Below are 72,089 nucleotides of genomic sequence, written 5' to 3'. Positions count from 1 at the left end.
AACTAAATAACTGAAAAATGTACATGAATTTTGTCTTAGTATTCTGGTAGCATATGTCCAACTTTTACTTTTTAATGGACAACAGCACTTAAGATGATATGAACAAAACCTGATGCTCATGCTCTCCAGCATGATTTAAGAATGTTTCAAAAATCATTGTTGTGCTTCAGTGGAACCAAGGACATTTTTACAAAGATGTCCAATTGCTCATTGGCAGACATATTCCTTATTTCCATTTTTAGTGTCCTATAAGCATTAGAATTCAAATATTTAATTTCAATGTTACATCATAACCTTTCTTTGCTCTACATTTTTTCAGAATCCCTAAATGATAATTTACTAACCTTAACCAAATGTGGTCTCATAGATGGCTTTTCTTATGTTTTCTTTTAAACTTATGTTCAGTTTTCAGCTGACACGACCTCATGTAGTGAATAACATAACTTAATGTATTTATGTTGATTTTTCAATTTCACTTCAAATATGTAAAGGGAAATTTTTGTTTACGTATGCACCAGTAAGCAATGTATGGTTGCAGACCATTTTATGGAGGCTTTTATGGTTGTGACAGCTACTGAAAGCGCAAGCACACATTAGAAGCGTGGTTATGGATGCAAAATATTTCTACAAAATGCAAACAACATAATCGCTGTGCTGCAGTTTGAAGCACCTGACAAAATGTAGGCAGTCAGAAAATTTCTGGCCAAGTCCCACATTGAGACAGTATACAGACCACTGTGGGCTGAGAGTGAAGGAGCTGGGCTTACAAGGTCAATGACACCCCCCACACACGCACATGCACACACACACACACACACACACACACACACACACACACACACACACACACACACACACACACAACAGAGAGAGAGAGAGTCTTTCACAAATGGTTGCTACCGCCTATGTGAACGCATTTGAGTGTAGTATAACCAGATTTTTACATGTGCTTCGTGCAAATTGCACAATGCATTGTTACAGTATGTGGTTGCTCACTGGCCCAAATCAAACATCTTTTAAATCATCAAACATCTTTGAAATCATGAAACGTCTTTTTAAAAACCTGCTTTTAACCTCATGTAAAGCAATGTTTCACACTTGTCATTTTGGAAGAGGATAAGTTGGATCTTTTGCAGCTTAAACTTTAATCAAACAAAGATATACAAAAGCCAAAACAAACATATACAAAAGCAAAAACAAACATAACGGCTTTTTAAATTAAACAGACAATACCAGATGATAAACAGAAACAATCTCAGGGCGTAAATAATCACAGGATAACCTGGAGGTGCAGGTGAACATAATCTGTAACCATAGAAACAAACAAGTGGCAGAAAAATGGGGGAAAAGGAGACAGGCAACTAACATATAGGCTGAACCAGGAAGTCCAAACTAAGGCCTGATTTCACAGATAGGGCTTAGAATGTGTCACAATTAGGCCATAGTTCAATTAGGACATTTAAGTAGCTTTATAAATGTGTCTTAGAAAAAAACATTGACTCATGACTGTCCCCCGGTTTCACAGACAAGGCTTAAGCCGGGTGCACACTGTGCGATTTATAATAGTCCTTTACGATTGTTGCTTGTCAGACTGTACAAACATGATCATCGCTGTAAGCCATGTCACACTGTCAGATCTCAGTTGTCATTTAATGTCAGACTGTACGGCAGTCAAGACGCTTTAAAAAAGGATGTACGCAAGAAAACTAGTCCTGAGTTTTACATCTTCAATCAATGACATGTTCTGTGACATTGAGCTGCATAACACACGGGATTGAAATGGTGGCTACAAAGAAATCTCTAATGTTTATTTTGGTAATGGCTTGTCTTGAAAAACAAAGACAATTTGACGGTCGTCGTAGGAGAAGTCACACTGCAGGACTGAGTCAAATCTTCTGACACTGCCAGAATTTCATCTGAGGTAAAATTTTATCTCAATGGTCATTAATTGGCTGTTGGTGAACATGTCAAACTAACGATCAAAGACTTCTGTTATGAGCCGGAGTCATTTGCTCAATGAATCCATTCTGTCCTGTGTATTATTGTTTCTGTGTATGTGCATGTACTTGTTTGTGTTATGCTGGGTACACACCAAAAGATCTTTTATATCTTATAAGATTTTCAAAATGTGATAGACCACAAACATGAGGACAAAAAAATCCTAGATTTAACCGTTTTGCTCCTATAGTGTGTGGTGTGCCATGATGTGACAAAGACAGCACACCACACACAAACAGATTTTCAAACAGAGTCTTGACTGTGAACAAATCTCGCAAAATCTCACGAGACTTCTGAATAAGCATTGCAGACGATATGCAGGAAGAAACTGCGATGATAGTGTTTGGAATGATTTTCACAGAACACGTTGTATAAACGATAGTGTTTGGAATGATTTTCACAGAACACGTTGTATAAACATCCGTGCTGTTGCCACAAATCAACAAGCTGATCCTCCATCTCTGCTGTCCACATCAATTTCACTTTGTGCTGCGCCATGACTGCGTTTGTTATGCTTCCGACTTCCATCATCTCGCTTTCTGATTGGATATTGTTTCGTTTCACGTGATAATCTCCAGAGCGTGCGCGCGTTTGTCATCAGGATTTCTGATCGTAAATATTAAACATGTTGAATATTTACGATTCGCGATCGGGGCAGCTCCGACGTTCTTCCGGTCAGGTTCGGACACTCTTAACACACCTCACACCAAGGGAAAATCTGATAAGATAAGCTGTAGAACCATCAAGATAATCGGGACATAGCTAGGATTGTCGGAAGGGGGGAAATCGGCCCAAAATCAGCCTGATTATCTTTTGGTGTGTACCCAGCATTACAGGTGGGCGGTATCTGGTGATAATTTGTTGGAGGCTGCGATTGGTTCACACCTGATCCAGATATAAGGACCACCCCAAACACTCAAGAGAGGCCACTATTGTGCCAACGTTGGTTTTTGTGATTGTGATTTTGGGACCTGTGTTATTCTAATTTTATAATTAATATTCTAATGCCCATGCCTGTTTGACTACGATTTTGGAATCTATTTTGCATTGTTTGCTACAGACTTGTACATTCATCTCCTGTAAATATATTATTGTACATATTTTTTGCCAAATTAAAGGAGGTAGGGAGTTTGACACCATTTTATTTTGTATATGTCTTTTCACATTGTTTTTGGTTTAGGGAGGTAGGTAAGTTTAAATTGTATTTTGTTTTCTTTGTTTTAGGAATTGTAGATGTTAAACAAAAAGATTGTTTTTGTTCAGAAGTGGTAATTCAGATCTGACAGGGAGTAGAGTACAGAATAGTGTGTGTGTGTGTGTGTGTGTGTGTGTGTGTGTGTGTGTGTGTGTGTGTGTCTGTGGGATACTGTGTCTTGCTTGACTGTGCCTGGTTAAAAATAGTGACCCCCAACCCTGGTTATCAAAGGGATAAAGAATGTGTGAATAAGCCTTAGGGACATGTATAAATGGTGTGTATTAAAAAAGTAATTGTTTCAAGATATTAAAGGAGTGGTTGATTATGATTTCACTTTTCTGTAATGTAATGTTGCTGTTTGAGCATAAACAACATCTGCAAAGTTACAACACTCAAAGTTCAAAGCAAAGGAAGATATTTGCTTTTAAAGAAATCATTTTTTAAGGACTACAACAAACGGCTGGTAGGGACTACACAAGCTTCCTCCCGGGTTTAGTGACATCACTAACCCTATAATTTACATAAACCCCGCCCCCGGGAACAAGATTTATAAATTATCATGACAGAATATGCTAATTAATGACTAGAAGATAACTACACATAAGCTACATAAATTCATCAACTAACCATTCAGAAATGTCCTGTTGCATTCTACATGTTGTCACTTCTTCTTGAGTCTCTCCATCATTGTCTGACTCCAGTTTTAACATAAACACTGACATTTTCAGTGCATGTCTGTGTGAGGTAAAAGGACATGAGCTCTTGAAGCTCCGCCCCCTGTGCTGAGAGCAGCAGCTCATTTGCATTTAAAGGGACACACACAAAAACGGTGCGTTTTTGCTCACCCTCAAAAAGTGACAATTTTAACATGCTATATAAGAATATCTGTAGGGAATTTTGAGCTAAAACTTAACATACACACTCTGGGGACATCAGAGACTTATTTTACATCTTGTGAAAAGGGCATTATACCACCCCTTTAAAGTTTGTCTTGATTGCTTAAACACTATAACCAGGTTTTTGGACTAAAAACTAAAAACCATAATGCCATTTATCAAAAAGCACATGAGTCAGATGTGTTGAACTGTCACTGCAAGGGCACTGCAGGTGAAGGGCAAGGGCAAGGGCAAGGAGACAAGTCTCAGATGAAATTTGTGCCACTCTAGTTGCCCATGTCTTTGTCCATGGTATGACTATGAGGGAGGCTGGGCTACGAGGAAGGCCAAATTTGAGTCGCTTCACCGTCGCCTCGATCATAAGAACCTTCCAGGAGAAAAACAGGTAGATGTACTTCAGACTGCTCTCTACTGTATTTTTTGAGAGCTGTACCATGTGCTGTTACAACACACACATGTACTGGAGCTGTTGCACTATATTACTGTAATAAAAAGAAATGCATCAAAATGCCTCACATACACCCTGGTGAAAAAAAAAAAAAAAAAAAAATGCTAAGTATACTTGCAGCCAGACTAATTATCAGTATACTTCAAGTGTGTTAATCATTAGTTAACTTGCACTGTGCTATTTTGAAACAACAAATTTTGTACTAAGTATATTTTAGTAGTAATTAAATTGTAGTAAAGCATAACTTAAAGTGTATTTAGTGTACTTTTGTGTACTAAATTGGAACAACTTTAAGTATACTTAGTATACTTTAAGTATATGCATGTGTAGGGACTAATTACATGCTTATAGTGATATTAAAGTGTACTTTGTTTGTGTTACAAATACATTACAAATTCATTATGAGTGTCTTCGAAACATACAAGCAATGTACCCAGGTGAAAAAGAAATATATTTAAATTATACTATACTAAGTGCGTATAATGTATTATTTTGAAACAACTTCAAGCATATTAAGTGTATTTAGTGTATTTCAAGATATGCTTAAGATCAATTTTAAGCTATTTGCACTATATTTTAATATATTAAATTGTGCTAAAATTGTCACGGTTCATGGATTCATTGACTCATTGACTTGCCCTCGCTATGTGCGTGTTGTGTGAATGGGCGCGGCTCATCAGCACAGCTCATTATCTCCGCTGATGAGCCGATCAGCGCCAGCTGTTTTGAATGAGGATGTCCTATTGTTTGTCACTTCGTCTTGTCTTTGTCAGATGGTTGTGGAGGTTCTCCCTAGGATTACTCACGTATTCTCCTGCGTTCCAGTTTCTGTTCCCATGCTGTGGACTTCAGTGTTTCCCGAAGGATTATCTGCCTGTTTCCAGCTTCGCTGTCTGCCCATTGCGTCCCTGCGTTGCCGAGCCTGAGAGATTCCCGCCTGCTTCCATTCTGACCAGCTCTACCTTCTACTACTTTGTGTTAATAAACACCATTGCAAATTCGGTATTGAATCCTTGACTGTTTTCTTCCGAGCCATGACAAAAATGGAACCACTTCAAGTACATTTAGTGCATTTAAGTGTATTTCTTTAGTACATTTAAAATATACTTTCATGTCTTAAACTACAGTTACAGTATATTTGAAGCTTAATTTTAATGTACTTCAAGAACATTTAAATAACATTTCAGCTCATTAAAAATGTATTAGCATTACACTAATAGTTTATTATAAAGCTGTTTTATTCAGTATTTAAAATGGTATATTAAAAGTGCAAAAATAATTAAATATAAATGTTAAGACATACACAGACTTTGAAATCGAGAAAACTTTAATATAGTATATTGTTGTGTACATTGCAAAATAAAAAGTACAGCGCAGCATATAATCTCTTGAACAAAATACATTATAACAAAGATCAGTGAAATGCTATGGCAGAGCTATATTTATAAATAAAAAAATTGTAGAACATTTCAGTTATACCTGTATTACTGAAAAGTACACTATGAATATTACATCACTAAATAAATAAGCATCACAATGCAATTTTCTGAAAAAATACAAATAAAAGTTACGGAAAAACAATTTGCAGAAGCGAATAATGCATTATTTACAAACTTATGCCTACAAATGGCTGAACCAAAGAAACAGAAGAGAGATGTTCAAGTGGACGATCACTTCCACTTGAATACGACTCGCATTTTTTGCAACTGAGGGCTTGTGGTTCAGACACTGTAGTATTTGAAGACTGCTTTATCACAGGATCTGTGAAAGGGAAGAACTTATATAAAATTAACCAATGATTAACATTTGTGTATCCATGTTTGAATATGTGTATAATAATTTGCATAGAAATGCATTAGAATTCCGTTGACTTCTCAGTTTACCTTTCAAAGCTTTGATATCCTCATCAAGCTAGACATGAGTGTCCATTTTTATCCTCTTGTCTGTCGTCAGCAATAAAGCAACCTGTGAGTATTAGAGGGTATGTTGTATATTGATAAATTAAGTTTTATGTAACAAAGTTCGGGAGGAGCACGTTCAGGTAATCAACCAATCAGCACAAGAGGAAGCCGGTATAAATGAAGCCTTTCCTCACCTCTGTCTCATGTCAAGTTTCACAGCATTTGGCCCCGCCCTTTTGCTGTCATGTCCGAGATAGAGCTCTTCCATTCTGATGACGATTCTTTCGTCACAGATGAGCCTCCAGGATCATTCCTTCTCCAACCACCAACATCCGATCTCCGATCCCGATCTCTCGTCCTGCAGCGTCTCCACCTTCCTCACACACAGTGCCGGGTCCCGCCCCGGCGTCACGCCGCCACAGACCTTCAGCGAGCCTGGGCCGCACCCCAGAACCAGTCGCAGTAGGGCTTCGATTATCTTTCCATCATAGCGGAGCTCGCGCTGTCGTATGGGGGTAGTCATTTCTACACGTACCACAAACTGTTTTCTGCCAAATACGCCGTACGTATCTCCCAATGGAATCAGTGTCCTTATTGGGGAGCGTTGGATACTGATCTCCATAACATTTCTCGGATGCCAAAATATTTCATGCGCAGAGCCTCACGTTACATCTAACAGACAAGTATGCAATAATTTCAACGAGGGGAAATGCCCAAGACAACGCTGTCGCTTTCTCCACGTTTGCAATTACTATGGCGGTGCTCACACCCGCGCCTCGACTCCTGTGATTGTATCCCGTCTGGCCGAGGAATTATCTCATCACCCCGATGTCAACTTTACAAATTATCTGCTGCCTGGTCTCAAACTCCTCTCGCTGCTTGGCCACCTAAACTATGCTATGCGCATAATTCCGCAAGGCCGCCCTTTCATCGCGCATCTCCTCGCCCTCATCCGTTCACGCGCTGGAAGACCAAATTATCATATCTTGCGAGTGCAAAAACGAGTTAAGTTTATGGATAACTTTCCTTAACCAGTGGAATGGCTTAACTTTTTTCTACGATGACTTTATCTCTCTCCCCCTCGATATCAAACTGTTCACAGACGAAGCTCCCTCGATCGGCTTTGGGGGATTTTACCAAGGACGCTGGTTCGCGTCTTCCTGGCCCCCGCAGCTCATAGACACTCCCCAATCTTCAGCCTCCTCTGCCCTTTTTGAGCTCTATCCGATCGTCATCGCAGCTTCCTTATGGGGGAAAGAGTGGTCAACTAAAAGCATTCTGGTCCATTGCGACAATGAAATAACTGTGCACTGCATTAACAAAGGTCGTTCTCGCTCACCTGCGTTAATGCCACTCCTCAGACGCCTCATCTCCGCTTGTGATCAGTTCATAATAACTGCCAAACACGTTCCAGGTGCACAAAATCAAATCGCTGACTCTCTCTCCCGTTTATCTTTCCAGAAATTCAGGATGCTGGCGCCAGAAGCGGATCCCTTTCCAACCCTAGTCCCTCATTATTCTCAGCTGATCTTCCCATAAATCATCTGCTAAAAACCCTTCTAGACACCTCTATCAATTCTATCCTCCAAGCAGTTTCACCTAGAACCCTCCAAACATATTTCACCGCATGGAAATCTTTCAAAACATTTCACCTCTCTCACAATCTGCCGTAACCCGATTTTTCTCTTTTAACCTTTACATCATTCATATCTCACCTTAACAGAGTTAAAGGTCTCCAATCCGGATCCATAAAAAGCTATCTAAGCGGCATTCAATTTTTCCATAAATTAGCCTACGGTAAGCCTGCCCCTGCCATTAATAACTCTCAAACGTCCCTTCTCATTAAGGAATTCAAAGAACTCATCCCACTCGCCCGGATACCAGACAACCTATTACAAATGACATACTCACCAAATGTTTTGCAACACTCCGTCTCGGTTACCATTCCACCAACACCGCCTGCACACTAGAAGCAATGTTCATCCTAGCTTTCTTCGGTTTTCTCTGCTGCTCCGAACTAACAATCACATCTAACTTCGACATGAATATCCACCCTACAATTTCAGATTTACAGGTCGTAGATAACGAAACCATATCTTTCTTCATTAAATGAGGTTTTATTTAACAAAGTTCGGGAGGAGCAGGTTCAGATAATTAACCAAATTATGCACAGCTGTTGATTAATCAGTAATCAACTCAATGACAGAGTATAAATTCACAGCAGACCTATCTCTGTTCATTGAAAGTTTGTCAGCATCCCTCCTCCACCCCATCTCCTCACTTCCAGTTCCATCTACACTTCCATTTCCATCTACACTTACCAACTGGGGGGAGTACTTTGGGTTCGGGCCTAACTCCGAGCTCGGAGCCCTCCCCCCGGACAGCACGCCAAATACGCATAAACTTATTGTATTAATTATATGTAGATGTGAACTCGTGAAACAAAGTAAAATTGATAGAGCTAAAAAAGGTCACTTCGTTTACATTTTCAATCTGCCAACTCCCATTCAACCGTACCATTCTCTTATAAATTACCTGCAGTATAAACGTTCCATGTTCAAATCCCCACTCGATCCGCAGACGACTCCAATCATCCAGCCACGAGATTCTGGTTCCAAAAACATCTTAAAGCAGTCCTCACCCAATCCGGTATCGCAGCAAATTCATTTTCAAGTCATTCCTTTCGTATCGGAGCAGCAACCACAGCCGCACAAAAAGGTCTTTCCCAACAACAAATTCAAACCCTCGGCCACTGGTCATCAGAAGCTTTCAAAACCTACATCAGATCCAGCCGCTTCCACATCAGAAAGGCTCACCAAGCCCTAACTAACCTAATCACCTGCTGCGCTCCATTCATTGTCACTCTCCAAACCAATTTTCAAAACCATTTTTGCTCGCCGTATTCATGCCCGCTACAATAAGTATATCTAAAATACAGTGTATTTTTACAAACAATTGCAGGCTCCCCGTTCGTGGGCCGGGCTCAGTCCCCCTTCCAAAGCACCGGTCGAGCCCTCTCGTTCGAATTGCAGTGAGAGCCTGCCTGTCTTGGTCATCGCCGGACGGCCGCGCTCGTGTCACCATGTGGGCTCCCCGTTCGTTGGGCCGCGAGGGGTCTATTCCCGTGTCCCAGCCCCCTTCGAAGCGCCGGTCGAGCCCCCCGACCGAGTTCAGCGGGCACCCTCCATTTGACTGCTGGCGGGGCTTACCCGTCCGGTGCCGCGAGCATCCAAGCTCCCTTCGGATGCTGCGAGGGCCCTCCCGGTCGAACGGCTAAACTCGTTCCCAAATCACGCTCGTATAAATCTCGCGTTGTACTCGAGCTGACCGTTCAACTGCTGGCGGGGCTTACCCGTCCGATGCCGCGAGCATCCAAGCTCCCGTCGGATGCTGTGAGAGCCCTCCCGGTCGAACGGTCAAACTCGTTTTTTGCAAATACCTTCTCGTGCCCTTCACTTTTTTGGGGGGTTAATTTCACTTCATTTTATGATCACTGTCCTGCGCTTACATGGCTTTTTTGGGGGAGTACTCTGGGATCGGGCCAAATTCCAAGCTCGGAGCCCTCCCCCGGACAGCATGACAAATACGCTTAAAATACTACATCTGATTTCATGTACGTGTGAACTCGTGAAATGAAGTTTTATGTAACAAAGTTCGGGAGGAGCACGTTCAGGTAATCAACCAATCAGCACAAGAGGAAGCCGGTATAAATAAAGCCTTTCCTCAACTCTGTCTCATGTCAAGTTTCACAGCATCCCTCCACCACCCCATCACCTCACTCTCGGCTGGTTTCTATCCCAGTAAAAAGGGAGGAGTACTCTGGGTTCGGGCCAAATTCCGAGCTCGGAGCCCTCCCCCGGACAGCATGCCAAATACACTTAAAATACTACATCTGATTTCATGTACGTGTGAACTCGTGAACTGTGGTTTATTTAAAGGGTAACTAAACCCCTCGTCAGAGCCTGACTCCACCCACTGGCAATATTTGACTCCCGCATCGCGATCGGCATCCGACAATGCTAGCGAAGCAAGGGAGAATGAGGCCACTGTCTGAGTGGTAAAACATTAGCATTATGGCTAAATTAGGCTAATGCTCATAGCAAATGCTAATGGAACTATCAAAAATTTAAAACCCATGCATTTAGGTTAATTTTGGTATGATTTAGTGTTAATAATTAAGCGAAAAACAGATATTTCAAGTCTCCCTCTACAATTACAAATTATTCTGTCTCAACAGGTGCACCTGTGGACACTGCAGCTCACTGTCCCTGGTAGAGAATGTCTGTTGTAGGGAGATACCCAAGGTATAGCTATGAAATATGACAAGACCAGAGTATTAAGTCCAGTTAATTCATTTAATTACTATACACAAAACCAGGGTTCATACAGATAAATAGGTAAACAAAATTAAACAAATTAAACAAAATAAAATAAAGGTACAAAATAAAGTGCAGCAGATGCAATGACTGTGGAAACTTTAACCATTGAAAGGTTACTATGACAAAGATATCGCATTCAAACCTCATGAATATGATTGACCTGAAGAATGAAAGCTGTATCATATACTTGGATATTTATGAACAATATCACACTCATAGCCATGCAAAATGGTTCTAAAGCTTCAGCCTATCTGATAAAGAATAATTTAAGTTCCATTTCATAAATCATAAATTTCAAGTCAAATTCAAGTACTTCAAGCATTTTAAGCACCTTGTACGAACCCTGAAAAAACACACAACCTCCACATACCAAATATTACAGTTTTTCTCAATTGCTAAAACACAATTTCTGAAACCTTGCTCCATTTTCTGAAAACATTAAACACAAAACCTCATCTTCAAGCACTATTTACAAAACCTCTGACTCCTCTTGCAAAATGAAACTTTCGCCTCAAAACAGTTTTACCTGTGTTCAAAATCAAACACTGCTCTCAAATCATAAACAAAGTGATCAAAATTATATACACTATCAAACATTCAGTAAACAATACACCAAAAAATAGAAAACAAGTTGTTCAAAACATATAGTTCTCAGGGAGAAGTACATTTTTAATCTCAAAACAAATTTAATTTTTTTCCGTCATTGTCTTTTGATGAACGGAAACATGTTCTATCATAGTAGCTCAAAATTGATCAGAAATTACTCTGCAATTACTCTTTGCAATTTTTTTTGTTCTTCCTCCTCCTTTTACCCCTATTTTTACAGTACTGTACCCTGCATCTCACAAACTTGTCCTTTGTCTCTGTGATACTGTAATTCTTGTTCTTTGTTGATATGAACCTGCAACCAGTCAAAATCTATTGAGCAGTCAGTACTGTTAAAGTCAAAGTCAAAGTCAAAATGTATTTATAAAGCACCATTTATACAGACAAGCTGACCAATGTGCTTTACAAAGCAATATAATATCACACAACAGACAGAGCAAGAAAAATTAAAATACAAATTACACGTTATTAAAAGCAATTGAATACAAGTGTGTTTTCAAGCGTGACTTGAAAACTGACACGTCAGATGCAGAACGAACATGATTAGGCAAGCTATTCCATAATGTCGGGCCCGCAATGGCAAAGGCACGATGACCTCTGTGTTTTAACCTGTACCGTGGTATAGATAAAAGTTTCTGTGTACCTGACCTAAGATCTCTGGAAGGATTATATTGCTCTAAGAGCTCAGATAGATAGAGGGGAGCTAGGTTATTTAGGCACTTATAGACAAATAAAAGAATTTTAAAATCAACCCTAAAACGAACCGGCAACCAGTGAAGGTATGCTAAAATCGGGGCAATATGTTCACGTTTGCGAATGCCTTTTAGAAGTCTCGCTGCTGCATTTTGGACTATCTGAAGACATGTTAGAGTAGTTGAATTTATTCCATAGTATAAAGAATTACAATAGTCCAGTCGAGATGACAGGAATGCATGTATCACCCATTCAAAAGCTTGGGGACATAGAAAAGGCTTAACTTTAGTCAGCATACATAGATGGAAAAAACAAGATCTGACAACAGAATTTACTTGCTTATCTAGTTTCAAGAAACTATCTAATGAAACACCAAGATTTTTCACACAGGAATTTACTGGCAAAGAAAATGTATATGCTTCAGGGAGGTGGTTTAAACTACTTTTAGAAGGACCAAAGAGTATAAGTTCCGTTTTATTTTCATTTAATTTTAGGAAGTTTGCAGACATCCACTTCTTTATTTCGTCTAGGCACGCCAACAGGTGCTCGAGTGAATTTTTTCCTGCCCGTTTAATAGGAACATAAATCTGAATGTCATCTGCATAGCAGTGAAACGACACATCATATTTTTTAAATATGGATCCCAAAGGGAGCATATAGAGGGAAAAGGATTGAGCCCTGAGGGACCCCCCATCGAAGGTGAGCAACATAGAGGAGCCAAAACGGACAGAGAATCTTCGATCTGTCAAATATGAACTAAACCAACTGTTCCTTTCAGCCCCACATCATATTCGAGTCTAGACAAAAGAATATCATGGTCCACCATATCAAAAGCAGAGCTAAGATCTAAGAGCATTAAAATTATAGAATCTCCAGCATCTGTTGTCAGATAGATGTCATTAAAAACCTTCAGTAGTGCTGATTCAGTACTGTGGAGTGCTCGAAAACCGGAATGAAACTTATCATATAGAATGTAAATTTAAATAAGAATGTAGTTGATTTGAAACAACTTTTTCTAGAATTTTTTAAATAAAAGGCAAATTAGAGATAGGCCTATAGTTATTGAAAACAGCAGGATCAAGATCTGATTTCTTGATTGATGGAAGTACTAAGGCATTTTTGAGATCAGCTGGAAAGATCCCTAAACTAAGTGATTTATTAACAATGGTGAGTAAACTTGGTCCTAATGTGTCAAAAAGTTGTATTAAACTACGAGGTGGAATAATGTCTAATGAACAAATTGTAGGCCTAAGATGGGTAATAATTTCTTGTAGATGTGAAATAGAAATAGATTCAAATTCATGACAGACTGAGGAGCATGGAGGTAGCATAAACTGAGTGTTTTCAGTGTCATAATTGTTCTGAATTTCATCAGTACCTGGCCTTTGATTTTCGATCTTATTAGAAAAAAATCTAAGAAAATCCTCACCATTTAGGTGGGAGGGTACCGGATATGCTTTAGTAGGTGGATTTAAAGCAGAGTTTATAGTAGAAAAAAGTAACTTTGGCTTTTGTCTATATTTTTCAGTTATTTCTGAAAAATACTGACATTTTGCCTTCTTAACTGCATTTTGAAAATTAGATAAGGCATCTCTCAGTACTTTGTAATACACTTAAAGTCTATGCTTTCGCCATCTTCGTTCAGCCTGTCTAGCCGTCTAAAACTGTGTACAGTCTCGTTCAGCCACGGCTCAGTTTTTTTCTTTAAGCGTTTAGGTTTAAGTGGAGCAACAGAATCTAAGACACTTATACAAGTAGTGTTGAAACGGTTAAAATGTTCATCCAAATCAATATTAGGAAGAGAGCTGTCTAAAAATTCACTATCACAGATGTTTTTATACATCTAAGAAAAGTTAGATATAGCAATTGAATTTAGTGTCCGAGACCAATGTACTGGCTTATGCATTGGAATTGACTCAAGGACCAAAGGTATAGAAAAAATGATTGGCTTATGATCAGAAAAATTAAGTTCACTTATTGTTATGTCAGAAACAGATAGTCCGTGCGTTAAAATCAAATCTAGTGTGTGGCCCTGTACATGAGAAGGGCCATCTACCCATTGAGAAGGTTCAAATGATTCCATCAGATTAACGAATTCCTTTGACAAAGAATCAGTACCACAGCAAATATGAATATTAAAATCACCAAGGATTAACAGTGTATCATATTGTGTTACAAGTTCACTTAAAAGTTCAGCAAATTCACTGATAAAATCTGTTGTGGATTTCGGAGGGCGATATATATGTGCCACCATAACCACATTTTCAACAGTTAATCTAAATAGCTGTAATTCAAAGCTTTTTAATGCATTAGTGGACAGTGACTGGCAAGAAAGTTTGTTTTTAAAAACAGAAACTAATCCTCAACCCCGTCCCGTAGTCCGAGGGGAGTTTAAAAATAGATAGTCCTGTGGTAGCAGTTCAGTCAATGGCGCCAGATCTCCAGGTTTCAGTCATGTCTCAGTAACTAATAACATGTCCAAATCATTTGAGACAACAAAGTCATTTAGAATAAAAGTCTTATTTACCAGTGATCGGGCATTTATCAGTGCCATCTTGGATAAAACCTGCTCTGAGCTCCGTTGTGGCTGATGATGAAGTTGTCGAAGATTGTTAGAGTTCACTCTTCTGCGTCGCATCCGAGGCGAAACATCAGAGGAAAGTCGACAGCCGCCAACCAACCACGCAGGATGAATCCTCCAGTGCACTCGCTCAGGTGAACACAACGAAACAGAAACTGACCACGTAGGATGAATCATCCGGTACATTCGCTCTGGTGAACGCCACGAGACATGCCAGCCACGTTCCACCGGAAGCAACAGACATCCATCGGCTGCCCGCTGGAGCATTAGCTGAAATTTCAGCCTTACTGCAACTCCTCCTCGCTTCCCACGCCTCTGGCGATTTCGGCGTTTCCTCTGTAGAGCACAAGGAAAACGGCACAGGAAGGCAGGTATATTCGCCAAGCATTTGGTTGAATGATAATCAGATCCTCCCAATCCACTTTTTAATAACTGTTCAGTTGAATATCGAATGTCCAAAAGTTGAAAGCGGTCATAAACCAGTAGGGAGGAGCAGTGGCGAATAAAAGTAGGAAAAATATATATAAAGACAAACAAAACGCTAAGCAGACGGCATGCCTCACACACTGGCGCCATCTTGAAATCCTTTTTGTTTTAACAAATGGAAAGCACAATGTTCAGGGCCATACAATTTGTTCATTGTACAGTATACAGCCTACAATGCACTGTACTACAGTGCACGATACTAAAAGGGACACAAATCAAAGGAGTAAACATGTGATCAGTGTGCTGCTTCTTGTCTTTGGGCATCTTTTGAAACAGGTTAAATCAGTTTTGAGTGGTTGTGTTCAATCAATGACATATGAAGAGTTTGGTTCCAAAACGCGATAAATCCATTTTGATTAATTTGAGTAAAAATGTGTTTTCTTTACCAAGAATTTGGCAAGATGAAAAACGCTATTTTCTGTTTCAAACTTTCACATAGCATATTTAGGTTATAATAACAAAACAAATTTAAATCCAGATTTTGATTTTCAAAGATTTATTATAAAAACTGATCATTTTTTCCCCAAAATGCAATAAATTCATAACACTTTTTTCCCCCAAATGCAATTAATCCATTGAATCAATATAAAAGTTATTTTTCATATTGAAACTGTTGAAAATACACAACAAAATAAGTTGATCCATCCACATATGACAGCCTGAACTCGATCAATATCTTATTAATGTTACAGGCACTGGACTAAAAATACATTCAATCAGCTATCGCTAGGAAATACCTCCTGAACTTTTTTGACGGCGATCATCTGTATAACGGCTTAGTCCTGCTCGGTTTTCGTTGACTTTGAGTAAAACAACTGAAAGTTTTTCAAAAGATCCCCTGGGTTCAACGTGTCAGCATGACAGAAGTTTGATGCTGTCGTGTGAGAACAAGCAACAGCCGGCATTTTTCCTCCTCCCGCGCCTCGTCTTCTTAATCTCCTCACGTAAATGATTAGATTTCGATGGCTTACGTTTCTTCCCTACCGCAGAAACCACCACAGGTTCATCAATGCCGTCAAAATTATAAAAGATTTTGTTTGATTGTTGATCAAAAAGTACAAAGTAGATAGGAAAAACTAGGATGCCGGGTGTATTCAAAGCGCTGCAGTTACTGTTTACAGTGCGTGGTATAGTGCGCTGTGATTGGTTGAGAGCGGATTTATCTCATTCTGCAGAGAAAGGAGACTGGCGTTTGTCGCGGTTTGGAAAGAAAGGGAGAAAACATGACAGAATAACACGGCGGATATCGCATTTTACATAAAATTTAAAATTGACTTTTCAATACTGACCCTATACAATACTGATTTTTGCAGGAACTCAATTTTTTTTAAAATGGCGTTTATCGCGTTTTGGAACCAAACTCTTCATATGTTCTCTATTTGTATTTGATTGTTGCCACTTGTGTTTACCAGTATGGATGACATGTGCATTAGAGTGCAGAATGTGTTTTGAGAATGAGAATGTGTTTAAAGTTTTGCTGAAAAGTCTAAGTGAGATCTGCAAAGTGTGTTTTACCATGTGAAATGGTTTAAGGTATTGACAACAGACTGCACAATTAGCTAAATGAGTTCAGGCAACTGCACTCAAAAAAAAAATTGTGTCTAAACATAAGATTTATGTATTTAAATTGCGTACAAAATTTCCATCCATTTGGATTACATAGTTTTAACATAAACCAATCAATAATCTGAATGTGATTCATATTTTTAAGTCATACATAAATTAAACAGATAAGACTTATATAATTGTATTAATAAACTGAATGTGATTCATATTTGTTAGTCATATGTAAATGAAACGGGTAAGATTTATGTAATAGTACACAGAAAAACGCCCATGTTAAATTAACACTGCTCAGTGTTCATATGTGTGCACACTACAGAGTTAAAGCAGTGTTGAAGTTAATGAGATAATTAAGTGGTGATTGAGCATTAATTATGAACACCTGCTGTTAACAAGCAGAATCACTGAAGGAAAGAGAAACACAAGAACTACAACTGACTTCAGACACAGCCTCAGATGAAATCAACTGAAGAGAAAATACATTAAATCTGTGAAGATCTCAGCAGAGGAGGATTAAACAACTCCACAAACAGCATTACCAGCTTCACTTATTACTAACCAGACTGACTTTATTTAATTTCTGTTTTAATTAAATCAATAGTTGTATTTTAAAGTCACCATGATGGTGGTTAGCGTTTGCTTTAGTTGGGCTATTGACCCTTGACTCTTTAATATAAAATTTTCTCTGGCTGCTATAATTGTGTGTTTATAAAACACATTTGTTGCAGCAAAAAAGCCATGAGAAAATGAGATCAGGTGATGTTGGCTGTTTATTGATGATGACAACAATATCATCATGTAATTGCCTGAATCTCTGATCTTATTCATTGTCTAATGATTGGATTATATAGGACATGTGTTTTTTTATATATTGTTTTATTCATAACAGAAGCCATTTGATTTTACAGCATGAAATCTAGCAGTGTTGGTTATCAAACAATATACTTTTTTAAAAAAAATAAAGAAAATGAATCTCAACAATGGTGACAAAAGCTACAAAAAACCCAGATGCATAATTTATTAATGCCGCAATGCATGCTGGGAGATATGGGTGAGTTTTGATTGGTGGTACCCAGCATGCACTGCAGCATGAAGCATTACATTGATTGTCACCATTGTTGAGAGTCATACACTGATTCTTGATGACTAAGTAATAATGTAGAAGAGAAAGTTTAATGCACTAAATGTTTTTAAAATTCTTTATATTATTTGTTTACCTGTTGGATCTAATGCTATCAGGTCACACAGCTACTATAATAAATAAAACAAAATAAAAACACATAACCCCAATAATCAAAGCATTAGACACTGAAAAAGATAAGTGATTCAGGCCACAATATGATGATTACACCATCATCAATAAACAGCCAACATCATCTGATCTCATTTTCTCTTGGCTTTTTCGCTGCAACAAATGTGTTTTATAAACACATAATTATAGCAACCAGATACAGTTTTATATTAAAGAGTCAAGAGTCCAACTAAAGCAAACGCTAAACACCATCATGGTGACTTAAAATACAACTATTGATATCATTCAAACGGAAATTAAATAAAGTCAGTCTGGTTAGTAATAAGTGAAGCTGGTAATGCTGTTTGTGGAGTTGTTTAATCCTCCTCTGCTGAGATCTTCACAGATTTAATGTATTTTCTCTTCAGTTGATTTCATCTGAGGCTGTGTCTGAAGTCAGTTGTAGTTCTTGTGTTTCTCTTTCCTTCAGTGATTCTGCTTGTTAACAGCAGGTGTTCATAATTAATGCTCAATCACCACTTAATTATCTCATTAACTTCAACACTGCTTTAACTCTGTAGTGTGCACACATATGAACACTGAGCAGTGTTAATTTAACATGGGCGTTTTTCTGTGTACTATTACATAAATCTTACCCGTTTCATTTACATATGACTAACAAATATGAATCACATTCAGTTTATTAATACAATTATATAAGTCTTATCTGTTTAATTTATGTATGACTTGAATTATGTTCTGTTTATAATCTGTTTATAATATGAATCACATTCAGATTATTGATTGGTTTATGTTAAAACTATGTAATCCAAATGGATGGAAATTTTGTATGCAATTTAAATACATAAATCTTATGTTTAGACACAATTTTTTTTTTGAGTGTGAGAACTTTGTTCAGCCAATGGGTTTTAGTGTTTTAGCAATTGAGAAAAACTGTAAATAAATCATCCTTACAAAGTAGTAATAAACATTCTCATGTTGTAGGTAGTACACAGGTGTGACCAGATTGGTGGAGTGGGCTGTGTAACAGCACATCCAGTCTTTGAGCCAGTAGCACTAAACCCCTATGTGTTACAAGCTGTATATGGCACTTACGTCCAGTTATATGGTGAGATGGAAGAGACAGTTACAAACAGGTTAGTTCCAGGAAGAAAGGTTAAATTTTATATAAATAAATATAAAAAAATAAATGTATATAAAAATAAATAATGAAATAATTTATTAAAAAATGTTTATCCTCCACTTCAACATACATGTGCACCACCTGTCTTTCAGCGCTTATAGACACCTTGCATATAACAATGCCGTTAGGTGGTGTTGGGGGTACCTTGGCCAACACGTTCGGGTGGTCATACCTTCATGCGTCGTGACACGGATCAGGGAAGAGTTTCCTGAAGAAGGACCATACAGAGGTTTCCTTCCCCCACTGCATTTGTTTATATTTTTTTAATATATTTATTTATTTATTTTATAATATAAAAATAAAATAAAAATTAATTATAAAGAAGCATTTTTAACTGGAGTTACACACTACACAATTAAAAAAAAAAAAAAAATCAGCTACAAAACTCAAAATGAATAATAGGAACCTATTTCTGCCCTCTTTAGTCTAAATTTGAATCAGTAACGCTTACACACTGGACTCCCACCAAAAAAAAAAAAAAAAAAAAAATTATTGAATGTTGTAGATGACAGACAGGTGTGTCCTAGCTGGCAGAGTGGGTATAACATCCATACCAAGCTTTAAGTAGCTCTTTACCTTGTGTTTAATGGAAGCTGTCTATTGAACTTATTGGTAACTACAGTGTTGAAAAGCAAGAACCAGTGTTAAAAAGGTTGATTCCATAAAGAAGAGAATTTGCTTGGTGGGGTGGGGGATCCCAAGAGCAACCTATACAAGTGATCATAACTTCATGCGCTGTTTCACAATTAGAGATTATCACAGACCTCATGTGTTTTTAAAGAACCTTGACCTGTGTCTGCTCACTGCCTCCTCCTTGTCGGGCAGAATAAACTGCACACAGTTTTTCTGGTACAGCCATTTGTCCAGAGAAGTCTAAAAAGCTCCAGCAGTTTATCTTCATAAACAATGTACTTAGTCACTTTGTGGGGTAATACTTCAATGGAGACTCTATGTAAAAGAAAAAAAAGTTAAAACAAATTTAAATAAAAGCATAAATAATCATAATTTGGTTATGTAATGTATATGTATCAGAAATAACTTAATGACAATCAATAAAACGTATTTAAAAACAAGTAATAGCTAAATTAGAACATTCAAATATAGCCTAACTGAAAAACCTACAGGACTAAACGCATTACCTTGTACAGTTCATGGTGCTCTCACTTCCATCTTGATGGTAGTTGGAGTCATCAGTGGACACCTCACATCTTTTCCTCTTTAGTTGTGTAGAGGTTGCCCCGGGACAAAAGGCTCCATCAGTGTGCCTGTGTCACACGACACACTCCTGTTAGGCATTCTGGCCTGGGTGGCTGCACCATTTACCATTTACCATTCTGGCCTGGGTGGCTGCACAAATTAATAATAGATTTGTTATCAATAAGCAGTGAAAGTACAAAACAAAATTATATAATCTTGACTATATGATGAAACATTCAAAAGCTCCATAGTATTAAAAATCACCTTTGCTTCTCCTCATGGGCGTCATGTTAGCCTGCACACCAGCAGATCGACGTAAATTACATGAATCTGATGAGTTTTATCGAGTTGATGTCAATAGCGCGCGCTCTCTCTGTAGGCATATTCATATTTTGCCGCTATGTGAAAAAATCCAGCAAAATGCGCCGGCGCGTTTGTCGACCGTTTGTCGACCCCAGAGGATTAACTTTAGCCTAACCATAAATTGTGATTAAAATATATATGATCACTCACCTCAAGACGCCGCTGCGGTGGTGGAGTCCATGCAGGAGGAGCAGCGTTTGGCACTGCGTCGCTTTTCAGCACGAGCTGTGTGGAGAAGCCCATTTCCATCTCTATTGCGTTACCATCCTGACCACTGTACTAAATACAGATAAATCTACGCTAACTTGAAGCTATCCTAACTGATGCAATACTATGCTACTAACTAACTATGCTTCTAACAGTACTACACTAACAACTATGCTAATTAACTACCTAGGCTACACAAAATAATCTAAATAACTATATAAATGCTATGCTAAATAGATGCTAAAATACTCTATCTTATGTTACTGTCATGGAGAGACATTGCTGTGCAGACATGGAATTCCTGCTGCTAAAATGCAGACCGTTCTATCTACCCCGGGAGTTCACTGCTGTGTTTGTGGCTGCTGTGTATGTCCACCCACGTGCTAACGCTAAGTTAGCCATGAAAAAACTGTACGAGGCTATCAGTGCACAACAAAACAAGCTACCTGACAGTCTTTTTATTGTGGCGGGAGACTTTAATCATTCAAATTTAAAGTCAGTCCTACCTAAGTTTCACAAAAACATTAAGATTGAAACGAGGAAGGGAAAAACACTGGATCAGGTGTATACGAACATAAAGGGAGCCTACAGAGCACTGCCAGCCCCCCACCTCGGTCAATCTGATCATCTGAATCTCTTCTTCGCCCGCTTTGAGGATGGAGCCAGTGCAGGACAGACCATCGTCAGTACTCATGTGGATGAGCAACCAATTGTACTAGGTCAGCACCAGGTCAAGCGGGCCTTGCAGAACATTAACATCAGAAAAGCACCTGGACCAGATGGGGTCCCAGGACGTGCACTAAAGGTATGTGCTCACCAGCTTGCAGCTGTTTGGACTGACATATTTAATCCTCTGGGGTCTAAGGGGTTTTTGGGGTCCTTGAGATGTTCTGACATGCCCTGACATTTGTGCTTTTTTCAGTTGCTTATAAACATATTAATGGCAAAGGTGTAATTACACTCTATTTAGCACAAACAGGGCTACCATAATATGTGAGCAACATGTATGTACATGTTTGTATTTTTGAGAGAATATTGTTTATGCATGGTTATTGAAAAAACTAAAAACTAAAGTTTCTGAAATAAGGCCACAAAACACATACTAAATATGTGTCAATAAGACTTCTGAATAATGCATTTTGTCGCCTAGAGTTTTTTCTTCAAAATGATCTGAAAATCATCCTGCCTTATCATTCACATAAAACAATACATTGATTTAAATTTTGCAAGACACTTTCTGTTTGCAAAGGCAATATGCGAGTAGGCGTCAACGATCCAACACCATCATGCATATTTAGTGGTTCACACCTGAGGAGACAATGGGGCCCGCATACTTAATGAGCCATTCATTCAGGTGTGTCACTGAGCCACAGTGTGAAAAAATCCAGCAAAATGCGCGAGAGCAAGAGCAATATATATATATATATATATATATATATATATATATATATATATATATATATATATATATATATATATTCTACCAAATTGGTTCACAGTTGGAAGCATCTCATTTTTTATTTTATTTCTCCATGTCTAGTAATTGTGCAGTTAATTCTCATACTGTATTTTCAGTTTTGGAATATATATCCTCTCCCCAAATTTGTCACTAATAAAACACAATAAAAATTATTTATTGATATATTAATATTATATATATATATATTATATATTAATAGTTTGTTTACATCTACCTTGTAAATATATTTTTTTATTAAAAAGGTTACAATTACAACAACAATTGAGGGCTTGAGACGAAGAACCATACAAGTATGGTAATAATACATTTTTTTTTTAATTTGGACTCTGAATATTATATTACTTTATTTATTTTTACTTGAAGATAGACAACAAAAGCTTCCCAATTCTAATGAGATAATATTTTTTTAGTATCAATCTTAAAAATAAAAAGTTAGAGTAATTTACATTTCTGGAATGTGGAAGAACAGTATATGTCCAGTTAATGTGGAATAACAGTATAAGTCCAATTCATCATATCACTTTAAACCACTGGAGATTTGATTCCTTTATCTTAGTTTTAATACAGTAACAGAACCTTAAAGAAAATATTAAGCATTTCTTTCTTTCAATTTCTTTTATTTTTTGCCAACGTAAATCACAGAACAAAAATGCGGACAATACGGTACGAACAATGAACAATACATAGGCCTACTTATAGTACAGAAAATAAACGTCAGTACAAACAATAAACCGTACATACTTAAAATAAACAATACATACAAACAATAAACAGTAATAACGGTAAACAATACATATTTACAATACAGACATACATCATCATCATTCCATGCTATGGTCTTCCTTTTTTTGGTTCTAAATAAAATAAAATAAATACCTATATATTCCTATTATACAACATAAGATAAGGCATACAAGAGAAGCTACAACTACTTTTATGATTAATTTCACACAATATACACAATATATCCCACCTTACCCTGCACATGACCTACACATACCAGGCTACTCTTCACATTCTAATGTCCCATAAAATGCTTGGGCCTCTGCTGGCATGTAGGCTAGCATTTTCATAAGGTCACGGTGCTTCTCCTTCTTGACGGGCAGAGGGTCCTCATAAGCACGAGCATACGTGGTGGAGAACAAGGGAGCTGGAGGTGGTTGATTCTTCCTCTGTCTTCCATCCCTCGTAGAGGCTGTGGCTCCCTTTTGTGTGGACACACCATGGATCAGCAGCTGAAATCATGATTCAACAAGAAATTCAATAAAGATTCTTCCTTCACGCACATATCCCCAACACTGTTAATCTCAGAAAACCAGTTTAGTTTTAGTCTAGTTCTTTAGTTCCTCTAGTTGTTTACCTGTCACTCTCAACCACATCATGGATGTGATTAGGAAGCCAGGTGGACGCTTTAATGTTGCATCAGGGAGCTGCCTGAAGTCCGCACATTTCATCTCAATTACTATAAATGGATGCAGCTGCCTGGCTCCACGGATCATCTCGGCGACATCGCTGGGGGTATGGAGTGTGGACACCTTACGCCTCTTGTCCAGTGTGGCAAATGAACGGTCACAGGGAAGGAAGGAGTGACCAGACACCATGAACTTCTGCTCTATCTGACTGAAGTACCCTCTAGATACAAGCAGGGCCATGAGGTTTAGGACTCGCCAGTTGTTGTTCTGCCCACAGCATCGGTCACTATAGATGATGAGCTTCCGTTCCTTGGACTGGACTAGGGGTGCGAAAGATGTTTCTGCCCACTTCAAAAGACAGCTTGCCACCTCGATGGAACCTCTGTGAGCGATGCCCTCATGCCAGAGGCACATTGTAGGAGGATTGTCAGTGCCCATCTCCTGGATACAGAGGTTGTAGTTGGCCAGCTGCCGTTGATAGTACACATTGGAGTGTGTCAGGTTTGGCGTGAACACTACCCCCTGCATGTCGATACAAATGACATGACAGTCATCATTGGCTTTGGCCCACTCTGTGTCAGCCTGCAACTGGGTGTACGCTTTTTCAGCTTTACGGTGGTGAAGCTCACTCTCGGCTGCGATCTTCAACCTTTCTCCATCTGTTGTAGCAGCTACTAATTTTGAGAACAGGGCGTCACATTTTGCACAAGTATCACTTCTTGGCTGCCCAAAACTGAGGTTTTGCTGCTTGAAGAGGTCCCTATAGAGCCAGAACTTTGCAGTGGATGTTGGATTGTTTTCCTTGTACAGGCGGAACATGCGGAGCAGGTTTAAATCAGGGCTCAGGTACTCCCTCTCCACATCTCCCTTCATCCGTGAGTAGTGGTTCGGTTGGCGTGGGAAGCTCAGGATGTGCTCTCTTATCCCCTCTCTCACTGCAGGATGAATGCTATGAGGCCTAAAAAATAAACAACACAACTCATGAACAAGGGAAATATAATAAACTATGCTGGTCTGTTTTGCACAATTGCATTGTTTCTGTGACAATAAATGTATAATTCTAAACTTTCCTCTAAACTATAGGATTTTGTTTTTCACATATAGTCATTAAAGGGATACTTCAGGATTTAGCATTAAGCTTTGTATCAGTAGAAAACCAGTAGTATTTTCGAATTACCATGCTTTCCTCCCTCATATCCCCCTGAGATGAGAGATTTATGTATTTTTTGTCTGGAAAAAATCCTCCGATGACGCAAAAATTGTCATTGTTTACATGCACACCTTTTGTTTCAATCTAACTGAATTCATTTCGACTGGTGAATCTGAATGTAGTGTTTACATGAATGCTAAACGTGATCGATTGATGTGTGCGTTTTAGCATTGCTAAGAAAATTCCCGCTCCTCCGTGAGAGATAGCCTACGAGACCGGTGCGTCTCACAGCTGAGCACCTTCGGCCCTCAGTCTCGTCCTGCTTGCCACAGTAAACATAATGAATGGCAACTGTAGAACGCAAAAGCCGAATCCTGGACATTTTGGCCGATCTCGAAATCCCGGGCAGACTCGTCATGGAGACTCACTAGTAGCCTAGCCTTGTTGTTTAAACTGCGCTATCTTACCGGTAGGTGTGGCCTCATAGGGCAGCAAAGCAAGTGCATTCTGGGAGTTGTTGTCTTCATCCCCATAAATCAAAAATTCATTTTCTGGCTTTTCTCAGTCTAGAAGGCTCCGAATTCAAAAATAATTTCACATTTCTACAACATAAATGACCCATTTTAAATACACATTAATCTTTCCAGAGCTGAAGTATCCCTTTAAGATCCACATGTTGTAATGATACAAAGAACACATACACAAACATACATTACATTTGCATAGCACTTTACCTCTGATATCGATCTCAAAGTGCAAAAATATGTTTCCTGACTGGGCAACAACAGTGAGCTGAATCCTAACCATTATGGTACGTGCATGCTGGCGTTATAGGGTGGCAAGGCACCCGACGCCCTATAATGCCAGCGTCCAGTGCACCATTAGACCAGGGAATGTTGTAGGGCAACTGATGCTGACATTCGTGCAGCTTTAAAAACTAACAGGACGAGAGCATGAGGTCCTTCAAGATTTTTTTTTTTCTTACCTGTTCTTATGTTTTCCTCTTAAGTCCTCTAATGGAGACCTGACTACCTGCTCTGTTCCCTCAGACTGACTGCCTAACTTTTCTTGAATAACCTTTTCAAAGATAAGTAACTTTAAATAAATATGTTATGGACAATGTATCTAATTAAAATTGTGCATGTAATAAAAAGTTAACAAACGGAAAAAGCTAGGCTAGCCTGTAGGCGACTGTTGGTCAGTTGAAAGACTGACATAAATGTGAGCTTACAAACAGCAAGTCTTTGGCCTCCTTGTTGCACATGGTACTTGAAGGTGTACTTCCTCTTAGTAAGCTCAGTGTCAGGCCCACGTGGTCGTCTGCGACTCACCTTGTGCTAGAAGTAAAAAGACATGAAGTAAAAATACATTTACCATAGCGTAGCAGGCTAGCTGTCGTGTAGAGCTGTCAAGTTAAGTACGTGAGTAGGCTTTGGTTAGGAGAATGAATAAGCCATGTGTGTGCCTTTTAGGGCACCAAAGCGCTGTGGTCTTTAATGCACTTGGTGGCCTACTTGATGCCGATCATCCTTCATCTATCCTCACAAAGTTTAACATTTACAGTGATCAGGCACATGTGCAGTCTTAGTGAATTGAAGGCATACAGTATTCAATTCACTGGTTATTTCATGGGCCTACATTGTAATGCATTTCATACTGTTGACATGATATGGTCACAAATTGCTTAAGTTAGCCTACCTGCTCCAAACCAGAGAGAATGATAGCCTGCTGCCTCTCATAAGAGACAGCATAAAACTCTGTGAAGAGCTGGAGTTTTCTTTGGTCTGTTAGGCTTGAACACTGCCTGGGACACGTCTCCTTGCACACCTTTCCCTTAACAGAAACAAAGTCACATTTTTTTTTAAGCTATAAAACACTAGAGCTATTAGCAGCTATTAAGGTTACTAGCTAGAATATATAACAGCTTACACAATCAATGCATTTTTTGTATTATTACCTTTTTTTAATTAATTTGTATTATTTATTAAATAACAAGTAACAAACATAGCATAGCATACAATATTACAAAACAAAGTGTTGCATTAAATGGTAACAGGGGATCCAAAAATTATATCAAAATATTTTAAACACGTCAATGATTTTTTCTTTTTTATAATATTTTTTTTACCAATTTCAGTGAAGACATAAAGCAATCAAATTCTACTCTAAACATATTAAAGATTGGGAATTAATTTGCATATGTTTGTTTATGTATATAAAATTCTGCCAGCAGTACGTATAACACAATCAATGAATGGTAATTATAACATGAGCCTACGTGACGCATTTTTCCAATTTCCTCGTTTTTGCTCTCCTCTCCGGTTCACATATGGTTTCCCAGCATCCCTCAAAGACTTCCTTGCTCTGTCCTTCCATTCACTCATGTTCGCTCTCCTTTTTTTGCCGAGGTTTTGCCTATTAATGTCCGCAGCGGACATGAAAACAACTGGCGTCTCCATTTTTCGTTAGTGGACATAAACGGTTTTTCCGCGTGAGACTATTTTAAAATTTTAAATACAGAGTTTTGGTCACGCGAACACCCCGCCAAAGTAATTCTGTATACAAAGTGACACACATACATTCAAGTCACATGGTTATCTCAATTTTAGTTTTTTTGGACTTATACGGTTGTTCGTCGCATGAACACAATTCAAGTGCAATTTTTCTTTGTAAAAACTAAAGTATACATTTTATCATACATATTTCAAAGTTAAGGATTCATTACTTTGAATATAGCCTAGGCTACATTGGAACAAACACATAATAACATATTATTTGATTACTTTATTTTTGACAAAACATACTATATTTAACATATGAGCAAAAATTGGCAAACAAAAGCTTATTTGAGGTGGCAAATATTTTATAGTAAAAATGTATAATCTATCCAAAACTAGTCAACGAAATGTTGTCTTTCATATGTCTGTAACATAGGTCTTTCGTTTATATAAGAAATATAAATGTTAATTTGCAGTTTAATACGTTGCTTATACAAATACATTTTATTTCAACATATTTCAGTCGATTTTTACTCATCTCAGTATAGCAATATAGTTTGCTAAAAGCGGATCATTCATTCACACACAGAAATGCGATTCAAATTTAAACCGTCTTTTTGCGAGTTGTGGTAAACAGCGCGCATCTCTGCCGTTCATTCATTCACACACATAAACGCGATTCACTTGAGAATGAAAAAAACTTACTACAGTATTCTCAGGATCCGTTGCTCCTCGAAATACCAGCACTTCTGAGGTACATTTTCCATTATTATTATTATTATTACGATATTATTACGTATTATTCCTCACAGCGCCGCGAGACGGTGTAAACAAGTACAATGATCTGAATAAATTTGATGCGTTTTCTCGAGCTGATATGGGGGCGTTCACAGTTTGCATGGATGCCTCAGTCATTTGCGTTTGAATAGTGCGCGCTCTCCGTGGGCGGGGTCACATTAAAAATTATTAGCTGAGATGAGAATGACTGACATCTCGCTCTTTTCATACAGATTACATAAACTGAGAATATTTGTTTTTTATAAAAATTACTTCATTTAAAAGAAGAGAATTCAAGCTTCATGCCTGTGTGTCTGTATGCCTGTTTGACTGAGTATTCGCTGAGTTATTGTTCATTTTCGGACGTGTTTCAGAATTGACTTCACTGACAGAGAGAAAGCAGAACTCACATCATGTTTATTTTTCTTTATTTGGCAAAAAGCACAACACTTTGTTTTTATTGTGAGTATACACAAAAATAATACACACTTAACAGGATCGATTGATGTATGAAACTGGTTTGCAAGATCAAAGTCAACAGAGTATTTGGAGTCTCGTTTGAACTGATAAGAAAAAAACCGAGCAAATCACGCCGGCGTGATTGCCGACCTCAGAGGGTTAACAGGTCATTGAAGGAGGCTATAGTTCCTACCTGCCTAAAGACTGCTACCATCATTCCTGTTCCAAAACAGACAACTGTTGCATGCCCGAACGACTATAGACCAATAGCATTAACACCAGTCATAATGAAATGTTTTGAGAGATTGGTACTGAACAGCATCAAGGCCTTCATTCCTGATAATCTGGACCAACACCAATTTGCCTACAGAGCCAACAGATGCACCGATGATGCCATCTCACTTGCACTTCACACTGCCCTCACTCACCTGGAGAACCCCAACACATATGTCAGGATGCTTTTTGTTGACTTTAGTTCAGCTTTTAACACCATCAACTCCAGCAAGCTAGTCAACAAACTGCTGTTGCTTGGCCTGGACTCTCACCTCTGTAAGTGGATTAAGAACTTTCTCACTGACAGACCCCAGCATGTCAGACTTGGAAATATTACCTCCTCCACCGCCATCCTCAACACTGGCACTCCCCAGGGTTGTGTTCTTAGTCCGCTCCTTTACTCGCTATTCACCTATGACTGTTTTCCCATTCATGACTCAAACTCTATTTTCAAATTTGCAGATGACACAGCTGTGGTGGGGCTGGTAACCAACAATGAGGAGACCGCCTACAGGGAGGAGGTCCAATCGCTGGTATCATGGTGTAGCAGAAACAATTTAATCCTCAACACAAAGAAAACAAAATAAATCATAATTGATTTTAGGAAATGTAAAAACAACAGACATGACAGTCTTGAGATACATGGAGAGGAGGTGGAACAGGTCCAAAGCTTCAGATATTTAGGGCTGCATCTGGCGGAGGATCTGACCTGGGGAGTGAACACCAAAGAGCTATGGAAAAAAGCTCCGCAGAGACTATTTTTCCTACGAACCCTAAGACGTACTGGGCTCCCGCAGACACTCCTCATGAACTTTTACAGGTGCACAATAGAGAGTGTGCTGGCATACAGCTGTACAGTGTGGTTTTCCAGCTGCACTACTGAGGGAAAAAAAGACCTGCAGCGGGTAATTAAAACTGCCCAGAGAATCATTGGTGCACCTCTTCCAAGCCTTGAGGACATCTATTCCTGTAGGCTGCAGAGAAGAGCAGCAAGCATCAGGGCGGATCCTACACACCCTGGCTATACCCTGTCTGACACCCTACCCTCAGGCCGGCTCAGGGTCATGAGGGCACGGACAAACCGCATGAGAAACAGTTTTTTTTTTCCAAGGGCCATAAATGAGCTGCTGAAAGGCTGAAAGGTTGGAAGACTAATTAAATCTGGACTTGAATCATACTGTGTGTTTTTAAATGTATTGTTTTTTTTATTCTTGTTTTAAATATTTTTTTTTATTCTATTACTATATATTTATTTATTAACTGTTGTTGACAGTGTCACTTTTTATCCCCTAGGCTGCTAACTGAGTGATTGATGTCATCTTAATTTTGTTGTGTAGAGATATGCAATGACAATAAAACTATCAAATCAAATCAAATCATCCTGATCGTTTTCAATACTCGCAATTCCAACTCCTGACTCGCTACAGTGGTTTTGACGAAGCAAGATGATTTTTATACTGCCAAGGGCGTGGTAGCTCATACCAAGGGCGTGGTGAGCTGGAACCTGCTTACGTCACGTGCCACTACTTACGTCACGTACCACCGCAAACATCCAATAGGAAAATTCAACTGCAGTAGCCACCATTCAACCTGAAGAGGGCAGCACTCAGACGTTTTTACACCATATATTGTAGAATTAAAACACTGTATACCCAAATGTAAAAAAAGTTACTCGAATCAATGAACAGCACTAATAAAGCTCCATTCTTACAGATCATTAACTAAAAAAAGTTGGTTTAGGGTTTAGTTACCCTTTAAACCTAGGATATTTCCCATGAACTTGTTTATTGTAAATGGTAAATGGACTGCATTTATATAGCGCTTTCACAGACCTATGGCCACCAAAGCGCTTTACATTGCCTCACATTCACCCATTCACTCACTCATTCATACACCGATGGCGGTGTCAGCCATGCAAGGCGCCATCCAGCTCGTCGGGAGCAGCTGGGGTTAGGTGTCTTGTTCATGGACACCTCGACACTTGGTCAAGTGGAACCGGGGATTGAGCCACCAACCTTTAGGTTTGTAGACAACCTACATGAACCACTGAGCCACATGCTGCATGTTAGCATTGTGGTCATGCTAACATGCAGTCTCTTCACCTCTGTTGCAAAGATTAAAGGAAATTAGAAGTTGTGTAAAATATTGTATGCCAGGACGACTAGGACAAGTGACTTGCAGCTTTACCAAAAAACAATTAAATAAACAGATTTTTACATGAATGACTCAAAGGCAGCACAAATTAGACACCTGAAATGGACAAGTTGCTAACATTTTCCTACCAAGACTGACCGAATCACCTTTCAATAGGCCTGATTCAAAAATCTCTATAACAGAGGTGATATGAGATTAAACCATACTTACTACTCTCTTCTTCACTCGTCTCTGCACTCAGATTTCAGTTTTTCTTCTATAGCAGCTGGTCTGAAAGACAACAAATATTAATATAAATAAAAGAGAGAGAGATATATATATAGTATATACACACATATAAGGCAGGAATATTATGATGAATGTTTCTTTTTAAGAATGATAGTACACTGAGTACAATGTACTTGGTGGGTAATATAATCAAAACCCTTTTTGCTCAGCAGTTTCAAATGTATGCTCTCTTATAAGTATCCCTTTTAACAATGTTATCGTTGTACTTATTTGTAATTAGAAATATATATTAGAAAGTAATCAAAAAGGCAATAAGGTTGTCAAGCTTGAACAAATATAAACACCAATCAACACACACTACCATAATTGGCTGGTCAGCTCAAGACAAAGTAACTTTATGTACATAACATGTTTTTTTCAAACTTTTCAAAGATCATTTACATCATAACAATGAAGCCAAATTGTTCAGGAAATCAGAAATAAATACACAGCTTAATTTTGCATAATAATGTTAATGTAATGTTGTACATGTTATAATGACTAATTCTGTTTTTTGCAGATGCATTGGACAATGTTTTATAGTTGTTTTAAGACAGACAAATGTCTCCACATAGATTTTAAACAGATTTATCAAAGACTTTAGACTTTGACTATATACCCAGTGCTGAAGTTGCTAGAAATCAGTGTCAGCATCATATTACAGCGGTTAACCCTCTGGAGTCTGAGCTGTTTTCTGGGCCCTGGAGGTGTTCTGACATGCTCTGACATTTGTGCTTTTTTCAGTTATTTATAAACATGTTAATGGCAAAGGTGTAAATTCACTCTATATAGCACAAACAGGGCTACCAAAATATCTGATCAACATGCATGTATATGTTTGAATTTTTAAGAGAATAATGTTTATGCGTGGTTATTGGAAAAAATAAAAATGAAAGTTGCAGAAATAAGGCCACAAAACACATACTAAATATGTGGCAATAAGACTTTTGACTAATGGATGTCGTCGCCTATAGTTTTTTCTTCAAAATTATGTGAAAATAGTCTTGCTTTATCGTTCACATAAAACCATACATTGATTTAAATTGATGTAAAACAGGTTTTGCTTGGAAAGCCAATATGCGAGGGGGGCGTGAACGAGGAGTGGTTTACACCTTAGAATACAATGTCCCACCCACTCTGCATAATAATTAGCCATTCATTCAGGTGTGAAACTGACTGAGCCACAATGCAAGGACAAAATATATATTTAGAAGAAGACTTATATTGACCATTTAAGATTTTGCTTACATCTATCTTGTAAATATGTTTTGCTATTTTATTAAAAAGGTTACAATTACAACAATAATTACAATTTCAACAATATTTCAAGTGTACTCTTTCTTTGTAAAAAAAAAATATTATAGGCCTACATTTTATCTATGTATTCATTAGTTTGAATATAGCCAACATTGGAACAGCTAACATCTTAGTTGATGACTTTATTTTTGACAAAAATAGTATTTTATATATAGAAATTGCTAAACAAAAGCTTATTTGACGAGGCAGTATATTCTACAGTAAAAACTGTACCCAAATCTACTAAACAAAATGTTGTCTTTCATATTTCGCCTGACTGTAACGTTGTTTTCATGAAATATTAGGGCATATTGTTAATTTGCAGTTTAATACATTGCTTATACAAATAGCCTACATTTTATTTCAACATATATCAGTCGATTTTTACTCATCTCAGTATAGCAATACAGTTTGCTAAAACATCATCATTCATTCACACACGCGATTTAAATTTAAACTGTCTTTGCCAGCTGTGGTAAACAGCGCGCATCTCTGCCGTTCATTCATAAACAGAAACCCACGTGAAGAAATTCACGTGAGAAGGAAAAAACTTACTAGTATTCCTCAGCTCACTCCTCCATATACCCGCACTTCTGAGGGACATTATTATTCCTCACAGCGCTGCAAGACGGTGTAAACAAGTTGTAGCGACTGGGCTATTTGAATCATTCGTTCGTTTGATTCTGAATTAACAAATTCAGACTCTGTGCTTTCTAAGCACATTTATTCTGAAACCCAAAGCCTTTTTACACTCTGAACTGAGATATGTAAATCAAGACTCTCGACAATCCAAATTACCATCATGACTCCAACATGGCTGGGTTTAGAATGTTTTCGGACACTTTATGGCACCTGGGAGCAGACCAGATGGCCCGAGAGACAATCATATACATCTTCCTGAAGCTTTGCAAAGCTTCAGAAGAATTCCAAACCCCCCTTCTCTTCACACCCCCACACACACACCTTTGGTATTAGAACTTAGAAATACCTCTTTTGATATATGTACAATTCCTGTATGCATGTTTTATTAAGTTGTTTGATCACATAATATGATTTTCTAGTGTCTAGCTCTGAAATGTATTGTTGAAGAATATCTTTCCAGTGGAATCGCATTCCGTAACCCGACTCCTCTTTCTAGAGGAGAACACTTTACGACCCTGCACAAGCTGCAGCCAAAGCTTCTCTGCAAGAGATAACGGGAAGCGCAACGTGACAGACATTCCAACACACACATTAACGCACCCACATACACGAACTTTGGACATTAAACTTAGAATATAAGCATCTAATTTTTCATATACTCCTGAGTGTTTTCCTAGGTTATATTCACTTCGTTTATGACGTTTATTTGAATGAACAAACCTTAAATGTGTGTAATTATGCATATCTTATGTAACTTGGTGTTCCTACAATCTTCCTATGACAAGTTTCATATCTCTGTAATCCTCGCAATCTAACAGAGTCGAATTTCGATAGCAGAATGCAGTAATGTACATTGTTTGACACATTTCGTATTTCTGGAGCCGAAAGGCTCAAGTCAAACTTCACTGTAATTCGAGCCAAGAGGCTGTTCCCAACAAACACAGGAATCTTCCCGCTCGAAAAATCTCGACAGATGATTTGCCCTTCCCGTAAAATGGGGCGGGGACGGGATTCCCTCAAAAGACGGAACTTGCCTGTTTCTCTCTCTCTCCCCTTCGGAAACTCGGAGCACTTTTACGAACCCTCTTCGTCAGCGAGAAGATCCATATGGCTCCCTTTTTGGGAGCATTCTCCGTTTTCCTTTCTCTTTAAGTCTTTTCTTTATTTTCGTCTTCGGACTCTCCCTACGTTCAGCGAAACAAACGTAGCCGGCAACCTCAACTTTAAAGAGACTTGAACATCCCGCGGCCGCGCTCACCGAAGCAAGCCCTGCTTTCTTAAAGAGACACACGCACGACTCTGCGTTCTTCAGCAACAAAGAGAACCATTTTGCAAGATAAGTTTATTGAACGTTTAATGTGATTTGATTCCTTGCTGTCTCTCAAGGTTACATTGCCTGTGATTTTGCCATGCTGAGATCATTTCGGTGATCTCTCTCATCCTGAACTTTAGTTTCACTTTCTCCCTTTCATTCTCTCCCTCTCTCATCTGTTATTCGTTTAGTCTTGTATTTTGTTTACGTGTCCTGTACATACATATTTACTCGTGTAAATTGTAGTATTTTGTATTCCTTAGTTCAATGTATTAGTCCAATTATTAAAATTCCATATATACTTGATTGATCCTGTCTATAATTCTCACATTACGAGTCCCTTAAATGTTTGATCTAGCTACAGGCTTTACAATTTGATTATGGTTTAGTAACCTAAATTTTATAAGGACAAAAGGAATGGTTTCATGGCCAGAAGCTATTCCTTTTTGAAATTATAAGAAGTGATAACTTTATTGAGAAAGTTGGTAAGTTAATCTTATGGTCGTTTGCGGGACAAACAACGGTTCGATAATTACATTAATTTTCCATTAAGGGTTATCTCATAATCGATCTGAAATAGGATTATTGATATATGAATGATGAATTATAATTCGTTGTGATTGATTATTCATATATACAAATCGATCTATTTTCAACTTCGAATAAATTAATGTAACTGTAAGATGCAAAATATTAATCATAGTCATGATTAATTATTAAAATTCCCTATAGATCATTTGAGCTATTTGTTAATGTACAACCCAGTGTTGCTACAAAGTAATGATCTGAATAAACTTGAGTTTTCTCGAGCTGTATGGGGGCGTTCACAGGATTGCGCTTGGATTGCCTCAGCTATTTGCGTTTGAATAGCGCACGCTCTCCGTGGGTGGAGTCACATTACATTTGAATTAGCTCTAATGAGATCGACTGGAATCGCTCTCTTTTAATACAGATTTCACAAGATGGGAATATTTGTTTTTTATATAAATTACTTCATTTAAAAGAAGAGAATTCAAGCTTCATGCCTGTGTGTCTGTATGCCTGTTTGACTGAGTATTCGCTGAGCTACAGTTCATTTTTGGACTACACTGGCAGAGAGAAGGCAGAACTCGCTTCGTGTTTATTTTTCTTTATTTGGCAAAAAGCACAACACTTTGTTTTTATTGTGAGTATACACAAAAATAATACACATTTAACAGAATCGATTGATGTATGAAACTCCTATGGAAAATCAAAGTCAACAGAGTATTTATGAGTTTCTTTTACACTGCTAAAAAAAAGCGAGCTGGTATCGCCGGCGATACCGTCGACCTCAGGGGGTTAACATCAGTATTCCATGTGTAAGTCATATTAGCAAATGCATAGCAGACCTATCCACCTAGGAAAAAAACTAAACAGTGAGCTATTTATTTATGCAAACAGCAACTAAAACTCACCAGTAACCTCTGAGGGCAGTATCTTCAACTCTTCGAGTCTGCTTTGACTTCGACTTGAAAAGCTTGGCTCTGATTGGTCAAATTGAATGTAGCTGAACTGAAAAAGACGTGCTGTTACACTTTGTCAAAAATACGACTGGCACAGACAAGTAGCGTTAATGTAATACAAATCTTACCTAGAATCACAATATAATGAGGTTCCAAATGTCACATGCCATGCAAACTTGAAAAAGCTGGGTAAAATTAAAAACAACACTACGTTTAAATAGCCGCATATCATTTATCTGCTCCCTGTTAACTGGCCGAGCTTTAGACTGGGCTACTGCAGTATGGGAGGGAGGTAGCATAGCATTCCCCTCATACGCCAACTTTCTTAAGCAATTTTGAGAAGTATTTGAACACACTGCTGGTGGCAAGGAGGCAGGTGAACAACTGCTTGCGCTCCGTCAAGGGAAAGACACGGCAGCTGACTACTCTCTCACTTTCCGCACACTCGCAGCCCAGACCGGTTGGGGTAACGGTCCATTGAAGCTGCTAAATCGTAAGGGCTTATCGATTGAGCTTCAAACTGAACTGGCTTGTCGCAATGAAGGAAGGACGCTGGAACAATTTATCGATCTAGCCATCTGCCTCGATAATCTACTGTGCTCACGACGTCCTTCACGACACTCTCCCATTCAAACGTCTGCCTTCGCTTTCGCTCCAGAACCTGAACCTATGCAAGTAGGAGTCACTCATTTATCTACGGAGGAGAGGGAACGCAGAATGCGAAACCACCTCTGCCTATACTGCGGGTTATCTGGTCACCTACGAGCCAACTGTCCCACTCGACCACCCACCAAAGATACTACGGTGGTGAGTTCTTCTTCTAATAGTTTAAATGTACCCATCTCTCTAACTAATATGAATGTCATGGTTGAGACGATGGCTTTAATCGACTTTGGGGCAGCGGGAAACTTCATTGATATCAACTTTGCTAATTTTCACAAACTTCCTCTCCTACCATGTGGATCTCGGTTGGCAGTGGCAGCGCTAGACGGGCGCCCTTTGGGCACAGGACTGGTCAAGTGCACTACCCAAGACCTCATTCTAAAGGTTGGATCCTTCCACACCGAACTCATTCGTCTCTTCGCCATTGACTCACCACAAAACCCGGTAATTCTCGGCTTACCCTGGCTGGAGAGACACAACCCTCGTATTTCCTGGACCACTAAACAGATTTAACAATGGTCAGAACCCTGTCAAAAAGAATGCCTGCAGTTCCAACTTCATGTCACAACCCCAGAATCTCCTTTGTCATCAGAAACCTCTGTCATACCAGACCTTCCAGCAGAATATCAAGCTCTCTCTGAGGCGTTCAGCAAATCAAGGGCCTCTCAACTGCCACCACATCGATCCAGTAATTGCGCCGTCGATTTGCTTCCTGGAGCTATGCCGACGAGAGGCAGAGTAATTCCCCTATCACAACCTGAGTCTGAAGCAATGAAAGCATACATCGAGGAGGAGCTGGCCAAGGGCTTCATTAGACCCTCCACCTCTCCTGCATCAGCCGGGTTCTTCTTTGTCAAGAAGAAGGACGGGGGTCTACGACCATGCATTGAATACCGAAGTCTCAACGATATCACAGTTAAATTCCGTTACCCACTGCCTCTGGTCCCAGCTGCCCTGGAACTACTTCGTACTGCCAAGTACTTTACCAAACTCGACCTTCGCAGCGCCTATAATCTAATTTGCATCCGGGACGGAGACGAGTGGAAGACGGCTTTCTCTCAACGACCACTGGGCACTATGAATATCTCGTTATGCCGTTCGGCCTCTCCAATAGTCCATCCGTCTTTCAAGCCTACATCAATGATGTGTTCCGGGACATGCTCAATCGCTGGGTTATAGTCTACATCGATGACATACTAATTTAATCAGACTCTCTGGAAACACACATTCAACACGTCCGGGCAGTTCTAAATCGTCTAATTGAACATCAACTGTATGCCAAGAAAGAGAAGTGTGAGTTCCATCAAACACGAGTGTCATTCCTGGGTTACATCATCAGCGCCGACGGGGTCGCTATGGACAATAACAAGGTTCAATCAGTGCTGAACTGGCCTCAACCCACAACCGTGAAAGAGCTGCAACGATTCCTGGGCTTTGCCAATTTCTACAGGCGGTTCATATGTAACTTCAGCACCATAGCGGCTCCGCTCACTTCGTTGCTCAGGGGAGGGAGACAGCGCTTAAACTGGTCACCGTCAGCTCAGAACGCTTTCCAACAACTCAAGGATCGCTTCACCACTGCTCCTATCCTTCATCACCCAGACCCAGATTAAGAATTCATAGTCGAAGTTGACGCTTCCAACACTGGCATTGGAGCTATCCTATCTCAACGTCAGGGCAGTCCTCCCAAGCTATTCCCATGTGCTTATTATTCATGCAAATTGAATTCCACCAAGAGCAACTATGACGTTGGAGACCAGGAGTTGCTGGCGATGAAGGCAGCCTTTGAGGAATGGCGAATGGCCTCATGATTTTTGCCAACGGGTCTTACACCTGGTACACGACTCCCCCAGCTCTGGTCACCCTGGGATTACGGCATCACTTCAGCTGGTGTCTGAACGCTTCTGGTGGCCATAGCTACAGGCTGACACCATCGCATTCGTCCAACAATGTTCAACTTGCAATATGTCCAAATCATCTCACCAACGCCCTGCTGGGTTGTTACAGCCTCTGCCCGTTCCTCAGCGCCCATGGTCTCATATTGCCATTGACTTTGTTACTGACCTCCCCAACTCCAGGAATTGCACGACCATTCTGACCGTGATCGACCGATTCTCCAAGGCTTGCCGACTCATACCCTTACCCAAACTACCCACAGCCTTCGAGACTGCAGAGGTGCTCTTAGAACAGGTCTTTCGATTCTAATGACTCCCCGAAGACATTGTTTCAGACCGGGGTCCGCAATTCACGTCACGAGTCTGGAAATCCTTCTGTCAACAACTCAACATCAACGTCAGTCTCACCTCAGCTTACCATCCACAATCCAATGGCCACGTGGAGAGACTCAATCAAGAGATAACCCGATTTCTAAGATCCTACTGCCATCAAAACCAGAACGATTGGAGTCAGTTCCTGATATGGGCCGAGTACGCCCAGAATTCGCTCCGCAAACCTTCAACCAATCTCACCACATTCCAGTGTGTTCTCGGCTTCCAACCGCCCCTGTTTCCCTGGTCAGGAGAACCCTCTGAACTCCCTGCGGTCAATGACTGGCTAATCAGGAATGAGAATACTTGGAATGCTGCTCATGTACATCTACAACGAGCTGTACGATGAACTAGGGAACAAGCCGACTGTCGAAGAAGGGGGAGACCTGAATATACACCTGGACAATGGGTCTGGCTCTCCACTAGAGACTTACGACTCTGACTGCCAAGCAAGAAATTAAGTCCCAGGTACGTGGGTCCATTTGAAATACTCAGAAAAATCACTCCAGTTTCATATTGTTTAGCTTTACCTGCCAATTATCGTATCTCACCCACCTTTCATGTCTCCCTGCTTAAGCCCGCCGGTGGTCCCAGAGGAGAGAGGGACCAGGAGGTCGCTGATGAGAGAACCCCTCCCATCATTGTGGACGGGGAGGAGTCTTACCAGGTCAGAGAGATTCTGGATTCTCGACGCCGTGGACGAGTGTTGCAGTTTCTGATCGATTGGGAAGGATATGGCCCAGAGGAAAGATCCTGGGTCAATGCCCATGACATCTTGGATCCCACACTTACCACTGAATTTCACCAAACTCATCCAGACAGACCTGCACCACGTGCTCGTGGACGACCTCAGCGTCGAAATGCCCCTCGCGTCCGGAGCCGCTCGCAGGGGAGGGGCTCTGTCATGAATCAGACCTCTGTGGCTCTCTCTGATGGCCACCGGAGGGCACCCTCACCTGAGTATTGACTTTTCCAGACTCCATTTCCCATGCACCAAATACAGAGACTAATCACCTGCACAGGTGTTTTCCATTATCTGCTCTACTTAAGCAGCATTCACACTCATACTCATTGCGAAGTCTTGTTTTGCCCCGGCAGACATTTCTAAGCGTTTACCTTGATATTCTGTGACCCTTCTGTGTATGATCTTGGATTGTTAGACTACTGTTGATTCTCTGCCGCCTGCCCTTGTGATCTTGCTCTCTGGAACGTTGACTGATTTGCTGCCACACCCCCTTGTGATCTTCTTAAACTTGTCTGTCTGTGTATTTAAGCCCAGTGTTTAGTTCAGTCTTTGTCAGTACTTATCGTTGCACTATGGTGGTTCCGTTCCTGAGTCTGAGTCTGTGTTTGTATTTGTGAAGTTTTGAGTTTATTTAATAAAAGACTGCTGCACTTTGCTTCCTCCTCTGCTTCAACCTAAATGTAACAGTTCATTCATCAACTAAAAATGACTGACTAAAAGATTGATTCTTCAAATTTAAGAATTGATTTCCTTCATAAAAATAAGTGAATAAAAATGAGAAATAGTTGTTTTTACCCAGCCCTATTTTGAATCAATATTCATATGGATCATGCAAAACTAATTCACAGAATGAACACGAACTTTGAAACAAGAAGTTACGGTTTCAGGCAAAGTGGTTTAGTCAATGTCCATGGCTGCATTATAGTCCTACATTGCAGAAAGTTCTTTGTTTTGAGTGTGTCAAAGCATACAAGAAATGACCCTGCCTTTTGCTCTGATGGGTTTAACAATTGGAAACATGCCGTAGAATGCTTTAATCGCCACAAGAGAAGCAAAGCCAATCATCATGCCATTACTGTCAATGCACTGGAGCAAACTCCAGTGCACACACAAATATCCAGTTCAATGGCTAGATTACAGGAGGAGGAAAATCTCGAGCAAATCATGGGCTCTTTGAGATATCTAGCAAGGCAGGGAGTTGCCTTTTGAGGACATGAGTTTAATGAGGGTAATTTTTACCATCTTGTGAAATTTCTTGAAACCAAGGACCCTATTCTATCCTCTTGGTTCAAGCGTTGCCATGATTATATCAGTCCACAGTGCCAAAATGAGTACTTAGCTTTAGTTGCCAACACAATTGTGAGGGAAATTGCCTCAACAATCAGGTCCTTATCTGTGCTTCAGTTTTCAATCATAATGGATGGTACTCCGGATATACAGGGGAAAGAGCAGGTTTCCATATGTCTCAGATATGTGGATCAAGACCTTGTACTGAAGAAAGTCTTTGTGGGATTGTATGAGGTGCTAGGGACAACTGGTGAGCAGATGGCTAAGCTAGCTATTGATATGCTCCTAAGATTGAATATTCCAATCTCCAGCTTGCGAGGTCAGACATACGATGGAGCAGCCAATATGTCAGGGATATTCTCAGGGGCACAAGCAGTGTTGAAGAGAGAACAGCCATTTGCTTTGTATGTGCATTGTGGTGCACATTGTGTGAATCGTATAACATAGAGTGCTTGCTGTGCCTCTACCTTACTACGTGACACATTGCAGTGGGTCCATGACCTTGGAATTCTGAGCAACCAATCAGGGAAATTCAAAGGGGTATTAGCTAGCCATCTAACATCTGAGGGGCCTACCAAAACAGTTAAACCTCTGTGTCCAACTAGGTGGACAGTGCGTGGTCAAGCTGTTGATACAGTTCTTAGCCAGAATGAGGCTGTGTTGTGTTATTTGGAGGAAATGGCCTCCTGAAACTGGCACTAGAGCCAATGGTCTCCTAGATCGCTTCCAGAAGGGTAAGACTGTTCTTGGACTGCTGGTAGCATCAGAGGTGTTGGGAGAGCTTGAGTGCTTAAACAAATCATTGCAAAAGCAGTCCCAAACAATTAAAGGCATGCAAGCTGCTAGGGGTGTGACGATATCTCGTGTTACGAGATCTCGCGAGATTAAAACACGACGAGATTTCTCGTTGAGGTGAAACTTTGTCTCGTGAGTTGTTGTGATGTCAGCGTGATGGAGCGTGAGGGTGAAATTAGTATTGAAGATGCCCCTGCCACTTTTAAATCATTTGTGTGCCGGGCCAATCACACACACACTCCGCGCACACACACACACTCACTGTCCCTCGCTCACTCACTCACTCGCGCGCACACACACACACACGCTCACTCGCGCGCGCACACACGCACACTCACTGTTGCTCGCACTCTCACTCACTCGCGCACACTCACTCTCGCTCACACTCAACCCGTCGTGGAGGACCGTTAAAATTAAACATGCTAGTCTTTCTGTCGTGATGTCCTGAAGCATCGCAGACGCGTAGGTTGTTGCCCACTATGACACACTATACGAAATGAAACAATCGAATCTTGCGTCCCGACGCCCGTTGTCCTTTACGAATCTCCACGAAACGGATCGTGCCAAAATCGCGCTAAAATAGTGTAATCTGAACCAGGCAGGTAATAAACATTTGACCTATCGCGCAAAGAACCTATTAAAGCACTAAGACATGGGAACAGTATAGCTAACATTCACATATCACAAGTCATATCGACATCGCAATATTAAACAATGTTATCGCACATCGCAGCTTTTTCTCATATCGTGCAGCCCTAGTTACTGCCCAAAGGTCTCAACTGCTGCCAGACATCGTCGACATGCTTATATTCTTGAAAAAGAACATGACCATAATCTTAGTCTGTTCTGTGTAGTTAATTTATCTCTTTTTCATGCTTGAAGAAAAAAAAAATTTCTGTTTGAACTTGTAGTTTTGAGAGAGCAGTAGGCTACTTTGATTATGGATACACACTTACTGTTTGCATTTAAAGTGTTATTTCAGTTATTTATATTAATTTTATTTATACTGTTTTATTTTTTTTTATGTTCGATTTGTGGAAAGGAGTTAGATTTCTCATGTGAAATCGTACAGGGGAGAAGCCAGACGGTAGAGTTTATAGCAAAACATTTTGCAGTGTTTGCATGTCCTTTACTGCATAGAATTCATTAAAATAGAAGTAAAATAACATTCATTACAAGTTGATTTCAAAATGCACCTAAATTGTTTTGCATTTTGTGATTTTCAGTTGAATAAAAGACTATTTTCCATTCATACATTTCATCATTGAGGATTTCTTAAAAATTTTGTAAAAATCTCGTCTTGTCTCGTTCTCGTGAACCCAATCTCGTGTCTCGTCTCGTCTCGTGGAGTAAGCGTCTCGTCACACCCCTACAAGCTGCTGTTGACTATGTTAATTCAACTCTTCAAGAAAAAAGGAGTGAGGAAAAGTTTGCAGAGGTGTTTGAGAAGGCAGTGGTAATGGTAGATTCCCTGGGAATTGAACCTATTCAACTCCCTCATCAAAGAAATCCCCCCCCCAAAAGATTCACTGGTGGGGCTAGTCAGCATAAGCCAAAAACAACAGAGGAATACTATAGAATAGAATTTTTCAATTCAAGGAACGTTTTAACCAAACAGACTTAAAGAAACTGAAACAGATCGAGAATGTTCTCCTCACTGGGCAGATGGATGATGTGATTGTACAGTATCCAGAAATAAACAGGGATATTTTGAAGGTTCAGCTACCAATGTTTCTTTCAAAGCATACAATCACTTCAAGTGACGAATCTGCATGCATTCTGAAAGCAATGCCAAGTGAGGTGAGAGGCTTATTTGATGAGGTTGAGAAGCTTTTTAGGTTGTTGTTGGTCGTCCCTGTGGCCTCAGCTGAAGCTGAACAAAGCTTCAGAGCACTGACGAGACTGGAAACTTGGTTACAATCTACTATGTCTCAGTAGCGCCTTAATAATGTAACTGTATGCCATGTGCATCAAGAGGCCCTTGACAAAGTGGACCTTAACGATGTAGGCCAACAGTTTGTATCTGTAAATGACAGACGTAGGCATCTGTTTGGAAAGTTTAGATAAAAGGAAGGAATCAAGAAAATGCAGTAAAATGTGGAAAGTAGCCATAATGGAGTTATAATTTTGGGTGTCAAATAGTAGAATAAAGAAGATGTTTTTTTTTGCTTTGTTTTTTGGTTTATTATTTTGCTCCACAAGTTCTCAAAGTCTACCTCCTTGCAACAGTGTTTTTTGTAAGTATAAATAGGCTACTAACGTACATAGTGATGTTTATTAATAAACCGTATGGTTGTTCAGCATTTCACATTCCCAGGTATTAACATGAGTGTGAGTATATGTTCGAGGTACTGGAGGGCAAATAGTGTTTATAATAGAAAAGGTTTATTTTATTTATTTATTTTTATTGTTTTGCTCCACAAGTTCTGAAAGTGCTTCCTTGTGACAGTATTTTTGTTAGTTTAAATACTAATTAACATAATAATTTATGTTAATAAAACGTTTGGTTGTTCAGCATTACACAGTGTCAGGTTTTTTTTTTTTTTTTTTTCTGAGAGTGCATTTTTGAGATTATACAGTTATACTATCGGTCCCCACCAAAGCTGAGACAAACCTACGCCCTTGCTTGATTAAGTTAAAAAAGCTTAAGAGCAGAAGTTAAGGAAAACTTGATTTAAAGTTTGGAGAATTATGAGCATGGTTTGCTAAATTAGGAATGTTTTTTGGAGTTGCAATATTGAAAGGGGGTTATTATTCTGTTGTGTACTTCCCATATTAAGATCACTAGTCGTCAAAACTACGGTTAACCCTCTGGGGTCTGAGCTGTTTTCTGGGCCCTGGAGGTGTTCTGACATGCTCTGACATTTGTGGTTATTTCTGTTACTTGTGACATTTTCATGGCTAAAGTCTAATTACACTGTATTCAGCACAAACTCTGCTACAATAATATATCAGCAGCATGTATGTAAAAGTTTGTAGTTTTGAGATAATGACATTTATGCGTGGTTTGTGAAAATACAAAAAAGAATTCTCACTGAAATAAGGCCATGAAACCCATACTGATTATTTCTTCACAAGACTTTTGAAAATTGTATGACGTAGCCTAGAATATTTGCTCTAAAACTATGTGAAAATCACCCTGACTGCTCATTCAGATCAGACAATATATTGATTTAAAATGTTTACGACGTGTTTCGTGTGAGAAAGTTTTATGCGGGAGGTCATTAATATGTATTGTTTTCACACCTGAGAAAGACAAAGACCCTCCCCTAACGGCCCTATTAGGAGCTATCAGGCCCTGTCATTCTGAGCAACCTTGCACAAAGAATGAGGAGATTTAAAAAAGAATGGCTTTTAAATTGTTTGGATTTATTTACAACACAACATAATCCAAAGATACACAACAAATGACAAAAAAGCACTTATTGAAAACAATGATCCAAAGACAGAGACATTTGTGCCATTCCTAAAAACATTGTACATACCTTTCATTTCCAAGGTGTTTGATTTTCACTTTACCACTTCGAACTTCCACTTCGAACGACCACTTCGAACTTCCTGTTTCGAATGCGCATGCGTCGCGTCTGAACGCGTTGTTGTCTTTGGAGCTCCATCGATTGATTTATAATTCTTGATTTCTCTTTAAACTCACTTACAACGAACATTTTCTATTTTTCCTCACCTCATAGTTACAACGCGGACTGTTGAGCAGACGCGTCTCAAGCCTATTAGTGATCCAACGTCGGATACTCTTATAGGTTACTCCTGTGGATCACGGCTGAACGCGTCTTCTCCACACTCACTTACAAACAAACATTTTTTCGCCTATCGTGCGTCTACTCTACACCTGTACCACTAAAAAGACGGATTATATCCAAGACTTCAGTCATAAATTAGTATTAATATTGATAGCATCACTGGTAGCGTCGTTGCTAACTTAACTTACTGTCCATCTGTTAAAATGGCGAATATATCAAGTAGTCTACCTTTTGGTGCAGGTGAGGACACATTTGAGCTACACGCGTTGCAGTCTGAGCTGGAAGCTGTTGAGAAACAGATCCACGACCTTTTAGTGAGAAAAGCCGAGCTGATAGACCGGCGGTTAGCTCTTGAAACATCACGCGCCGATGCACACAAATCAGTGATCAACGTTACTAACCCGCTGACTCCGACCTCGTCTACTCCGTGCGTTACTCAGCATCGGTCACGAGCGTCGAGGCCGCGATCAGCTATGGTCTCGTTCACTCCGGCTCCAACACGCCACCACGAAGCCTGGATATTTCCGCAGCGGAAGACGCGAGTCAGGTCTAGACCAAGAAAACTCTCTCCGACCCTCCCGGTTTTCGAGATATCCACACAAAACCGCTTCTCCCCTCTTCGCGAAACAGAACGCGATGCTGTGATCATCGGTGATTCCATCGTTCGACACGTACAAGCTACGTTAAATAAAAGTAAGGTGCATAGTCACTGCTTTCCTGGTGCTCGTGTTTCTGAAATCGCTGCTCACGTTCCCGAGATTCTGAACGAGCGCGTCGGAACTGTGGTCCTGCACGCGGGAGGGGCCGACATCAGGCTGCGCCAGTTGAAAGACTTCAGGAATCTGATCGATACGGTACGCAGCACATCGCCTGATATAACGATCATTGTGTCAGGACCGCTTCCCACGTACCGACTAGGTCATGAAAAGTTTAGTAGATTATTCGCGCTAAATGAATGGTTAATGTCATGGTGCAATGAGCAGAAACTGCTCTTTGTAAATAATTGGAATCTGTTTTGGGAGCGTCCTAGGCTTTACCGTGCTGATGGCTTACACCCAAGCAGATTCGGATCGGATCTTCTGTCAGATAACATCTCCAAAATGTTAAATACCTTTTGACTAGTAACCAAAAGTTCAAATCATAGTCTCTGCTGCACCAAATTAACTGATATAAATAGTGTAGAACATTGCATAGAAACTGTGTCTATTCCTCGTTTAGTGAGATCAAATAATAAATCTACTGCAGGATCTAGAAAAAATCTAATTGTTATTAAACCAGAAAATGTTGCTATTAGTAACCAAAAACAATTTCTAAAGCTAGGTCTTCTAAACATTAGATCACTCACACCTAAGGCAGTTATTGTAAATGAAATAGTCACGGATAATAGCTTCGATGTGCTTTGCCTTACTGAAACTTGGCTTAAACTTAATGATTATTTCGGTCTAAATGAGTCTACTCCATCAGGATACTCCTATAAGCACGAACCCCGTCTGATTGGTCGTGGCGGCGGTGTTGCAGCGGTCTATAGAGATATTCTCAATGTTACTCAGAAAACGGGTTATAAGTTTATTTCGTTTGAAATACTTGTACTAAATGTTACGCTCTTAGATGTTAGAAAAAAATCCATATTATCTCTAGCCTTGGCTACCGTATATAGACCGCCTGGGCCTTACGCTGATTTCCTAAAAGAGTTTGCAGATTTTCTCTCAGATCTATTGGTCAATGTAGATAAAGCATTAATTGTTGGAGATTTTAACATACACGTAGATAATTTAAATGATGCGTTAGGGGCTGCGTTTATAGATTTATTAAATTCCTTTGGGGTCAAACAAAACGTCACCGGACCAACTCATCGTCTTAATCACACACTCGATTTAATTATATCATATGGAACCGATCCAACCGATATAGATATCATTCCACAAAGTGATGATGTCACTGACCATTACTTGGTAACTTGCATATTACGTACTGCTGTAATATGTCATGCGGCGCCGCGTTTTCGACCAGGCAGAACAATCCTTCCATCCACCATAGATAATTTCTCGAGTTGCTTGTCTGATCTGTCTCAGCTGCTGCCTGAACCCAAACAAACAGATGAACTAGAAGAACTAACTAGCACTATGAGCACCATTCTCTCTAGAACATTGGATGTTGTTGCACCCGTTAGATTAAAAAAGGTCACAGAGAAAATTAAAGCACCATGGTACAATAATACTACGCATGTTCTAAAGAGAGAAACCCGTAATTTAGAGCGTAAATGGAAACAAACTAATTTAGAGGTCTTTAGAATCGCGTGGAAAGACAGTATGTCACGTTATAAAAAGGCCCTAAAAGCGGCCAGGGCTGAGCATCTCCGTAAACTAATAGAAAACAACCAAAACAATCCTAGGTTTTTATTTAACACCGTCGCTAGACTAACAAATAAACAGACGTCACCCGAACAAAATATCCCGTTACAGTTTAGTAGTAATGATTTCATGAACTTCTTCACTGAGAAAATAGAAAACATCAGAACCACAATTGTAAACGTTCAATCCTCAATCGCACCTTATAATTCAGCCTCAATTTTCCCCCCGCAAGAACAATTACAGTGCTTTACAACTATAGAACAAAAAGAGTTAAATAAACTTATCACTTCATCTAAAACAACAACATGTTTATTAGATCCTATACCAACTAAACTACTGAAGGAAGTGTTACCTGTAGTGGAAGAGCCTCTCCTCAATATTATTAACTCATCTTTATCTTTAGGTCATGTTCCAAGAACATTTAAACTGGCAGTGATAAAACCTCTCATTAAGAAACCACAATTAGACCCGCATAATCTAGCAAATTATAGACCCATTTCAAATCTACCTTTTATGTCTAAAATACTAGAAAAAGTTGTGTCCACTCAACTGGGCTCTTTCTTGCAAGAAATTGATTTCTATGAAAAGTTTCAGTCAGGAATCAGGCCGCATCATAGCACTGAAACTGCGCTCGTTAAAATCACAAATGATTTACTCTTAGCTTCTGACCAAGGCTGCATCTCAATACTAGTTTTACTTGATCTAAGTGCTGCGTTCGATACTATAGATCACACAATACTCTTAGATCTTAGATACTGGTGTTCAAGGACAAGCATTAAGCTGGTTTAGATCATACTTATCAGACCGCTACCATTTTGTCTATTTAAATGGAGAAAAATCGATCATAATTCCAGTAAACTATGGAGTGCCGCAGGGATCTGTGTTGGGCCCTCTGTTATTCTCAATATATATGCTGCCACTTGGAAATATTATAAGGAAACATGGAATTAGTTTCCATTGTTATGCTGATGACACTCAAATATATATTTCATCACGGCCGGATGAAAACGCTAAATTATCCAAATTGACAGAGTGTGTTAAAGATATAAAAGATTGGATGATGCGTAATTTTCTATTATTAAATCCAGACAAGACAGAGGTAATACTTATCGGTTCAAAAAACCGCCCACAGAACCTCTCACAATACAACTTTGACATCGTAGGATGTCCTGTTACTTTATCCTCTACAGTAAAAGACCTGGGTGTTATACTCGATTGTAACCTGTCTTTTGAAAATCATATTTCGTATGTTACAAAAACAGCCTTTTTCCACCTTAGAAACATTGCTAAGCTACGTAATATGCTATCAGTTTCTGATGCAGAAAAGTTAGTTCATGCATTCATGACCTCGAGACTAGATTACTGTAATGCTTTATTAGCCGGTTGTCCTGCATCCTCAATAAACAAGCTACAGTTAGTCCAAAATGCAGCCGCTAGAGTTCTTACTAGATCAAGAAAATATGATCATATAACACCGATTTTATCATCACTACATTGGCTACCTATAAAGTTCCGTATTAATTACAAGGTATTGCTACTGACTTATAAAGCCCTAAACGGCTTAGCTCCAGTCTATTTAGCGGATCTTCTATCACCCTATAATCCATCGCGCTCTTTAAGATCAATAAATTCAAGGCTTTTGGTCATACCTAGGATATCCAGATCAACCAAAGGAGGGAGAGCATTTTCACATTTGGCTCCAAAACTCTGGAATAGCCTTCCTGATACTGTTCGTTGCTCGGACTCACTCTCCCAGTTTAAAACTAGATTAAAGACGCATCTTTTCAGCCAGGCATTCATATAATATTGTTAATCTCACAGTTTCAAACTACAATCCGGCCTCTAGTTCATAAATGCCAGAGGAGAACTGGCCCCCGACTGAGCCTGGGTTCTCCCAAGGTTTTTTTTTTCTCCATTAGGTCACCTGATGGAGTTTTAGGACACCATTAGGCCGCTTGATGGAGTTTTTTTCGGTTCCTTGCCACTGTTGCCTTTGGCTTGCTCAGTTGGGGATATTTTGGGGATATTTAATTTTATTCTATCAATCAATAAATTCCACTAGAAACAAACTTTGTTGTATTATTTTATTTTAATACTGTGAAGCTGCTTTGATACAATCTGTATTGTGAAAAGCGCTATACAAATATACTTGATTTGATTTGATTTGATTTACCATGTTCATGTACAGAAACTCATGTGAATGTTGAAGTCAGCAGGACTCAGTGACATCTGGGCCCTGAAAAAAAAAAAAAAAAAGTGAACATACTGATATCAAGAGAAAGGCCTGCACGATTTTGGGAATAAATTTTAGATTTTTCTGGTTAAAATTGCTTTTTAAAATTCACAGAATACACACACACACACACACACAAATGTTTCCAACAATATATAATATAATGAACACCAGGTTTGTTGTGCCTTGTAGGCATAGGCTATGCGCAGTGCTGGATAAAATAATAATAACAATAACCTATAGCAGCCTATAAATCTTCCAAAAGATTTAAGTAACAACTAAGCTAGAGAAAAATATATTGATTATCATGTTACTTCAAATGTTTCCATTCGTTATGATGATATTAAATGAGATAATAGTAAAAACATGAAGCCGTTTGGTGCGTTTTGCTTTTCAAACGCGATCGCGATCCAAAATATGATACATTCAAACGCGATCACGATCCAAAATATGATACATTCAAACGCGATCGCGCTCAAATATAAAACATTATGGTTACCATATACATATCTACGTTTGAGCAGATATCCACAAACACAGTAACAGTAAATACGGGTCTAAATATTATAATATTCACCATATATCTAGCAACAGTTTAACTGCAATGTGAAATTTATGCAACAATAACAAACTAATATGTAAGAATTTCTTACCTTACATCTTTCTTGTCTTCAAATCACGTTCTTCTTCTTCTGAGGTAAATCCAATGTAAGCTCACGGTGCGCCTTTCAAACTCGACGAAAAGCAGAGACTTGTGAAGTGTTTTGGTGTTTTGTTGTTGAGGTAAGGAGCGCGTTCGCGTTCCATGTGGAGATTTGCATGTGAATCTCTTTTGCGCTCGTGGGCGTGGTCAAATTAAAAATAATTAGGAAGCGTTTGAGAAGCTGGACATCTTGTTGGTTTTATACAAATTACTTAAACAGAGAATATTTGTTTTCAGTTTGAATCTGATCATTTAAAAGTACACACTTAAATGTTTATAAAGGTATATGGCTCATAAATGTGTGACAAGTATTCGCTGAGTTTTGTTTCAGTTTATAGACGTGCTCAAGAAAAAAAAGTTCACTGCGACGGAGAGGCAGAACGCACACACTGTTTATTTTCTTTATTTTACAAAGCACAATGTTTTGATTTGATTGTAAGTGGACACATACAAAAATAGAAATATCACATATTCTTTTTTTATATTTCTTTTTTCTGTATGACCATAAATGACGGAGTAATTTAAGTTTATAGTGCTACAATGTGGAGAAAATCCAGCAAAACGCGCCGGTGCGTTTGCCGACCTCAGAGGGTTTTAAACAAATAGAAATGCTGAAATATCAAGATAATGAAAACTAATTTTAGAGGGCAACCAAATCATATATTATTAAGATTGGGCTTATAAACCAAATTGATATTTACAAACATTGGATGTTGATTCAAGTACCTCTAATGAGAAAGAAGATGATGATCGATAAGCCAAACCCTGGGTGTATGTGCTAGCCTAACCCCTCCCCAAGGGTGACTCTCTTCTAAGCGCAAAGTATCTGGGTCAAAGAATATATCTACACCGCAAGAAAACTTTTAATAGTATAATGGATTTTTATGTTTGACATACTCTACATAACTGTGACAATAACAGGCAATGCTGAACCAATTTTATCCTCACACTAATAACAATGTTTTATTTTATTTTATTTTTTTATTTTTTATTAGGGAGGATTCGAGTCTTTTGCTCTCTTTAGAGAAAGAAAAAGAAAATACAACTGATAGAAAGCAAAATGTATGGAGAGAGATGTTTGGCTCAATGCTCCTCCGGAGTGTGGCATAATCTAGTCATTGGAAATGAGAAAGGAGGAACAATTTGATTATTTAGAAAATAAGTAATTTAGGTTTATATTTGTACAATATTATTTCCCCTGCTGTGACTTTGGTTTGACTTTTGGAAGCCTGAAGAAAGGCACGGAATGTTGCTTGCAGCATAAAGATTTTAGTATGTCACATGGTACAAGACCTTTACCCCAAAATATATACTGTATAGGGTGTTACCATTTTTGGAAAAGGATATATGGTATATATGTGTGAGCTGAGCAAAGGTCTGGAGCTATCTTCTGCAGAAGATGCTCGGCTTTGTTATAAAATAAAGTCTAATATTTCTGGCATCAAAGATCTCTGACAAGTGATTTCACAAAAGAGAGAAACCACAACAAAGTCAGCTTTTGAGAGGACACCTGAAAGGTGTATTGTCAGGGTAAGTGGCAGAATATGAAGGACTAAAAATGACAGAACGAAAAATAAATAAATAAATAAATAAATAAATAAAAGTAGAAATAAATAAATAAATGCAGAAATAATAGTGAAAATAAATACATTCTGGTTATATAAATGGCTATTTCTGTATTTTTACATGTATTTATTTATTTATGCATTTCTATATGTATTTATTTATGCATGTATATATTTATGTATTTATGTATTTATATATTTATTTATTTATATATATATATTTATATATGTATTTATTTATACATTTATTTATTCCTACATTTATTTATTTCTGTATTTCCACATTTCTACATTTCTTTCTTTCTGTATTTCCACATTTCTACATTTATTTTTCCCTGCGCATGTATGCTAATTGACCAATGGCTAAGCCACGCCCCCTCCACTCACTCGGACAAACAGTCAACATTCGGTAACAGGCGCTTTGGCAGCTGTCACAGTAGGAGACATTTCACAGGAGGCAATTGATGATTTTTTGGAGACAGAAAGATTATATATCATCTCGATGTCACCAAAAGGGCCTTAAATATGCATTGGAGGGTTATATTAATAATTTTATTGTTGAGAAGGTCGATAAGCTTCAGCTCCAGAACAAAGATTTACAGTTCACAGTGTACAACGTTATAGTTTGGTGCTATTTCGCTTCAAACGCTCGCTTTATACGCGTGTCCTATTCGCTTTGGATTCAAAATAGACGCGGATACGCGCGAATTTGACGCTCTATTCGCGTTTGGTGTGAGCGCAGAATAATGAACAGGCTGCGATGTCAAGATTGCATTGCTGGAGTGTGTGTGTGTGTGTTTGTGTCTCTGTCTCTCTCTCTCTCTCTCTGTGTGTGTGTGTGTGTGTCAGAGAGCGGGCGCGATCGAACAGTGGAAACATAAAAACTTACTCCATTTTGTTCATACAGGACATAATTAAAACTGCAAAGTGTTTAGCCTACTTATATTTGTGTAAAACACAACATTGTGCTTTTGTCAAACTGTAAACTCTTGTCAAACTGTAACCTACAACTGTCACCCAACCAAAATCACACACACACGCTTTTTAAAAGCCAAAATGATAAGAAAAAACATAAAAACGAATGAAAACTGATAACCGCAATGCATTGCAATGGACGAGGAAGCAGAGAATGTCCGAGTGTATTGGGTTAGCTATGCGTACTGTGATTGGCTCATCGCGTTTGGGGGCGTGGCTTAGCCATTGGTCAATTAGCATACATGCGCAGGGAAAAATAAATGTAGAAATGTGGAAATACAGAAATAAATAAATGTAGAAATGTGGAAATACAGAAATAAATAAATGTAGAAATGTGGAAATACAGAAATAAATAAATGTAGGAATAAATAAATGTATAAATAAATACATATATAAATATATAAATAAATAAATATATAAATACATAAATATATAAATAAATGTATAAATACATAAATAAATACATATAGAAATGCATAAATAAATAAATAAATAAATAAATACATGTAAAAATACAGAAATAGCCATTTATATTACCAAAATGTATTTATTTTCACTATTATTTCTGTATTTATTTATTTATTTCTACTTTTATTTATTTATTTATTTATTTTTCGTTCTGTCATTTTTAGTCCTTCATAGCAGAAAGGTAAATAGGCTGGAAAAAAGCACTAAGAAATTAAGTGACAGTTTGCTGTGATTATAACCTTCAGTTCATTCAATGCTGGGATTGCTCCAGACATTATCATGACTACCTCGATCCAAGAGTGGTGTTGTGTTGTAGTTAAATTCTTTTCAGGGGAATGACTTCAGAGATATTTGATGCCAGAAAAATTAGACTTTATTAACAAAACAAAGCTGAGTGCCCCTCTGCAGAAAGACCCTGCTGCAAAATTGTCCAGCTAACATATATACTACATCCTTGTCCCAAATATGGTAATGCATTCTATAGATTATTTTGAGAAATAGTTTGTACCATGTGACATTACTGAAATAGAATTCTCTGCTGTAACAACACAGCTCTCAGGTTCCAAAGTCAATTCAAAAGTCACCCTCAGACAAAAAGGAAATAATAGTGTACAAAAAATAGTTAAATTACTTATTTTCTAAATAATAAAATCTTCAACATTCCCTCCTCTGGGGCTTATCTAAGCCCCACATTCACTATCATTTTCCAGAGTGTAGTTTCAAAATCCAGTCCCCTCCGTTATACTACCTTAGTGACTAAATTAAATCACTCATTCTTATTTTCAATGACTGAAATTATGCCACCACACTCCGGAGGAGCAATCGAGCCAAACATCTTTCTCCATACATTTTTCTTTCTTTCAGTTGTTTATTCTTTTTCTTTCATTGGAGAAAGTAAAAGACTCGAATCCTCCCTAATCAAAAATCAAACATTGTTACAAGTGTGTTGATGAAATTGGTTCAGCATTGTCTTATTGTCACAGTTATGTAAAATATTTCAAACATTCCCTTATACAATTAAAAGTTTTCTTGAGGTGTAGATATCCTCTTCGACCCAAACACCCAGGATCTGGCTCATTTATAATCGTCTTCATCCTCATTCGAGGTACTTCAATCAACGTCTAATGATTGTAAATCTCAATTTGGTATATAAGCTCAATCTTAATAATATATGATTTAGTTGCCCTCTAAAATTAGTTTTCATTATCGTCTTAATATGGGAAGTACACAACAGAATAATAACCCCCTTTCAATATTGCAACTCCAAAAACATTTATAATTCTTTAAATCAATTTTGCCTTAAATTTTTGACTCAATCGTATTTGCTAAATTAATCTCCAAACATAAGTCCTTTTACTTTTTTCATGTAATTGTTTTCATTATAATAAAGGCAAATCATTATAATAAATCTCTGCTGATTATTAGTAGAATAACTGATTTAGTTTGCGTTTTTATTTTGCATAATCCATATCAATTTTGATTTAAAATAGGTCTGGGTAAAAATAACTTTCTCTCTTTTTTATTCACTTCATATTTTTATGAAGGAATATCAATTCTTAAATTTGAAGAATCAATCTTTTAGTCAGTCATTTTTAGTTGATGAACGAACATAACACTGTAGTCCATCTTCTATCCATTAAATCGCAATATGTTTCATTATAAAGTTTTACATTTCAAATTCTGTTTACTTTATTACCAAATTTAAACAATAAATACCATTTTTAAAATGTTTAATCTCACGTGTTGCAGCTCCTTTTCATTATAACTCCTCAGCTCAAGCACACCTTAACTGAATACCTTTTCTTCCTTTCTACTAATTTCTAAATGAACTATCATGAATAAACTTAATTATGTCACATGTAATCACTCAAACTAAGAAAGCTTCAAGAGCAATGTTACATTTACTTCATAAAAGTCATTCAATAACCTCATTAGACAATTAGAAAAAATACTCTCGAAAATAACTTTTTATACTATCTTACATATTCATTGTATGGTCATTTCTTCTTTCTCAACCATTTCAAACATAAAGCATTATAACTTAATTATTGTTAAAACTTCCTTTCTGTAATTTAAGTTTTTGCATACAATTAATTTTAATCTTCAATTTTTCTGGAATGACTGCTGACCCATTATCTAAACTTATTTCTGATAGAATTTCAAATCTAAGGAATACTTCTCTGGTAATATTTAATTACTTCTCCTGACCCCCTCTGCTGATTTCATTGCCTTTACCCATCTCTATCTTGTTCATATAATTCATTAACCCGTGTTTTATTAGTCCTTCTGGTACTGATATATGGCCTATTTGTGTCACTGTTCCTTTCCTATCTTTATTCTTGTCACAAATTTATCATGTAAAAAATTGCAAAAAATGCCTTTTATTTAATTTTCCTTAATTTAATTTAGCCTTTTAATTTTTTTCTTATTCTTAATCCCTCCTTACTCCCCCCTTGCGCACTGGTCAAAACCATGCGCATCAGGATTGAGAATATTCAAAAGTATGTTTTTGTGCAATAACCTGTCATTCTTACCCTCCTCTGTTACCATATAACTTGTTCATAATGCCTGTTTGTTATTGAATTCGAACAACTTACAACTGAGGTGGTCGTTCTATTAGCACCATTTAAAATACATTTAATTAGTCAATAGCATATTGAATCAAATCATAATCTTAGAAATTAAATTCAAATATTTGTTAATAGTCAGTGTTAATCTTTTATTTAATTTTCAACTGTAGCCTTAAATTAATTACTTATACCCCTTTATTGACAAATTACATTAGAGTACCCATTATGATCTATTTTAAAATGTAATTTAGTTCTATTTGTATTTTCCTTCATGACTTGTCTTAATTCGCACTGTGCTATGACAGTTACTTGAATTAGTCGCTTATCATTCATTATTTTCATTTCTTTTCTGATTTTTCATTATCGTTTTACATTGTTTTTGATATATTCTTTAATTCAATATTTTTTCTTCCTCTGGGGTTATTATTAAGTTGCTACTATAGTATATTCAATGGCTTTAACATTAAATTTAAAGAAAGTTTGGTTGATGTTGACTGTTGTTTGAACTTGTACTCATCTCTGTTGATTCTCTCTTCTTTGCACAACTCCTGTGAGCTTCCCACATTCTGCAACTTTTCATTTAAAGTTCTTCTTGTCGTTTGTCTTCTCTTTATCATTCTGTTCATTCAGTTTCACCAGGGTGACTCTTTACGAGCCGTTGCATGGACTTTCCCTCGGAGGCGAGGGGGGCTGTTACTAGCACGAGCCCTTGATCCCTCACTTCCTATTGTGGAGGGTTGAGGCTTGTTGGTGTATTTTAAGTTGAGAGGCATGGACTTAAATGTCAGTTTGCTGATCAATGTTTAAGCCTCTTCTGAGATGACAGCACTGTCACTGGTTCTTTTTTTTTTTTTTTTACTGTCCCAGAAACCTTCCTGGAATTGAACTGTTCCCATCTGCACTCAAAAAAAGAACTATTTGAATGAACATAAAAAAATCATGGAAATGATTTCCACATGATTAACTTGCTTTATTTCAGCATTATGCAATTCTGTTATTCCAATTTAATGTACTTACGTTGGGTCAACTTAATTTATTAAGGTTGATTCAACTTATTTACTATGGTTGGACACAGCTTAATTTAATAGTGTCAGCCCAACTAATTTACTTAATTTGCATTCAACTTATGTGTTTGTTATTTTCATTCACCCATTCATATTTTATTTATTTTAGTGACACATAATTAAATGAATAGACTATAGCTAGCTATTTGCTAGCAGTAGCACGTATTAGCATTTTAAATGCTAAGATTTACATGCTCCTTCAACCAAAGCAGTTAAAAGTAACCAAATCAGTCCACAGCCAAACAAAATGCTCCACACTTCTCCACAATGGTAACCCACTGTATTTTAAATGGTTCTAATAATTCCAACGTAATTGAACATTAAACACAATTACACACTATCAAGTCTTCCCCTTTTCTCATTTTCTCAAAAAAACATAAAATAACACTTAATTTTAACATTTATTCTCTCTTAATTCAACCATATGCAAAGCATGCTGGGAACTAACAAGCACTCCCCAGTTTCAGTTAATGCAACACAAATCATTCATGTAATCCAACACAAACGGATTAAGTAAACTTAAATTTTACATATTAAGCAGATTGAACACAATCAAATTAAGTTAGGGCAAAATGGCAGTTGGCGTCGCACTATACTGCCACCCTCTGGATGTAATAATTTTTTTGCTTAACATAAATGGTTTGTGTTTAGACAACACGTTAGGATTTTGTACTGTTAAGTTGAGACATAATTACGTGGACCTTAATAGAACAAAACATTTCAAGTCAACAAACACAATTATTATAAGTAAACTAAATATAAATATATTATGTAAAGTGTACAACCTTCCTAGTTCATTTTTTTGAGTGTGTGAATGAAACCTTCATTATTTATTTTAGTTCTGTTAGTGACAACAACATATATTAGATCATCTGCTCATCTGCTCCATTTTCCTTCTTGGCGTCACCTGTAAAATGATCATGTGGGCTGAGTGGTGTTCTGGCCTCTTTTGTGTGTTTTCTGCTCATTAGCAGCAGGGCTTTACCCCTATATTACTTTTTACAATTAGTCAATTCAGCTCAGTTATCTCATTGTTTTGAGTCCCACTATCAGCATACTAGTTATCAGGCATCTTGGACAACACTCAACCCACTTTGCAACAAGAAAAAAGTTACAATGCAAGATTTCATACTTTTGACAAAATGTCAGTTCCTTCATGATATGCTGAAAAGAAAGTCAGATGTGTTATGCTCCTTCATATTCTGAAAGGAAAGTCAAATGTGTTAGGCGCTGTGCAAATGTGGTACTGTTTTTTCTTTTCTTTTTTTTTTTTTCTCTATTGCCACTACAGTTTCGACCAGGATATTAACCAAATCCATCCATGGTCATTATTTTATTGGGCAGAATATGCCCTGTGGGCCCACATATGAAATTTAGATACAGCTGTAGGCAAAATAATTGTTTTGCCTTGGTGTACACCATCTTTCACTCATTCATACTCAGTCACTCATTGGCCATCACACATTCTTCTTCCGCAGATTGTGCTCTAAATACGGAACTTACAAATTTAGCTGTGGAATTCCAAAGGTCTGACGGACAACGTCACAACAGCTATTCAACCACTATTCAGAAGTGTCAGTGATCTTAATGCTTAGTTTACCACTGTTGTTATAAACCAATTTGTCTTTTTACAAACTCTAATAGATTAAATATTTCAGAATAATAGGCCTTAGCATGGTGCAGTTGAGAGTAAGGCAGCCAATTGTAATTTCTCAAATGCATTTTACTTTTTCATATTCTTTTATTTCTGCTCATGAGCTGCTTTAAGAAGAACATTGGAGATCTCTACTTAATCTTGGATCCATGGCCAATAACATTTCCATCTCATTATCCCAGATTCGACAGCATTTCTGATTTCATAAGTTTAGACTTTTGGAGTTATTTTTCCTTCTCTAATCTATCTCTAGAAAATTATTAAAACAAGATGGAGTGACCAGTATCATTGTTTTGTAAACAAAAATAATAATTCTTTGACATTTTTTTGTCTATCTTTTTCTTTTCCAGATAATAATTATATCATGCTTTTAGCCCTATTGTTGTCTAATATAATAGCCCTCACTATTCCAAATCCAGCCTCAGTTTTAACTATTCGGTGAGTTGAGCACCCACTTCTCTGTATTTTTCTTTTTCTTATAGAGCTGGACTTGTACCTATTGAAAAAGCACAGAGGGTTAGTTTAGCAGAGAATATAAAGAATTGCTATGAGACCAGTGAATAATCAGAATGAATTAAGTTAATATAATAATTAACCAAATTTGAAGCAGTCTCTAGAGTGATCAAGTAGCCACACCTGTCGTGCTGTAAGGGTCTGTTCTTCTGTTTTTAGCTTGGTTGTTGCTCTGCATGTTTTGCCAGCCTAACTGTCACTCAAGGCCATTGCAAAGTGGAGAATAGGCTCTATTGTTTCTCTGTCTCTTCTCAGTTTGGGCTTTTGATCAATCCTGTAACAATTTTGCATCTCAGGATTTCTTGTCACGACACACACACGAAAGGGTCCAAGTGCAGTTTTATTGGGTAATCCGTAATCATATATCCAGGAACAGGCAAAAGGTCAAGATCCATGTAAGCAGTCCAAAAACAAGAAATAAACACTAAACCAAACCAAGACAGACTCTGGGAAGCGGGTGACAAAATACAAGGATTCCAGAACAAGTGATAAAACAGACAGGGTATAAATAGACAGACACTAACAAGGTGAGTGGGAACAGCTGAGTGTGATAATGAATAATGAGTCCGACAAGGGTGATGGGGATTGTAGTCAAATAGTGACTGACACCTGTGGGGGAGGAGGACCTCTAGTGGCTACCCAGGGGTACACAAACCAGACACTGTGCCATAACCCCCCCCTCTACGGAGCGGCTACCAGACGCTCCAAGACACACAAAAAAACAAAACAAGAGTCCAGGAGGGAGGTGGAATGGTGGAGGATCAGGGGGAGGGATGGGGGGCCAGGTCCATGGAGGGGAACAGAAACAAGGGGTGATGGCTTAGCCGGCGACCAGGGCGAAACAGACAGTCCATCGGGCGGCCAGGGCAAAGCAGGCTGTGCAGATGGCCAGGGCGGAAATGTCAGTCCATCGGGTGGCCAGGGCGGAGACCTCCCCTCGGACGTCCAGGTCGGAGACCTCCCCTCGGGCGGCCAGGTCGGAGACCTCCCCTCGGGCGGCCAGGGCGGAGACCTCCCCTCGGGCGGCCAGGGCGGAGACCTCCCCTCGGGCGGCCAGGGCGGAGACCTCCCCTCGGGCGGCCAGGGCGGAGACCTCCCCTCGGGCGGCCAGGGCGGAGACCTCCCCTCGGGCGGCCAGGGCGGAGACCTTCCCTCGGGCGGCCAGGTCGGAGACCTCCCCTCGGGCGGCCAGGGCGGAGACCTCCCCTCGGGCGGCCAGGGCGGAGACGACCCCTCGGGCGGCCAGGGCGGAGGCTCAGGAACAGACACCGGCTCAGGAACAGACACCGGCTCAGGAACACTCTCTGGATCGGCAGACGTGACAGGGCGCTGGGGTGGTGCCAGCAGGGCGAGCAGCCTTGGCGGAGCCGGCAAGGCGAGCAGTTCGGGCGGGGCCGGCAGGGCGAGCAGCTTGGGTGGCGCCGGTAAGGCGAGCAGCTTGGGTGGCGCCGGTAAGGCGAGCAGCTCGGGCGGAGCCGGCAGGGCGAGCTGCTCGGGGACGGCCTCCGGGACAACAGCGGGCTGTTCGGGGATGGCCTCCGGGACGACAGCGGACTGTTCGGGAACAGTCTCCGGGACAAGTACCGGGACAGCCTCTGGGACGACAGCGGGCTGCTCGGGGCCGGCCTCCGGGACGACAGCGGGATGTTCGGGGCCCACGGGCATAGAGTGAGGAGCGAGAGACGCCTTCCTCTTCCTTCTCCGTTTACGAGGGTGAGACGGTGGCATAACGATCTCCTTGTCTGGAGACACTGGAACAGACACAAGCTCGGCGGCGGCCATCTTGTCCGGAGACACTGGCTCGGTGGCAGACATCTTGTCCGGAGACACTGGCTCGGTGGCGGACATCTTGTCCGGAGACACTGGCTCGGTGGCGGACATCTTGTCCGGAGAGACGGATGTAGCTGGTGTAGCCCACTGGCTACGATGATGTAGGTAACTAGTGAAACCCCAAAAGTCCAGGCATTCAAGCCCCTTCATCTCCCATTGAGGCAAAGGGTCATCCAGGCAGTTATTGAAAAAATCCTTCAGTGCTGCGTCAAATGTTGCTGTTAAATTACTAAATCGTCCCCTCCTCTCCTTCTCAGTGGTTGGGGGACTGATACGAAAACCCGTACTGCTGGATCTATGCATATTGCCGGAATCCTTCTGTCACGACACACACACGAAAGGGTGATAGTCCAAGTGCAGTTTTATTGGGTAATCCGTAATCATATATCCAGGAACAGGCAAAAGGTCAAGATCCATGTAAGCAGTCCAAAAACAAGAAATAAACACTAAACCAAACCAAGACAGACTCTGGGAAGCGGGTGACAAAATACAAGGATTCCAGAACAAGTGATAAAACAGACAGGGTATAAATAGACAGACACTAACAAGGTGAGTGGGAACAGCTGAGTGTGATAATGAATAATGAGTCCGACAAGGGTGATGGGGATTGTAGTCAAATAGTGACTGACACCTGTGGGGGAGGAGGACCTCTAGTGGCTACCCAGGAGTACACAAACCAGACACTGTGACATTTCTCTTTGTCCTCAGGAAAAGTCTCAAGTGAAAGATTCACCTTTTCCAGTCTTTGCATTAACTCAGTCTTTCTGAGTCTTTTTGAACTTCAGGAGGGGAGCTGAGAACCCCTCACCCACTCTCTTCTTCTCTCTGCATTCGTGTCTCTGCATTCATGTATTTGCCCTTTGCCCTCTTGTTGCTTCCACAGGAGACTGAAGCCATCTGCAATTTGAACACTCAGAGATCTGCATGAATCAAATTGAACTTTTACATATAAGCTATTAGCTCTTTATCTACATTCCACTTTTTAACCTGCATCTTTTCACTATTCCTTTTATATAAAAATCTCACTGGTTGACCATAGCATTTCCCTCATTCTATTAGTAAGCAGTTCTTCATTGCCGGAAAAAAGCAAGCTAGTTCTGTTTTTCTATATCAGCAATAATATAACTCTAATGATCTGAAAATAATACAATTAAATAATTTTCCCTATCATAAAATCAGACTTCAATCTTCTATATTTGCATGCTGTGTTCAAAATAATCTAGTATGGTGAATAAAGTCTTCCTCAACAAACATCAAGGAATTCCTCTTATTTATTTATTCTCAATCAAGAAATCCCATTTACTACAATTGTAAGATTTCTGTAAAGTATTTTTGACTTTTGAAACTTAGTCACTCAATCTTGCTAACCTTTAGCACTGCACCAGTTATTTTTCTCTTAACGCAAACTTATTTATCTGCAATGGAATACTTTTTCCACTCTGTCTTCAGGGATAACGAGATACAAAGACGTCTTCAGATATAATATATAATATATTAAGCATGTGCAATCTTATTTGTATTTATCTATTAATATTTATCATTACACAAATATATATCTTATTATTTTATCTTATTTTATACTACAATATTCTTCTAAGTTAATATCTTGAAACAATTGTTTTCCCCTACTTAATTTTTTAATACACACCATTTCATACCCCTTCATTCACTGGTCATTCACACGTTCTCTGTCCCTTCAAGCAACCAGGGTCAGAGGTTACTTATTTTTAACCACAGGCACAGTCACACAAGACACAGGATCCCATAAACACTCACACTCACACACACACTATTCTGTACTCCCTGTCAGACAATACATTAACAGATTCACTCATCAACACAGTAACACTTTTAACTATCCTATTCCATATGATTTAAGTAACCCGAGCAGTCCCTCGCTACATGCATTCGAGGCGGTAACCGTTACTCTAAACCTATAGACTTTTTAAAACCTCTATTTTCCCAGCTTCACCCGAGCAGAGTTTTGTTAAAACTTTGTTTAACAAAACGGTAACCGTGAGCTAACCATCTGTGCACATGCTATACTTAAAGTAAACACAGATAAACCACTGATATCCTTATCAGTACACTTGCCATCCTCAAGGCCCTCTTGACAAGTAAATACAAATTAACTTATATCCTTATAAATCCTCTGTGTGCATGCTTTTTGCTTTATCATCCTTCAACATATCATCCTTTATCATCACAGCATAGATCCTTCTTGATAAGCGCAAACACAGATCCTTACGTACGTACGTCAAAACTCTTAGCGCTAAATCAGCATCACCAGTAGTTATAGAATCCACTCAGGATTAAACAAGCACTGACAAACACTATCGGGAGCTCCCCCGCGCTATTACCAACTACTTGACATTTACAAAGACAATGCATGCAATTATTTCTGGTATCAAACATCTCACTTTTTAAGTTCTTTAAATTTGGAGAAGCTTTTTCTTACCACATCCGGGCCACCGGTGACTAACACATACCTTATTCAAAAGCAAAAACTGCTCACCTCAAAGTACAGCGGCCACTGTTGTCTGTGTCAGTCACCAGCGATCCCTTCGTGGCTCCTTCAGCTCCTAAGCCACGTCCTGCCGGGGTCGCCATTTGTTGTGGTTAAATTCTTTTCAGGGGAATGACTTCAGAGATATTTGATGCCAGAAAAATTAGACTTTATTAACAAAACAAAGCCGAGTGCCCCTCTGCAGAAAGAACCCTGCAGAAAGACCCTGCTGCAAAATTGTCCAGCTAACATATATACTACATCCTTGTCCCAAATATGGTAATGCATTCTATAGATGATTTTGAGAAATAGTTTGTACCATGTGACATTACTGAAATAGAATTCTCTGCTGTAACAACACAGCTCTCAGGTTCCAAAGTCAATTCAAAAGTCACCCTCAGACAAAAAGGAAATAATAGTGTACAAAAAATAGTTAAATTACTTATTTTCTAAATAATAAAATCTTCAACAGTTGCAGCATTGACTTTACACTGACCTCAGAAATTGTCTGCATGAACTTTGACCTCTGTGTTGGCCCCACTGAGGGAGAATAATTTCATGAAATTGTATTGAATATAGGCTACGCCTTAAAGACACCCACACTCGTGTTGTGCAAGGAATGTTATTTATTTTTATATGCTTATATTCTTTTTTACAGCACATCAGTGAGCATTAAAGAAACAAATCACTATAAAATTCTGACATGAGTGTAAGTTGCTAATGTCAGCAGCCAAATTAACATAGTTGACAGTCCTGTCAGGAACTGGAGTGGTGCATTTTGTCAGTATGTCAACTTTACATAATCTGCACTTAGACTGGAAGTGCTTGTGCAATGCTTCCCCCAGTGGATCAAGCTGTTATTAAAATACTGAACATGGTGGCAAAAAAAAAAAAAGGGTTTAAAATTGTTTAAAGTGAAGAGATAAAATTTTCCTTCAGTTTTACATTAGTGTCCTATGTTTTTCATTGATAAAACTACATCAAAATGCATTTTAATTTACCATTTCAAGACAGATGAAAGAAGAAAAAAAACAAACAAAAAAAAAACATATGTTTGCATCTATGATGTACATTCATAAGTAAATATTTAGGTTCTCTTTTTAAATATAAAAAGTAAATATTTAGGTACTGTATCAAATAAACAAATTTGCCAGTTATTTGTATACACAGTAGTGTGACTCGGATTACTAAAGATGAACAGTACAGATGTTAATGGATAGCCCGTTTCCTTCATCTTCAAATTGGGCTAGAGCATAAAAAAAACTATGGAGTAAAGTGCTTAACATCCAACAGTCACAATAACCAAGGCAATGTCTATATTTTACCAATGCATAGTTTATACTATCTACTGAGGACAGACATTTGGTTATACACGGCAATTATCTATTATCTCCCTCTATCTAGATAGCAAGACCATCTTTGACTTTTTTTTCAGTTTCATAAATCATCCAAAATTTCCAAAGTTCTTTAAAAGAATTTATGTAAATATATATAAAAAAAAGTTTACAGCAATGTCCACTCATGGGAATCAGACAAGGATCAGCTATAATCACTGCCTGACCAAGAAGACAATGCTTTGTTTCGTGAATTGACAAAATACAAAGCCCACAATTCATGGTTTGAAGTCATAATTTTGCATACTCTTATTTGGTCACTTGATACTTCACTGATCATATCAATTATTCAAAAAGAACATCACTACACTTAACTATTGGAATTGCCCCAGTTCTTAAACCATACCTTGCCTGAACTAGGGGGGCAGGGAGAGACACTTTGCAAACTGGTGCATTGAGATGCATAAAATAAATGTTGAAGAACATGTTGGGGGAGGAATAACACCACTTTCTACACTAGAGGGAGACACAATCCATGTTATACCTGATCCTTGGGACCAAATGACACTTCAATGGCCTTCTCAGCTAAGCTTTAAAATTATCAAAAACTTTATCCTATACTAAATTTAAACACAGATTTTAGGTTGAGAGTATTAAGTAATATTAAGTTCTAGATGTCTACATGAATACAGACTTGCTCATTTTCCATACTGTAAGAATACCTGAAAGACTACTTAACATTTTTCTAAACTTATGTTAGCCAAAGCACAGCAAACACTAGTTTCAGTATTTATTTTATTAAGTACAAGACGACAAAATAAGACAAAGATGTCAACATGTATTGCTATTTTTGCATTTCACATGTAAAGCCCTCCAATACACATCCTCAGACTTGTACAAAGAACAGTCATGCGCTTACAGCAAGAAAACCAAGCTCCTAACCTTGTGAAATCAAAAAGCTCAAGAAATGCAGACAGTAACAGGCATGTTAAGGATTTAAGCACATCATACATGAGTCCCTATCAGGTTCTGAAGACAGCTAAAATCAGACAATGACAAAGCTGCAGTCCAAACAGTTCACAGATTTGTAAAAGGATAGTTGATGAAGGTGTAAAACCACTGCTATATACAAAACAAAAGCTGCATTTAGTTTTTTCTGAATATGGACCATGATGAAACCTAACTTTTTCTTACATGTGAACTCAAAAAAAAAAAAAAAAAAAAAAAAAAAAAAAAAAAAAAAAGACACCATAAGACCACACCATAAGCACACCATTTGCCAGTTTCATTTTCCTTCACAGTTGACCTCTTTGGTTTCCTTGTTCTTTCGAACCTCTTCCAGCTTCTTGTCCTTGAATTGAAGCAAAAAAACTATTACTTATTTTTATTACATAAAAGTCAGCTATAAAGCCACATCACATTTACAGTACCTTCTCTTTGAACTTCTCGTTCATGGCTGCCATGATTGCTGTACGGTTTTCTTTATTGGCCTCCATTTTCTGGTTCAGTTTCTCTTCTGCCATCTTGCTGAAATTGTTGTTTTCTTCTAGAGCTTTCTGAAGCACCTCCTTTTCATGCTCGCGCTTCTCTGCTAAGTGCCTCAGAACCTCTGCTTCATGAGACTAAGGAAAAAGGGGGGGGGGAGAGAAAATATCTTTATCTATAACTCTCTCAAGCGAGGAATATGACATTGTCAGAAGAAAAACATCAAATTTACCAAGTTTACTCCAGTAGTAGATTGAACAGAAAGAGCCCTTTAACACATATCACACCCTTCCATGTACTTACTTATATATGCCCCTTAACAATAAGTGCACTTTCTGCATCTGGACAAAATCTCATACACACATATTTATTGTTGTGTAACATGCGTGTCATGTAAATGCAGGGCCGGCGCTAGCTATAGGCAGAGCAGGTGATTGCCTAGGGCCTCGGGCTTTGAGGAGGGGCCTCCATAACCGTAACATCCCCTACACACATACATATATATAGTCCACCAGTCAAGACAGGCAGAAATACTAGCCTCATTGTTAATTGGATATTGTTGAATTGTCACTCATCTGCAGTTAAACCAATTAATGTTTCCGTTTCAAAGCGGGTGCCGGCTTCTGAAAGTTTGTGTAACGAACGCATCCATCAGGTGCTGCGAGGCAAAAGCCTAAATAGGCACGCAAAGAAGCACAGCTCGTAATACAGGTGTGCGAGTTGTCGTCATCTATTTTGGAGTGATTGCAATGTATTCTAAATATAAACTTGTACTGTAGATCAGCGTCATTTCTGGAAAAATCATTCACCGCTTTATTATGAGTTTAAAAGAGCACGAGCGTCATTAACGTGCCCAGACGCGACGCTTTGAATTTGCACGTACAATGAATAACATCGCGTTGGGAGCTGACTAGTAAAAAAGCTACAAAAGTAAAAGACAAGAGGTTTGTATTCAAAGTTAAAAAGCCAACACACTACAACATTTTTAAATGTTTCAAATAAAGGATCTCATATCTATGGGTCTACCTTCTAAATTCTGCTGATGATTAGATTATACCCTGACATCATAGCCTACTTGCGCCAATAATATCAGTTTAGAATTTTTTTTTTTTTCTGCTCAGTAGCGATCGTGTCTTTCTCTTCCACTTGATTTGTGTATAGCATATTTAAGGTAACAATGCAATACATAATATCATATTACTGATATTAATAATATGACAATATCTGCAGTCAATATTGATTAAATGGGAGGGAAAAATCCTGCCCATACCGCAGCTATGAAAAAAATAAATAATAAAAGCACTTATGTTCATCTACTGAAGTGGTATTCTGGAACGGTGAATGAATTGAATAAAACATTAAAACAACAACAACAAAAAAAGAGTACCTTTTAAGTTTGATTAATATGTACATACAGTACTGGTAAAAAGTCTGGACCCATTACTATTTTTAATGTTTTTGAAAGAAGTTTCTTTTTATGCTCTACAAGCCTGCATTTATTTGATCAAAAATACAGAAAAAAAACAGGAATATAAAAAGTGAGAGTGAAGACTTTTTTAAAACAACTTTTTAATAATCAAAAAATCCTTAATATTTATAAAATAAATATTAAGCAACATTTCTAACATTTGATAATAAATCAGATTATAAAGTTTTCTGAAGGATCATGTGACACTAAATTCAGCTTTGCATGACAGAAATATATTTTAAAAGTATAGAACCATTATTTTAAATTTTAATAATATTTCACTATATTATTTTTCTGTATTTTTGATCAAATAAATCCAGGCTTGATGAGCATAAGAGACTTCTTTCAAAAACATTAAAAATAATAATGTGTCCAAACTTATGTACTGTGTAATTAAAAATATACTAAATTTAAAATTAAATGTTGTATAAATAAAAAGGTTAGGAATCATATTTGTTTCAAGTGTTTTTTTATTGGGGGTGGGGGGCCTCCAACATTAATTTTGCCTAGGGCCTCCTAATGTCTAGAACCAGCCCTGTGTAAATGTAATATTGCATGGATTGTATGCAGGGTAAAATGTCTGACAACGTGTAGATATGCACCTTGCGTCTCTCTTCTGCGGCTTCTAGTTTTCTCTGGATCTCCTCCAAGGAAAGATCCTTCTTCTTTGGAGAGGCGAGTGGGAACTCACCCTTGGCATCTGGAGCAGGACTCCCAAGGATGACCTCAAAAGCTTGACCTGATGCACGTTTGTCCAGCTCCTTAATCTGAATATCTGAAAACAAGCTTACTTGTTAACTGCAGAATTCAAGGACCATCTCTGCCTCATATTTATCCAGATCATGTCACCTGCCTATTTTTATTTATTTTACAGGTGTATAAATACAAGAATCTTACCACTTATAGAGGCCATTGTTGCAGAAGATACAGGTCAAAGTATGCCTGAAAACAAAAATCAACAACATTAGGGCTACATATTTATTGCACCTTCATCCTGGTCATATTGTACACGTTTACTTTGATATATCTAAATGGAAATACCATAGACTTATATGGATTCTATATAAAGCTGAAAATGAATTTCATTAAAAAAAAAAAAAAAAAAAAAAAAAAAAAAAAAAAAATCCTCAATAACTTATTCCTCAAATAACTCTTTGCATTTTTAGAAAATTAGTTATTAATAACTCGTTATTTGAGGACGCCCCCTTATGTCCCAAACAGCAGGTTGTCAGATTTCGCCACTTCTGGAAAACTGGCTGCATCTCCAAACCACAGCCAACAAATTATGAAATTTAGTTGTCGACAGGTTGTGAATTTGGCGCGCAAATATTTTCAGCTAAACAACTTCGCGGGAAATACTGGCGCGTTTTCTTCAAAAACACTCACACTGCACCGCTTCCTCCCCTCAACACTCTACCTGCACGTGTGAAAACCACATAAAATGGCATACTTCGTATAACGATAACGTTACACGTTTTATCCGTTGTATGTGTTCCTACGCTAGAATAAGACAATAAATGCACTTTGTGGATAAACAAATGCGCTTTTTTTAGTAACGCAGAGAGAACAAATCCAAACAAAGACAGTCAATCGGGACCGCGTGCACAGCTCCGCCCTGCCCTTTCTACAGCACCATGATCACACAATAACACATACAAAACATCATGCAAGTCTTCCATTTGCGCGGTACTCTTACCTACAACGATGCTTTAATGCAGATGAATTACATGCACGTAAACACGACATTTATGCAGAACAAAGCATACTTTTTGAAACCATGGTGTTTCAATCATATGGAGACCAAGCATTAAACGGGCATACTGACACATCTCAAATGCATGAGTTAGAGACTACTTTTCGAAATATAGGTCAGAATTTCTGAGTTTTAAAAATTGGCTTCAAAACACCAAAACAAACGAGCTTTTATAGGCTGTTTACTTACAACCTAAATCAACACGACACCTTTCAATGCAAGTAACTTAAACCTTGAAATGCGAGTGTTAGATTAACTTGATGTATTAACAAAAAATAAATACATGCATGCTATAATAAATCTACACGTGAATAATTCTCCGCATATGGACACATCGCATAAATGAATATCCAGCCTGCCAATTGTTCAACGATTTTATCATAATAATGCAGGCACACCTACCTTCAGACAAAAAGATCCAGGTTTGATCACAAACAAAGCTAGCCTCGCGCCGTTTTCTCGCCTCGATGCATGTCAAGTTCGCGCATAAAAGGGTCGAATTTATGTCGTCACATCATGTTCTTGATGCCAATTGGCTGCGCTCACTGACTCCCGGATAATGTAGTTTACAAAACCATGCGGGGAAGAATTTATTTATTGCCATTTGTGCAACTGTTTAGATTCAGTGGGCAACATTGGAATATATATATAAATAAATAAATAAATAAATAAATAAATAAATAAATAAATAAAAAACAGGGGGAAAAAAGAGTCAAAACAGTTTCTTCTGATGAATAATTTGTCTATACAGCCTTGTTAAAGCATGGAGCTTTTTTTTTTTTTTTTTAGCTGAATATGTTTTAGATATATAAGTCTAAGAGTTCCAAATATAGTTTTCCCATTTTTATCTTTTTGTGCATGAAGATAATTACAAGACATAGCATTTTTCTTTTCTTTTTCTATCCTTTATCTTCAAACCCGTGTCTGCATGAATTAACTTGAGTGACCATTAAATACCAGCAGACAGTGATTTCCATGTTTCTGATTTCCATGTCATTTACAATAGTCATAAAATTGTGTCTGTGTGAGTCAATATGATCAGTCTCATGAAAGCAAATGATGTGGGCTGTCAGTCACTGCCTACATGAATAAAATTGATAACATAAACATAAAATTGATCATATAAACTTGATTTGTTTTCTGGTGTCATTTCATGTCGTATTACAGATTACAGGCCAAGTCTGGCATCTGTTTTTTCACCCGTGTGTTAGCCATGACTGACTACTACATAATTTTCCATATTTGAAACTGCAGAATGTCACAGAGCAAAGGGAAGTGACTCATCATATCATCATTAAAAAATATTCCAGCTTGAGGATTTAGAGTAATACCTTTACCTGAGCACAGTTGGACTATAAAAGCTATTTTGAAACCATCACTGTTGAAAACTTTAATGCTGTGTGTTGTTCACAGTTGGGGAGTAACTAGTTACATTTAATGGCGTTAAATAATTTAATTACAAAATAAATGTAACTGTAATTTGTTACAGTTACTGAGAAAAAATGTGTAATTAAATTACCGTTAGGCTACTTATGAAAATGTTAACGATTACAAAGGGGGTTACATGTAAATATGTTCTGTAAAAAGCTAGGATATGTTGAATAATATTAATTTGTTGCTTTGCCTGTTTTTGATGTGGATGCCTCCTAATGCATCCTGCCAATTAAAGGCTGTTTAGTAAAGTGATGCTATTCTGATGCTTTTAATTGGCTCTCTTGTTTGAATTTGCAGCGCACCACGTCTGCCAATTACATCAATCCACATATTCGCTTAAAGGGATAGTTCACCCAAAAATGAAAATTAGCCCATGTTTTACTCACCCTCAAGTCATCCTAGGTGTATATGACATTCTTCTTTCAGACGAATACAATCAGAGTTATATTAAAAAATGTGCCCTCTTCCAAGCTTTATAATGGCAGTGAATGGCCGTTTCTGATTTGAAGTCCATCA

At 38.5% G+C, this 72,089-nt stretch overlaps 2 protein-coding genes across 3 annotated transcripts; both read right to left on the bottom strand.

Annotated features, from left to right (window-relative positions):
* Nucleotides 1-23,053: 23,053 nt before the first annotated feature.
* Nucleotides 23,054-64,327, bottom strand: LOC311094242 (uncharacterized protein). Of its 2 annotated transcripts, none has more exons than XM_084132050.1 (6): nt 64,109-64,327; nt 31,362-31,421; nt 26,689-26,823; nt 26,222-26,327; nt 23,789-24,798; nt 23,054-23,663 (listed from the first exon to the last, which is right to left on the bottom strand). In XM_084132050.1, the coding sequence occupies exons 5-6, from the start codon at nt 24,711-24,713 to the stop codon at nt 23,542-23,544; spliced, it is 1,047 nt and encodes a 348-aa protein (XP_083988176.1). In that variant the 5' UTR covers nt 24,714-24,798; nt 26,222-26,327; nt 26,689-26,823; nt 31,362-31,421; nt 64,109-64,327; the 3' UTR covers nt 23,054-23,541. The 2 variants fall into 2 exon arrangements, with proteins under 2 accessions (XP_083988176.1, XP_083988177.1); XM_084132051.1 differs by lacking the exon at nt 64,109-64,327 and adding an exon at nt 64,052-64,102.
* Nucleotides 64,328-66,210: 1,883 nt separating this feature from the next.
* On the bottom strand, nt 66,211-70,652 carry stmn1a (stathmin 1a). The gene is made up of 5 exons (XM_084131147.1): nt 70,542-70,652; nt 69,284-69,328; nt 68,989-69,161; nt 66,864-67,055; nt 66,211-66,784 (listed from the first exon to the last, which is right to left on the bottom strand). Exons 2-5 carry the CDS (start codon nt 69,297-69,299, stop codon nt 66,719-66,721), a joined length of 447 nt encoding a protein of 148 aa, XP_083987273.1. The 5' UTR covers nt 69,300-69,328; nt 70,542-70,652; the 3' UTR covers nt 66,211-66,718.
* Nucleotides 70,653-72,089: the final 1,437 nt, after the last annotated feature.

The sequence above is a fragment of the Abramis brama genome (genome assembly GCF_963993115.1).
Source record: "Abramis brama genome assembly, chromosome: 12".
NCBI classification, from domain to species: domain Eukaryota; kingdom Metazoa; phylum Chordata; class Actinopteri; order Cypriniformes; family Leuciscidae; genus Abramis; species Abramis brama.
This window is presented reverse-complemented; position numbering and strand designations above follow the sequence as displayed.

Bases quoted from the DNA above. Each gene is read 5' to 3' on its own strand.
- LOC311094242 (XM_084132050.1), bottom strand. From the start codon at position 24,713: ATGAAGGGAGATGTGGAGAGGGAGTACCTGAGCCCTGATTTAAACCTG. The intron at 23,664-23,788 runs GTAAACAACTAG...TCATGATTTCAG, and splicing joins GATGTGGTTGAGAGTGACAG to CTGCTGATCCATGGTGTGTC.
- stmn1a (XM_084131147.1), bottom strand. The intron at 67,056-68,988 runs GTGCATATCTAC...CTTTTTCCTTAG, and splicing joins CCGCAGAAGAGAGACGCAAG to TCTCATGAAGCAGAGGTTCT. The intron at 66,785-66,863 runs GTACTGTAAATG...CTTCAATTCAAG, and splicing joins ACGAGAAGTTCAAAGAGAAG to GACAAGAAGCTGGAAGAGGT.